General features: G+C 43.9%; 1 protein-coding gene and 1 pseudogene across 1 annotated transcript; both read right to left on the bottom strand.

Annotated features, from left to right (window-relative positions):
- Window positions 1–3,889: 3,889 nt before the first annotated feature.
- On the bottom strand, window positions 3,890–37,408 carry LOC106002784. The gene is given in 8 exon segments (XM_013037577.1): window positions 3,890–3,964; window positions 26,179–26,284; window positions 27,448–27,499; window positions 28,008–28,070; window positions 28,344–28,478; window positions 30,466–30,667; window positions 31,357–31,471; window positions 37,318–37,408. Coding segments are annotated over 8 exon segments (777 nt in total). The 3' UTR covers window positions 3,890–3,951.
- A 32,210-nt stretch (window positions 37,409–69,618) lies between these two features.
- Window positions 69,619–72,089, bottom strand: part of LOC106002785 — an 18,316-nt pseudogene continuing 15,845 nt past the window's right edge.

The following is a 72,089-nucleotide window of genomic DNA, read 5'->3' on the forward strand; positions in this document are numbered from 1 at the left end:
TCCCCATTAGCCTGCAAGCCTTCAGCAATGCAAGGTGAAGTATCATTTGGAGCAGGATCACTCAGACCCAGATGGCCACGGTGCAAAATAAGAAAATGTATAAATGCCATCCCACCACTTTTTTTCTGTACATCTCCCTCCCCTCCATCTCCCGTTACAAGGCCTGAAGTTCTAGGACCCCAGGATAGGCTGTGTTTCCAGCGGCTGCACCCCAGCCAATGGTGATGAAAGCTGAGGCATGGTTGCCATGACCTGAGTTCAAGACCGTTTTTGGCAATAAAAGCAAAAAAAAAAAAAAGCTCCCTGGCTTGCAATTCACGGTGTTTCTCCTACCTTTGAATTTGAACTCAAGGCCTGGGTAACTCTGAAGCACTGTGGATGAAGGGGAAGCTCACCATGCTTGAAGACAAGAAAGTAAGGCCTGGTCCTTAGGCATGAATTAAAGTTCCCACCCAGGAAACATTCTATTTATATACATTGTAAAGGTATGATTTGTACTTACGTATAGATGGTCAGTCCATATCCTGTTTGTTGTGGTTATTTATTGTATTTTTGTTTTATTCATTTATTTTCCATTTTTTTTGAAAATACTGTACAGAGGGGTTACAATTACATGGTCAAGATAATGAGTACATTTCTTACCAACATTGTAGCCTTCTCCTTTTTTTCCCCATCCCATCCCTTCCCATTCTCTTCCCAGCCCCCACCCACAATCCTCCCTGATCAGCCCCCCCCACCAAAGTTGTAAAGTTCGTTTTTGAAATAACAACTTGTACATCTCATTGTTGCAATGGGTCCACCTGTATCCCTATTTAAACTATTTGTTTTTCCCCTTCCCCTCCACAAATTATACCAACATCAATGCTGTCAAAGCAGGGGTTATACTGTGGAGGACATACAAAGCAACAAAGAAAAAATCTTATAAATGTGTTAGAAACAATCACAAGAAAGAAAAAAATTGAGAACATATCTTACCGTTCATTTCCCTAATATCTCCTTATCTGACCTTTTCTGCTTGACTCAGACATATACTAGATATTGCAAATAAGGGAAACAATGGGACCTATGTATCTTTGGAACTGGCTTACTTCACTTAATATAATTTTTTCCAAGTCTTTCCATTTCCTAATAAATGGGGCAGTGTCATTCTTTCTGATGGAGGCATAGAATTATATTGTGTATCTATACCACATTTTCTTGATGCATTCATCTACTGAGGGGCATCTGGGTTGGTTCCATATATAAGCTATAGTAAATAGTGCTGCAATAAACATAACTGTGCTGGTAGCTTTAGTGTGGTCTTGTTTGTAAACATTTGGGTAAATGCCCAAAAGTGGGATTGCTGTGTCATAGGGTAGTTCTATGTAGAGTCTTTTGAGGAACCTCCATACTACTTTCCAAAGTGGTTGAACAAGTTTACACTCCCAGCAACAATGCAGTAAGTTTCCCTTCTGTCCACATCCCCTCCAGAATCTGTTGTTATTAGCGTTCTTGATTGTAGCCATTCTAACTGCGGTGAGGTGATATCTCAATGTTGTTTTGATTTGCATTTCTTATGGCTAGGGATGTTGAGCATTTCTTCATATGTCTATTGTCCATGCTTCTTTCCTCTTCAGAGAAATTTCTCTTTAAGTCTTTAGCCCACTTATTTATTGGGCAGTTGTTTCTTTGAGGATTTGTTGTAGGGAGATTTAATTTTTTGAGTTCCAAATATATTTTTGATATGAAAATTTTTTTGACTGTGATGATATATTCCATTTATGATATTGATGACAACCCATCACATAGTATCTAGATTTGTAGATATGTTCTCCATCCTGTCTTACACTCAGGACTCTCAGGGAAAAGGAAAACAGGTATCACACTCAGCTTCTTACTCCATGATCCAATTGTTGGCAGTGCTGGGATCTGAACTCAGAGCCTGGCAGACCCAATTCAGACCGTGAATGGGTGTGTCAACATGGCAACCTCTTACCTATGAAGCTGCCAGGGAATTTCCAGATCTCGAGATTGAGCCAGATGGATGGACAAAATAGCCACACATAGGTAGACAGGTGGTAGAACACCAATAAATATATATTTGTACAGCATGTCAGAGACATCTACCTAGGATTCAATGACATCAACTACATTCCTACTACCTCTTAGGTATTTATTATGCCACCATTGAAGGAATAGTATTCTTTTCATGCTTAATAAACCATTCATTAAGATGAATCATCCTCCTAGGATCATTCCATCTAATTTTGGACTAGACCAATCACGCAGAAACTTCTCATTCAATCATGAGTTTGCTAACATTTCATTGTTATTCCCATGGATAAGAACAAGTATCTTGGGATCTGCCCTCACTGGTAGGTGTCAGGACCAGAATTCAAACTCAGGGCCTATGTTGCCGCATGGGCCTATTTCTTCCCTGATAGCCCGTTAGCCTTCTCCAATGCAAGGTGAAGTACCCTATGCAGCCGTGTAATTCAGACCCACATGGTCACCGTGCAAAAGAAGAAAGTATAAAAAATCCATCCTGGGACATTTTTTCTGTCATTTTTCTGTCATTTGTTCGAGCAAACTTCAGAGCCTAGGATTTCAGGATTGGCTACAGGCCCATGGGAGCCCGCCAGCCTAATGTGATCGAAGCTGAGGTAGAGTTGCCATGAACTGAGTTCAAATCCCATGATTGGCAATAATAATAATAATAATATTAATAACACACCCTGTCTCAGAATTCTCACCATTTTTCTGCCACCTCTGAGATTCCAACTCAGGTCTGGGTATCTTTGTTGCACTGTAGGGGAAGGTGAACCTCACCATCCTTGAAGACTACAAGGTCAGGCCTAGTCCCAGGGCCTGAACTGAAGCCCCAGCACTGGCAAAAATCATATGGTCACCTACTTTACACATAGGATTTCTCTTTACATAGAGATATGGAATGCATCATGCATTCAGTGTAGTTATTCTTTTTATTGTGTGTCTTAGTCATGGATGCATTTTGTATTTTATTACATATGATGACAGCTATAACTGTGCTGACATGGATGGCAACTGATTCCCATGAATATAGAGTTGCCTATATAGCATACTGCATCCTAGCTGAGACCCAGGACTTTCACAGGACAGGAAAACAGTTGCAACGATTGGCTTCTCACCTCAGGATTCATCTTTTGGCAGTTCTGGGATCTGCCCTCGGGGACTAGCAGGCCCAATAGGCAAATGGGTCCAGGTAAGCAAACCAGCCTGTGAGCCACTAAGGAGCTAGGCCATTCCCAAGACCTGAGATTGAGCCCCGCGGGGGGTGAGGGGAGAGAACGGGGATCACAATAGTCATCTATTCATAATCTGAAGGTAGTAAGTTCATATTTGTATAGAGTAGGATGGCGACCAGTGATGGAATCCAATCTACCTTGTTACTAATGATTCTTGGATCTTCCCCAATGCCTCCATTTCATGACTGTGATGATTATAGTCATGTTTCATCAACTTTTCATTAAAAATAATAAATACCCCATGAGTCTTGCCTATCATTTCCTACTCACATCAAGCAGGAAGTACTCATTCAAGGATAAGATTGATTGCCTTCCACAACTCTTCCTAAGTCTGGAAATGAGTGTTCCAGGATCTCCCGCCATTCCCTCATCGTAACAGGGCTGACTGGGATTCGTCCTCAGGGCCTTCACTGTCCGGTTAGCCTGTGGCTCCCCCGAAAACCAGCAGGCCTTCAGTCATGCCAGGTCACCTTCACTCTGCAGGCAGCCATGTTCGGACCTAGAATGGTCACCATGCAAAGGAAAATAAACATAAAAGAGCCAGATGGAATTTACCGCCGCTTTTTTCCCCTGGAGCGTTTTATTTTTCCAGCAAGCCCCAGAGTCCGAGGGTTCGAGGACTGTCTGTGGGTCCAGAGGCTGCAGCCTAGGATGATCAGAGCTGAGGCAGAGGTGCCACGACTTGAGTTCAAGCCCCAGGTCTGGTAAAAAAAAAAATTAAAAAACTATGAACGAAGAACCATAGTTCAGAATTTGTGCCATTTTACTGCGAGAGCTGGGATTTGATCTCAGTTTTGGGTAACTCTGTTGCACTGTGGGGGAAGGGAAGCTCACCATCTTTGAAGACTAAAAGGTCAGGCCTGGTACTGGGCCTGATTTTAAAACCCAGCACTGGACAAGCCCACTCTTTTAAACATAGGATCTCTATTTACATACAGGTGTGGTATGCACCTTGTTTTCAGTATAGTTAATCTTTTTATTTTGTGTCTTATTCATCTATGTATTGTGTATTTTATTGAATCTAGGATGACATATATAAATGTGCTCACATGGATGACAACCTATTCCCATGGGTATAGAGTTGCCTCTGCTTTCTAGATCCTAGCTGTGACCCAGGACTTGCACAAGATAGGAAAACATCTGCAAGGCTTGGCATCTCACATCAGGATGAGCCTTTTCGAAGTGCTGGAACTTGAACTCAGGGCCTAGCAGAACCAACTGCCAAATGGGTCCACAGGAGCACACCAGCTTATGAGCCACTAAGGAGCTAGGCCATACCCAGGACCTGATATCTAGCCCCAGGGTGGGGGTGGAGCACCATATTCATCCATTCATAAGCTGAAATAAATATGCTAATAAAGGCCTTTATGTATAGAGTAGGAGATGTGGTGAGCTATGTTGGAATCCTATCTTCCATGTGACTACTGATTCTTGGATCTTTCCCAATGCTTCGATTTCCTGAATGTAAATATTGTCACACTTCATGCAGTCTTAACTAAGATCTTGCCTATCATTTCCTATGCGAATCATGTATGCACTTCTCAACTCTTCCCTAGGCCTGAATTCAAGCACCAGTACTGAAAAACATAGCATTTATAGACATTTTAAATATTTGAGTTATATCTCTATATTCATTTTAAATCGTGTATGTTGGAGTGACTCATCATATTTTATTATTATTGATTGATTGATTTAGCATTTAATTTATAGACTGTGGGTACACCTATAACATTTATTACATTTGTCCCAATCTATTCCGTAGCATGTAGCTTTGCATACATAATATGTACATCATACGTGAAACCTAGCACTTGCACAGAAAAGGAAAACAGGTGTCACACATGGAATCTTACACCAGGAAGAAACTATTGGTAATGATGGGACCTTGACTGAGGGAGTAGGAGGCCCAATTCATGAAGGGGTGAGTGTCAGCACGGCAGCATCTAGCCCATGCAGGTACCAAGTGGATCCCAAGACCTGGGATCGAGTTCCAGGTTGGCCAAAATAGCAAAAATGTTCTATGCAGATGATGGTATACAAATAAATATAAATGTAGATGTTTACGTACTGCCAGAAATGTCTATTTAGTATTCAATGACACATACTATGCTCCTACAGATTCTCAGGTCTTTAGTGAGGACACCATTTAATCAATAGTATTCTTTTAGTGCATAATAAACTATGAATTAAAATCAGTCTGTGTCCTGTGATTATTGGGTCTAATTTTCTGCTAGACTGATTGATGAACTGATTGTAAGTGGTGTGACTGGGATTCAAACTCAGGACCTAGGTGTCCAGGTTCTGGACACCTAGGTCCTGCCTTCAGCAGTGCTAGGTAACCTACAGGTTGCAGCCGTGTCATTTGGACTCGGGATGGTCATCAGGCAAGAAAGGAAAACCAAGAAACTGCCAACCATCCACAGATTGCTGATTTTTCGGTGCTGTTTTCATTTTGTTTTCCTGTCAGCCCCCGAGGCATACCAACCCATGATGGGCTGTGGGTCCAGAGGCTGCACCATCCCAGCCTAGGGTGATGGAATCTCAGGCAGTGTTGCCACAACCTCAGTTCAAGCCCCGTGATTGGCAATCAATCAATCAATCAATAAAATTTAAAAATATTAGAAATAGCCGGGCGCCAGTGGCTCACACTTGTAATCCTAGCTACTCAAGAGGCTGAGGATTGTGGTTCAAATCCAACCCAGGCTATAAAGCCCATGAGACTCTTATCTCCAATAAAGCACTAGAAAAACAGAAGTGGTTCTGTGGCTCAAGCGGTAGTGCACTTGCCTTGAGCTGAAGAGTGCAGGGACAGCACGCAAGGCCAGAGCTCAAGCCCCACGAAAAAAAATTGTAAAACTAATAATGAAGTTCCCCAGCTTGGCATTCTTGCCTTTTTATTTTCCTGTCAGGTATAGGATTTAAACTCAGAGTCTGGGTAAATCTAATGCACTGTTCGTGATTGGGAAACTCACCATCTTTGAAGACAAGCAATTCAGGCTTGTTCCCTAGGCCTGAATTCAATCCCCAGCCCTGTTAAAGTAATATTCATCCACATTTGAAATAATGATTAATATCTACATACTTATGTTTACCGCATATTATTTTACTGTGTATTTATTTTATTTTTTGCACTATTCATTCATTCATTATTTATATTGACTTATTACACTTATAACATGTATTAAATGGATTACATCTTATGAGAACTAAACAGATTAGCATATGTATTATATATCTTACTTCAGACCCAGGACATTCACAGAAATTCTATAGTAGATGATCCCATGGGCTATAAAGCCCATGAGACTCTTATGTCCAATAAAGCACTAGAAAAACAGAAGTGGTGCTGTGGCTCAAGTGGTAGAGCGCTCGCCTTGAGCTGAAGAGCTGAGGGACAGCGCCCAGGCCGAGAGTTCAAGCCCCACATCAACAACAAAAAGAAGTGTATTTCAAGTTTCTTTCCTCAGAATCAATCTTTAAGTTTGTTCATGCTCTGGGCATCGGTGGCTCATGCCTATAATCCTAGCCACTCAGGAGGCTGAGATCTGAGGATGGGGGTTCAAAGCCAGCCTGGGCAGGAAAGTCCGTGAGATTCTTATCTCCAATAAACCAGAAATCGCACTGTGGCTTATCTCCAATAAACCAGAAATATCACTGTGGCTCAAGGGGAAGAGCACTTGCCATGAGTTGAAGAGGCGAAGGTAGGCAGCCAAGCCCTGAGTTCAAGCCCCACCACCAACAAAAAAGAAAGAAAGAAAGAAGTTTGTTCATACAGATCATAAAATTCTAACCTTCTGAGCTTTAGGAAACTTGCCTTCCTTTTCTTCCAGGGTCTTATGCTCCTTAGGCAAGTACTCCACTACTGTGCTACATCCCAGTCCCAATGTTTTTGTTTTTCATTTTACAATTCACTTTATTCCCAAAATGCTTACAAGTACCTACTGTCCTCACAGAAGTGAGTTTTTATTCAGAAACCCAACCTTTTGTGGTATGAGTATTCCCCTAGTGTATTTTGTGGTAGGCACTGAGGAAAACTCACATGATACAATTGTAGAGAGTTTATAGTTATAGAAATAACTCTAAATAGAAATAACATCAACTGTCCCTCTAGGGAGGAATGATGTACTCATTTTCATTCTCTCTTCCTGGCAGATGGTCAAAATGGAAACACCAAAGTGCTATGCTGAAATGTAAATGTTTAAACCCCATTTTGAAAAACTCTCATGTTATCAAATCAAAATGTGGCAAATAAAGGCCAAGTGAACTTTAAAAAATATGAAAAATGCTAATGAAGCTCCCTGGCTTGGAATGTGTGCTATTTTTTTGTCTGCAGGGCTTGGGATTTGAACTCCTGGTCTGAGTAACTCTTGCATCTAGGGGGAGGGGAAGGTCTCTATGCTTGAAGATCAGAAAGTCAGGCCTCTTCCCTAGGCCTGAATTCAGGCCCCAACCCTGGAAAACGTAGTCCTTACATGTATTTTAAAGATAGGATTGGACTTCCAGACAGGTGTTCAGTCTATATCATGTTTGGTGTGGTTATTCATTGTACTTTTTGTTTTATTCATTTATTTACCGTTTATTTTATTGACTGTGATGACACCTAACCATGTATAACACTGTTTACACCCTATCACATAGTATTTAGATTTGTAGACTTGTTCTCCATCATGTTTACACCCTATCACATAGTATTTAGATTTGTAGACTTGTTCTCCATCATGCCTGACCCCCACACTCTCACAGAAAAGGAACACAGGTGTCACACTTGGCTTCTTACTCCAGGAGGATTTTTGGCAATGTCTGAGATCGAGCCCCAGGGTGGGCCAAACTAGCCATACATGGATAGGCAGGTGGTAGTACACCAAAAATACATATTAGTACAGAGTGCCAGAGCCATGTATCTAGTATTTAATGACATCTGCTACATTCCTACCAAGTCTTAGCTAGTTATTATACCACCATTGAAGGAACATTATTCTTTTCATACCTAATTAACCATTAAGTAAGTTCAATCAGTGTCCTAGGATTATTTCATCTAATTTGAGTCCACACAACTGCACAAACTATTCAATCATGTGTTGGATACCATTCCATCGGAATTTCCATGTGCAGGCAAGAGTCGCTTCTCCTGCCATTGGTAGGTGTCAGGACCAGGATTTGAACTCAGGGACTGTGTTGCAGGGTTGGCCTATGGCTTTCCTGACAGTCCGCCAGCCTTGAGCAACGAAAGGTCACCTGTGCATGGCATTCATGTCATTCAGACCTAGGATGGTCACCATGCAAGGAACCAAAGCCAAGAAACCGCCTTCCATGGGCAATCGCGGCTTGTTTTAGTGTCATTTTTATTTTATTTTCCTGTCAGACATCGGGTCTTAGGATTCCAGGATTGGCTTTGGTTCTGGAGGCTGCAACCCAGGCTAGTGTGATGGAAGCTGAGACAGAGCTGTCACGATGTGAGTTCAAGCCATGTTCATGGCCAAAAACAAACAAAAAAATTAAATCAAAAAAGTAAAATAATTAAAAATTAAAACAATTTAAAAAATTAAAAAGACAATTATTTATCTCCCTGTTTTGCAATTCGTGCCATTTTTTCTGCCAGGCCTGGGATTTGAACACAAAGTCTGGGTAAATAGGCAGCACTGTCGGGCTAGGGGAATCACACCATACTTGAAGGCAAGAAAGTCAGGCCTCTTTCCTAGGCCTGAATTCAAGCCTCAGTCCTGCAAAACATACTCCTTATATGCATTTTATTTACATTTTAAAGAGGATTTATACTTCCATATAGTCAGACAATATCATGTTTGGTATGGTTATTCATCTCATTTCTTGTTTTATTCATTTATTTACCATTTATTTTATTGACTCTGATGACACCTATACCGTTTATTACATTTTTTTACTATCTATCACATAGCATCTAGATTTGTGGATGTGTTCACTATCATGCCTGACATCCAGGACTCTCTCAGAAAAGGAAAACATGTGTCACACTCGGCTTCTTACTCCAAGATTAAATTTTTGGCAGTGCTGGGATCAGAACTTGGGGCCCAGCAGGCCCAATTCATGAATGGGTAAGAGTGAGCACAGCAGCGTCTAGGCAATGAAGCTGTGAGGTGGTTTTCAGGCACTGAGATGGAGCCCCAGGTTTGGCCAAAACAGTGATACATGGATTGGCAGATGGTGGTATACAATTAGTACATATTGGTAGAGTGCCAGAGCCATCTATCTGACTGAATGACGCCTACTATATTCCTACCAACTCTTAGGTATTTATTATACACCTTTGAAGTAATACTATTCTTTTCATGCTTAATAAACTATCAATTAAAATCAATCAGCATCCTAGGATTATTACATCCACTTTTAGACTCGACTGATGCACGAACTACTCTTTCAATCAGAATTCCTAAGCATAGGAACTAGTGTCTTCTGCTGTCCTGCCATTGGTAGGTGTCAGGACTTTGATTTTTAACCCAGGGCCTATGTTGACAGGTTGGCCTATGGCTTCCCTGATGGCCCACCAGCCTTCAGGAATAGAAGTTCAGCTCCACTTTGCAGCCATGTCACTCAGACTCAGGATGGTCACCCTGCAAAGAAAAAAATAACATAAAATCCCCAGTCCTCTGCAGCTCACCACTTTCTGTGCTGTCCCACTTTTTTTTCTTCATGCAAGCCCTCTGGGCCTAGCATACCAGGATCGACTATGGGTGAGAGGCTGCAGCCCAGTCTAAGGCAATCAGAGCTAAGGTATAATTGCCATGACCTGAGTTCAAGCTCCATGGTTGTCAAAAAAAAATCCCCTAGTTTGGAATTTCTGCCGGTTTTTTTTCGTAGCCTGGGATTTGAACTCAGGATCTTGGTAAACCTGTAGCAATGTGAGGGAAGGTGCAGAGTTTCTACTACTTGAGTTCAAATCCTGTGCCAAGCCAAAAACAAAAAATTAAGTCACTGACCTCAGCTGGGGGTTGGGGGAATAGCTGTGGAGGTGGGAGGGAAAGGATGGCAAGGGGAAAACAAAGGAGGAGGAAACAATGCTCAATAGTAAATGTACTCATTACTTTGTTCATGTAACTGTAACCCCTCTATACAACATTGTTACAACAAAAAATGTACAAAAAAGGAAACAATTTAGAGCTCGCAGAACCACTTTGCAGGTAAGGGAAGGATGTCTGAATAGATATACAAATTTATACACTGCTGTTTTTAAAATGTTCAGTATGTAACTGAATAAAAATAACTGCTTCCATTAAAAATAATTAAGTCACTGTCTTGGAACTGGGGTTAGTATTTCTGCCACTGCTGGGATTTGATCTCACCATCCGGGTAACTCTTTTGCATCATAGGTGAAGGGGAAGCTCACTATCCTTGAGGAAAAGAAATTCAGGGTAGAGTTCCCAGGGCCTGAATTAAGTCCCCATAGTGGAAAATAATATTTATGTACATGTGTAATATATGTTACATATTACATGTGTATGTTTAATACAAACTATGATTCTTTATTATTGATTTTGTATTTCTGTATTTCTATATTTTATTCATTTACTTATTGTTCATTGTATTAATATTATTATTCACATAATATTTATTACATTTTGCACATCTATTATTGAATTATACACAATAATTTAGGACATTGACTCATTTTTCAATAATACTTTATTAAGTGTCGAAACATGATACATAATTAAATGGAGTCGTTTGTCACAGCCTTCACATGTTTAGAGTCTTTCCCAAATATGAGATTTGACTTGTTTATCTTTAACAACTTCCTATAGGAATTTCTTTAGATGATTTATACTCAGAAGCCTTTCCTTGAGGATAGGCAAGGTAAGGGTGGGACTGGGAATGTGGCTTAGTGGTAGAGAGCTCCCTCAGCATGCATGAATGCCAGGATTTGAATCCTCAGTGCCACATACTCAGAAAAAGCCAGAAGCTGTGGAGTGCTCAAGTGGTAGAGCACTAGCCTTGAGAAAAAGAAGCATGGAGACAGTACCCAGGCCCTAAGTTCAAGTCCCAGCACTGGCAAAAACAATAGGCCAGATGTCAGTGGCTCACACCTGGAACCCTATCTTCTCAGGAGGCTGAGATCTGAAGACCACAGTCCAAAGATGACCTGGCAAGTAAAGCCTGTTAGATTCTAATCACCAATGAACCACCAAAAGGCCCCATTTGGCACTGTGGCTCAAGTGGTAGAGTTTCGCCTTGAGATGAATGGCTCAGGGTCAGTGCCCAGGCTTGAGTTGGAGACACACAATGGGAAAAAAGTGAGGGTTAATCAAAGTACTTTTCCTATTTGCTAATTAGGAGAACATTCTCTGGAAAATGAATGCTGATATACACCAGAATTGGAGTCAGAGCTCAAGATTCAAGTGTAGCAGATCCATATGCCCAGCCTCTCAGACTCTAGCATTATAATCTTGTGTCCTACAGAGTTCTGAAAGGTCCATTGTTGAAAGGCTTAATATGCTCCCCAAGTCCTTTGTGATAAGTAGTTGACTTGTATTGTCAATGTTATTACAGTTCTTACCTAGCAAGCCTCAGCAGCCAAGGCCCATCACCCTACCTCAGGAGGCTGAGGTCTGATGATCACAGGGTGAAGCCAGCCAGGTCAGGAAAGTCTATGACACTCTGACTTCCATTTCTGAAAGGGCAGATGTTCAAGAGCTTCCTGGGTTTCCCTTGGTGATGAAAAGCTACTTGTACTTGAGTTGAACTAAAGGCCTGGGCACTGTCTCTAGCACTCTCCTACTGGAGCCACAGCACCAATTCTGGCTTTTTCTGTGCATGTGCTACAGAGGAATGGAATCCAGGGCTTCTTGCATGCTAAGCACTAATCCACCTTCCCAGCCCTCTCATCTTTTTCTTAATGGTAGTTTCTACATAAGTATGCTACCAATTTACATCCCTCAAGTTTAATTTTCTGAATACAGGTTATTTCAAAAACCCTGATTTAAGAATAAACACTGAACACCAAATTAAGGAAGTAAAGAAATTCATACAAGACCTAAAACAGAGCTTCAATAAAGAATTTCAAGCCATCAAAGCTGACCAATTAGAAGGAAAATAGATAAAAAAACAAAGTAGAGAGTCTTGACAGCAGGTTAGACCATGCAGAAGATGGAATCTCAGGGATTGAAGACAGCCTAGATATTATAGAGAAAGAACATACAACCATCCAAGACAAGTCCAAGAAATATGATAGATTTATCCAACACTTGGAAGACACCATCAGAAGGCCTAATCTAAGGATAATGGATGTAGAGGAGCACCTAGAAACAGAAGTTAATGGTCTAGGAAATTTGTTTAACAGGATCCTAGCAGAGAATTTCCCAAACATACAAAAAGATAGGCCTATTCAGATACAAGAAGCTTTTAGAACCCCAAATAGACCAAACCAGAATAGGACATCCCACTGTCACATTATAATCCACACAGGATCAACTCAGACCAAGGAAAAGATCCTTAAAGCTGTCAATGAGAAAAGGGTAATCACCTATAAAGGGAAACCAATTAGAATCACCTCAGATTTCTCAGCAGAGACAATCAAAGCAAGAAGAGCCTGGAATGATGTATGCCATGCCCTAAAAACAAACAACTATCAACCAAGAATATTGTACCCAGCTAAACTCTCATTCATAACTGAAGTCCAAATAAAAACCTTCCATAGCAAAGAAAAATTGAAACAATACATCTCCACAAAACAAGCCCTACAAAAGATTCTTAAAGATGTCCTACACATAGAAAACCAACAAGACCACAATAAAGGCCAAGAAAGTGCACCCAAACTGAGAAGCCAAGAACCATAGGAAGAACCCAGTTTTCGCAGCCCCCAAGAAGGTGGATAACATGGCAGGAACTCCCAAATACTTCTCAGTCCTATCTCTTAACATTAACGGACTTAACTCTCCAATTAAGCGACATAGACTTTCTAGTTGGATTAAAAAACAAGACCCTTCTATCTGCTGCCTGCAGGAATCACATCTTGCCAGTAAAAACAAACACATTTTCAATGTTAAAGGCTGGAACAAAATCTACCAAGCAAACGGCCCTCATAAACAGGCGGGAGTTGCAATCCCAATATCAGATAAAATAGACTTCAAATTAAAATTCGTGAGAAGAGATAAAGAAGGTCGCTACATACTAATTAAGGGATCTCTCCTTCAGGAGGATATTACAATTCTATATATCTATTTACCAAACAATGGAGCACCCAAAGTTATCCAAGAAACACTACTTTCCCTCAAATCCCATATAGATCCAAAGACATTAATTGTTGGGGATTTTAACACACCACTCTCCCCACTAGATAGATCAACTCGGCAAAAACACAACAGAGAAACCGCAGAATCTAAACAGCTACATAGATAAACTAGACTTAACAGACATCTACCGAACATTTCACCCAGCAACATCAGAATACACGTTTTTCTCAGCAGCACATGGTACGTTTTCTAAAATAGACCACATTTTAGGCCACAAAGCAAACTTGTCCAAATTCAGATACATTGAAGTTACACCTTGCATTCTCTCTGACCACAAGGGAATAAAATTAGAACTCAACACCAAAAGCCACCAAAGAAAGCACGGTATCACATGGAGGCTGAACAACACACTGTTGAATCATGAGTGGGTCATGGAAGAGATTAGAAAGGAAATTGAAATGTTCATGCTATTCAACAAAAATGAACACACAAATTACCAGCTCCTCTGGGACACAGCAAAGGCAGTACTCAGAGGCAAGTTTATAGCTCTGAGCTCCTACATCAACAAATTGGAGAGATCTGAAACCAACAATTTAATGACACATCTAAACCACCTTGAAAAAGAGCAGCAAGATAAACCCAATCCAGTAGACAGAAAGAAATAATTAAAATTAAATCAGAATTAAATGAATTAGAATCCATAAAAATCTATAGAAAGAATCAACAAAACAAAGAGTTGGTTCTTCAAAAAACTTAACAAAATTGACAGACCCTTAGCAAATCTTATCAGAAAAAGAAGAGAACACACCCAAATTAATAAATGCAGAGATGAGAATGGAAACATCACCACTGAAACAACCAAGATTCAGAACATTATAAGGGAATACTTCTCAAAACTTTATGCTAATAAGTTTGAGAACTTGACAGAAATGGACCTTTGCCTAGCAAATATTGACATGCCAAAACTAAACCAAGATGAGTTAAACCATCTTAACTTGCCCATATCAAGCATTGAAATAGAAACAGCAATAAGAGACCTCCCAGCTAAGAAAAGTCCAGGACCAGATGGTTTTACAGCGGAATTCTACAAGGCCTTTAAAGCAGAGCTCAAACCAATACTCCTCCAACTCTTCAATGAAATTGAAAGAGAAAGCTCACTACCGAACACATTCTATGAAGCCATCATAACCCTCATCCCAAAACCAGGCAGGGACTCATCAAAGAAAGAGAACTATAGACCCATTTCTTTGATGAACATTGATGCAAAACTTCTCAACAAAATTTTGGCCAATCGACTTCAACAATTCATCCAAAAAATCATACACCACGATCAAACAGGATTCATTTCAGGGATGCAAAGCTGGTTCAATATACGCAAATCAATTAATATTATTCATCACATCAACAGGAGCAAGAATAAGAACCACATGGTTATCTCAATAGATGCAGAAAAAGCATTCGACAAGATCCAACACCCCTTTATGATGATGGTTTTGGAAAAATTAGGAATCCATGGAACATTCCTCAATACAATAAAGGCTGTATATGACAAACCTACAGCCAGCATTATACTTAATGGTGAAAAACTAAAGCCATTTCCTCTTAACTCAGGAACAAGACAAGGATGTCCACTCTCTCCACTTCTCTTCAATCTAGTATTAGAATATCTAGCTACAGCAATAAGAAAAGATGCAGACATAAAGGGGATCCAAATAGGGAAAGAAGAAATAAAACTCTCCCTCTTGGCAGACGACATGATCTTGTATTTAAAGAATTCCATAGACTCCACTCCCAAATTACTCAAGCTGATTCAAAACTTTAGCAAAGTAGCAGGTTATAAAATTAACCCCCAAAAATCAATGATTTTTCTGTATGCCAACAATGAGAAAAGTGTGGCTGAAATTAGGAAAGCAACTCCATTTGTAATAGCCCCACAAAAAATAAAATACCTAGGAATTAACTTAACCAAAGAAGTGAAGGACCTCTATGATGAAAACTTTAAAATCTTGAAAAAGGAAATCAACACAGAACTTAGAAAATGGCAAAACCTCCCATGCTCCTGGATTGGAAAGATTAACATCGTGAAAATGGCAATACTTCCCAAGGCTATCTACAAATTCAATGCAATACCTATCAAAATTACAACCTCATTCTTCAAGGAAATAGAAGAGGCAATCCAAAAATTCATATGGAACAATAAAAGACCCCAAATAGCAAAAACGCTCCTCAACGGAAAGAACACTGCTGGAGGAATATCAACACCAAATTTCAAACTCTACTATAAAGCCATAGTAATCAAAACAGCTTGGTATTGGCATAAGAACAGACCTCAGGACCAATGGAATAGAATTGAAAACCCAGAAATGAGCCTACAGACCTATAGCCATCTAATCTTCGATACGGGTGCTAAAACAATAGAATGGAAGAAAGACAGCCTCTTCAGTAAATGGTGCTGGCAAAATTGGTTAACTACATGTAGAAAACTAAAGCTAGATCCTTATATATCACCCTGCACCAGAATCAACTCCAAATGGATCAAAGACCTTGAAGTCAAAGCAGACACTCTGAAAACATTACAGGATGGAATAGGAGAAACCCTAGGTCTCCTTGGCTCAGGCCGAAATTTTCTGAATAGAGACCCGAAAACACAACAAATCAAAGAAAGGTTGGACAAATGGGATTGCATAAAGTTGCAGAGCTTCTGCATGGCAAAGGACATAGCTAGCAAGATCAATAGAAAGCCCACGGATTGGGAGAAGATCTTCACTAGCCATACAAGGGACAAGGTTCTCATATCTAAAATATACTTGGAACTCAAAAAATTAAATCTCCCTACAACAAATCCTCAAAGAAACAACTGCCCAATAAATAGGTGGGCTAAAGACTTAAAGAGAAACGTCTCTGAAGAAGAAAAAAGGATGGCCAATAGACACATGAAGAAATGCTCAACATCCCTAGCCATAAAAGAAATGCAAATCAAAACAACCTTGAGATACCACCTCACTCCAGTTAGAATGGCAAAAATCAAGAACTCTAACAACAACAGATGCTGGAGGGGATGTGGACAGAAGGGAACCTTACTTCATTGTTGGTGGGAATGTAAACTTGTTCAACCACTTTGGAAAGCAGTATGGAGGTTCCTCAAAAGACTTCACATAGAGCTCCCCTATGACCCAGCAATCCCACTTTTGGGCATTTACCCAAATGTTTACAAACAAGACCACACTAAAACTACCAGCACAACTATGTTTACTGGAGCATTATTTACTATAGCTAAGATATGGAACCAAACCAGATGCCCTTCAGTAGATGAATGGATCAAGAAAATGTGGTATATATACACAATGGAATTCTATGCCTCCATCAGAAAGAATGACATTGCCCCATTTGTTAGGAAATAGAAAAACTTGGAAAAAATTATATTAAGTGAAGTAAGACAGGCCCAAAGAAACACAGGTCCCATGGTTTCCCTTGTTTACAATATCTAATTTATGTATGAGTCAAGCAGAAAAGGTCAGACAATGTGATGTTAGGAAAATGAACCCTTAGATATGTATTTTAATGTTTTTTTTCTTTCATGCAAGTGTTTCTAACACATTTATAAGATTATTTCTTTGTTGCTTTGTATGTCCCTCCCTCACAGTATAACCCCCACTTTCACTATATTTGATGTCAGTATAATTTGTGGAGGAGATGGGGAAAAACAAGTCGTTTAAGGATTCAGGTGGACCTATTGCAACAATGAGAAGTACAAATTGTCATGTCAAAAATGAGCTTTACAATGTCGGTGGGGGGGAAGAGGGAAGGATAGGGTGGGGGGAGGGGGGAGGCTGGGAAGGGAGGTGAGGGGAAAAAAGGAGGAGGCTGCAATGCTTGGTAAGAAATGTATGCATTATCCTGCCCATGTAATTGTAACCCCTCTGTACAGTATGTTCACAAATAAAATAAAATTAAAAAAAAAAACTGATCTTCTCTTCTCCTGCCTGATCTTTGACTGTTCCTGCATTGGACTCAGAATAATATGAAATAAAGGCTGCTGAGATCTTAAGTGTGTATTATATGAGGACACAGGCCTGGAACTCTGGAAGACAAAAGCCATGGGCCAGAAAAGAAGAGAATGATGCAGTATGTGCAACAAGCCAAACTGAAAAATAAATCTGTACATAAAAGGAGAAGCATTGCATACAATCTGATTGCACTCAGAGAGGTAATATACACACATAAGTAGGTAGGACACTGATACATAAACTTGGCCTTCTCTTTTTGAATTTTTTTGGTGGCCATCCCAGGGCTTAAACTCAGGGCCCTATGTGTTCCTCAGCTGTTTTGCTCAAGGCTGAGACTCTACCACTGCCACAGCTCCACTTCCAGCCATTGGGTTAATTGGACATAAGCGCCTGCCAGGCTTCCCTGCCTGGTCTGTCTTGTATGTCCTGCTCGGCTTTCTTTCTCAAAGTTGGAGCTCTACCCTCTGGGCCACTGATTCACTTCTGGTTTACTTTTGGTTTATTGGAAATAAGAGTCTCGCAGACTTTCCTGCTAGGGCTGGCATTGAACAGAGATCTACTGAGGAAACTTCAAGTGGCTTTCCTCAGGGATTCGCCGAGGATCTGCTCCACACAAACCCTTAGTCTAAATCTCGAGAGGTACTAGAGAAAAAAGGAAACATGAAGATGCTTCTAGTGTGTTCTAGATACTTTAAGGTTGGAGACACAAAACACTCATAAGTATTAGATAATTTTATAAGCCTAAGGAGCAATTCAGACAGTATGAGGATCACTCCAGCTTTTGGACTTCTCGTCCTGAGACTAAATTCACTGCAGCTCAATGCTAAGTGACTGAACTGGCATGTCCTGTGGACATTTGCTGCCAAAATCATGTGACACTCATTTCTCACTTTTGGCTTCAAACCTGTGACCAGAGGAGAGGAGGAGGAGACAAAATCATTCTCAGAGAAAGCACCTATAAAGAACATTGGGTAGTTGACTTATAAATTCAAAGCATTGGAATGATGCTGTTAAGTAGTCAGATTATCCAGATTAAAAAATGAAGAAGAAAAGAAAGGCAGGTGCCAGTGGCTGCTGAATGTAATCCCAGCTCCTCAGGAGGCTGAGATGTAGAGAATCTGAGTTTGAATCTAGCCAACGTAGGAAAGTCCATGACACTGTTATTTCTAAGAGATCACAGAAAACCCAGAAGTGATGCTGTGGCTCAAGGTTAATGCAATACCCTTGAGCACAAGTAACTCAGTGACAACGCCTATGCTCATAGTTCAACCCCAGGACCTACATCCATGTATTGTGTATGTGTGGATGTATTCCTATAGGGGAAACTCCAGGGTAGCTATGATGAAAGGCACCAAGCTAGAAAATTTGTTTTCAATACAATGATTTCATAACACAGAGACTGCTTTCATGACAGTGCATGTTCCTGGGCTCCCCTCACAGTTCCCAGTCCAGTGTGAGGGTTTCTCTGGCTCCCTAGGCCTGCTGAAAGAAGGCTCTCTCATTGTCTGAACAGGCAGACAAAAGGCCTCAGTCCTGTACAGCTGTGTAACAAACAACTGCATCTGGGCCAATTAGTGAGGATGAGTGTGGATAGGCTCTGAAGGTCAGGACAAAAAGGCCACTTTTTTTAAATTTAATTTTATTTTATTTGTGAACATACTGTACAGAGGGGTTACAATTACATGGGCAGGATAATGCGTACATTTCTTACCAAGCATTGCAGCCTCCTCCTTTGTTTACCCTTCACATTGCTTCCCAGCCTTCCCCCTCCCCCCGAATCCCAATCCTTCTTCTTCCCCCCCATTCCCCCCCAGCACCGATGGGCCTCTTTGTTCCCCAAGCTATCTCTCTCCCCAGTGCTCCATGTTGACAGGCAGCCTTCATTTGGGCCACCTCCTTTGGCAGGCCAAGTTCCCAGCACTAATCCTGCCTTTGTGAGACTATATTCTGGTGTTCAGATACAGTGCTCAATATAATTCAGGAGTCCTTCTGGCAGACAACTAGGGCACTTAACCTCAAGAAATGTTTCATTGAGGGTGATGATGGGCCTATGATGCCTCTGCTAGGTTCCAGGAAGCTTTGGAAATCCAAGCACATGTCTGATCTTGCATCCTGTCATCTAGGACTGCTGAAGCACATTAGGTTTTGAAACCTTTGACCTCTCCTAGTTGAGCCCTGGGTGGCAAGGTTTTGGGGTTGAACACAGGGCCTGGGTTCTGACCATGAGCTCAGCGCCGGAGCCCAATGCTTTACCATTTTATGTTACAGCTTTACCACTGGTCTGTGTGTGTGTGTGTCTGTGTGTGTGTGCGCACACACACACCAGTACTGGAGTTTGAACTCAGGACCTGAGCACTGTACCTAATTTCTCTTGTACAAGAATAGTGCTCTCCCACTTGAGCCACATAGCCACTTCAGGCTTTTTTCTAGTGATGTGTTCCTGAGAAGTCAAGTCCAAGGTTTGATAGATGCAAAACACTCTATCCCTAAGGCACATTCCCAGCCCTCTACTTCAGGTTTGTTATTCATGCCATATTTTTCTGCCAGTCCTGGGATTTAAACTCAAGTCCTAGGTACATCTACAGCACTGTGGGAGAAGGGGAAGCACACCGTGCTGGTAGACAAGAAAGTCAGGGAACAGTCCCAGGGCCTGAATTCAAGTTCTAGCTCTTGCAAAAATAATATTCTCATGCATTTTAAATACAGGATTTATATTACATACACATGTTTACTGCATATTGCAGTTAGTGTGGTTATTCATTTTATTTTGTGTTTTATTTGTTTCTTATGTATTTTAGTGAGTGTGATTACACATATAACCTGTGTTACATCTCATTACATAGGACATAGATTTGCCAATGTACTATACATCATTCCTGAGACCCAGGACTTTCATTGATAAGGAAAACAAATGGGACATTTGGCTTCTTCCACCAGGATTAATTAAGTTTTTGGCATTTCTGTGATTTGAACTCAGGGCCTAGAAAGCCCACTTCATGAATGGGGAGTGGGTAAATGTTAGCACACCAGTCTGATGCAAATGAAGTTGTCGGGCAAATTTGGCCCTAGGAGTGGACAATATATAAACACATAGATGTGTAAAATGCAATGTGTGTGTATTTACATATGTATATGCATCTATAAACGTATACAGAGACAGATAGACATTTATGTAGATTCTAGTGTATAACTCTATATAAAGAGTGATGTCTATATCTTTTGTATATTCTATTACTACTAATTATTTGGTCTAAAATTATTCCTCCATTAATTAATCACGGTTGAAGACTTAATAAAGTATTAATTAAATTAATCAATGACCTATATTTAATGCATACAATCTTACATTAGAAAGACTAGTTAATTACTAATTCAATTAGTACATTTCAAACATTCTATTAGTGTTCCTAGAGATAGGAACCAGTTTCCTAGGACCTTCAGCCATGTGTATGTGGCAGTTCCAGGATTAAACTCAGGGTGCAAGTGTCTGGGTTATCCTCAGGCTTCACTGACAGCCCACCAGCCTCAGCCATGCAAAGTCATGTACAATTTTCAAGCCAAGTCAGTGAGATCCAGGATGGTCACTGTGCAAATGAAACAAAGGTAAAACTGTTGTGGAAAACTTTCTGGTTTTTCCTCTTCCATTTTGGTTTATTTGTTTGTTGGCCAGTTCTGGGAGATGAAATTGGGTCCAAGGATCCTTGGATCATCTGTGGGTGTAAAAGCTGCACCCTCGCCTAGGGTAATCAAGCCTGAGGCAGATTTGTGATGACCTGAGTTCAAGCCCTGTGCCTGCTCCCCCCAAAAACATTAAGGTTCTGGCTTGGAATTTGGGACATTTTATCTGCCATACCTAGGATTTGAAATCAGGGCCTGGGTAACTCTATTTTGCTGTGGGTAAAGTGGAAGCTCACCCTCCTACCAAAAGCCAGAAATGGAGCTGTGGCTCAAGTGGTAGAGTGCCAGGCTTGAGGCAAAAATTAAAGAGACCAGAACCCAGACCCTAAGTTCAAGCCCCAGTACTGGCACATAAAAAATAAAGAAAAGCTTTCAGGAGTTCCTAGTTCACTCTGGTGAAAGTCCAAATCAGTTGGGTACTGGTGGCTCATGCCTATCCTCCTAGCTCCTCAGGAGGCTGAGATCTGAGGATTATGGTTCAAAGCCAGCCCAGGCAGGAAAGGCTGGGAGACTCTGATCTCCAATGAACTACAAGAAAACTGGAAATGGTACTGTGGCTGAAGTGGTAAGCTGAAGAGCTGAAGGGACAGTGCCCAGGCCCACAGTTCTAGCACCATGACCAACACCTGGCCTGCTTGAACCTTACTCTGTGGCTCTAGGCAGAGTAATTTCCAGTGGGCCCCTGAGCGTCTCCGAATATCTAGGTGTCGTACAAGTCTTGAAAGCAGTCTCGTTGGGAGACTTTGCCTACAGAGCGGGCCAAAGTTTCAGAGAAGAGTCTAGCCTTGGGGCTTGGAGGAAATCGGCCAGAATGACATCAGAATGGCATCTGTCATGGGTGCAGTGTGGATCTGGGCAGTAAATCAGCATTTCAGACCAGGTCTCTGGGCCAGGAGGGGCAAGAGCTGCAAGATGGCACAGCAGGTAATGCCTACTCACGGGGGCAAATTTGTCAGGCACAGCTTGGGTAGGTGTTGTGTTGGGCTCATGAAAGACTTGTAGGCTCAGGAACCCACAGCTGGCTGGCTGCTGCTTGCAGCAGTGGCTATCCCAGGAGTCCCAGGGCTCAGAGCCCTGATTTCCTCACCAATGCTCAGCGGCAGATGAAGGTCTGCAATCATGCACCGAGTATAAACGAGCATCCATCGTGTTCTTCCCTTGGTCCTGTACCCTATGCATGAATGTATGTGCATGTGCCATGGAACTTACTTCCATGGCCCAGACCTCTCAGCCCAAGAAGGAGTTGGGGAGAAATAACTTACGTATCGAGAGTTCACTATGACTGTGCCTCCAGACTGCCCCCAGTTCTAGCTCAACTCATCATTACCACCTTCCTCTGTGTGTTTGTGTGTGTGTGTGTGTGTTTGTGTGTTCATGCGCACATCTTGGTACTAGGGCTTGAACTCAGGACCCGGGCTCTGTCCCTCACTTTTTTCATTCAAGGCTAGCAACTCTACCACTTGAGCCACAGCTTTTCTTCCAGCTTTCAGGTGGTTATTGGAAGAGAAGTCTCAAAAACTTTAGAAAAGTGAGCTGGTGATAAGAAATGTACTCATTATCTTGCCCATGGAATTGTAACCCCTCTGTACAGTATTTTCACACAAAAAAAGATCCCACTGATACCAGAAAAAAAAACAAGAAAAGTGAGCTGGGCTGTCTCTGAATGCCAATCCTTAGATCTTAGCCTCCTCAGAAGCTAAGAATATGAGAGCATGAGCTATTAACATCTGGCCACACTTTCCTTCTTGGCTAAGACAGTGTACCTCTCTCCCAGCTTAGCACCATGTACAGCTAACCTTCCTTCTCCTCCCTCTACTCCTCCAGGCTTCAGAGGAAACGTACCCTCCCCTGAAGACATAGAAATAGGATGCTTGACAGGTTTGAGCTTTATGTTCTCCACACAGTCAAGGGCTGCTGGGAGCTGATATAGAGATCAGAGATCTAGGCCAGGGCAAGTAGACAGCTGTTAGAACAGAAGACAGTATGAAGAGACATCCTTAAAGCTGGATGGGAGTGGGTCATGCCTATAATCCTAGCTACTCAAGGTTGACACATGAGGATCAAGCAAGATTCAAAGCTAGCCTGGGCAGACTCTTATCTCCAATGAATCACCAAAAAGCTGGGAAGCAGAGCTACTGTAGTTCAAGTAGTAGAGCACCAACCTTGTGCAAACAAGCTAAAGGATACCACCTAGGCCCTGTGTTCAAGCCCTAGTAAACACACACACACACACACACACACACACACTAACATCCTTACCAGGTGCCAATTGACTCATACCAGCAATCCTAACTACTTAAGAGGCTAAGCTCTTAATATGGCAGCTTGAAGCCAGCCCAGACCAAAAAGATTGTGAGAATCTTATCTCCACTAAACTACTAAAAAAGATGAAATGTGAGCTGTGGTTCAAGTGGTAGCATGTTAGATTTGAACAAAGGAAGCTCAGTGCCTATGCCCTGAGTTCCAGCTGTAAGAGTTTTTTTTTAAGACAACCTTTGCCCCCTCCTTCCCTCAGGCCATAAATCCAAATGTTGGTCATCCTAGATCTCACTTCCACTCCTGCCACTTCCACAGCACCACCACAAGTGGCCTGTTTCTGGCCAGCTCTGGGTTAAGAAGTGAATGTACACAAGGGTGGCATACCCAGGTCAAGGCTAATGCCCCAGAACATTGAGGTATTGGCCATACCAGTCTCTCCTTCCCCAATTCCCTGGCCCTGGAATCTAAAGTCTGTGCCTCTGTATTCTGGGCATCCAGAAATCTCTAGAAGGATTTGAAAGGCCCAGATGGGGCTGGAAGGTAGACTTGCCTGCAATAAAGTACGTGGACATTTCCTAGACACCAATAGATATTTCCAAGCCACCTTGGCCTCACCTCCAATGCAGCCCGGAATCCTCCTTGCTTGGGCGGCCTTCAGTCCGCTCTCAAGCTGGAGTTGGCCAGAGCCACCGGCAACCCTCTTCCTCCACTCACTTCCAGCTTGCTGAGAAGGACATGCAGCCAGAGGTCTAGCTGAGGAAAAGGGCAGGACATCCGATGTCTGAGTTCCCCACCCAGAGACAGGCAAGACTCTATTGCAGCTGGCCCAGCTGACTCAGAATCCCCTGCAGGCGGCCAAAGATTTGGACAGCTGGACTTGGGCCCCAAAGAAAAGCTTGAACTCAGGTCTCTGGCAATTTAGCACTCATTGTAGACCCTGATAGGAGGCTAAAGACAAAGTCGGTGTGGAGGAGGGGCACCATCCGAGGTCAGAAAGAGGCAGAAAGGCACCCTGAAGGGGACAGGGAAAGATGAGGGACACACACACACACACACACACACACACAAATGTGGCACTACTGTCTCACACCTGTCATCCTAGCTACTCAGGAGGCTGAGGTCAAAGCCAGCCAGCACAGAAATGTCTCTGAGGCTCTTATCTCCAATGAACCACCAAATAGCCAGAAATGGAGATGCAGCTCAAGTGTTAGAGCACTAGCTTTGAGCACAGAAGCATAGGAACTTCACCTAGACCTTGAGTTCAAGGCCCAGGTCTTCTACATCCAAACACACAGACACAGACACACAGACAAAACACATGAACAGACAGACACACACACTGGTAGCCCAAAGCCTCAGCAGTCCCTGAGCACCCTGAATATGCCACCCCAGAGACGATGGCACTACCATCATCAGACCAACTGTAGACAAAACTCAGAGCCTCTCACAGGTCTGGAATAGTTCACAACACATCATGGCATTTCTACTGTAGACATAGTTATGCAGAAAATTCAGCTACCTTTTGTTTGGTTGCAGGTTATGGGGTTTGAACTTTGGGCCTGCCAGAAGGCCCTCAGCTCTTCAGATGAAAGTGTGTGCTCTACTACTGGACCCACAGCACCACATCCTATTTTCTGGTGGTTCATAGAGGATAAAGTCTCACAGACGTTCCTTCCCAAGCTGGCTTTGAACCATTATCCTCAGCTCTCAGCCTCCTGAGTAACTAGGATGACAGTTGTGAGCCACTGGCAGCGCCCAGCTACACCCAACTTCTTTTTTTCTTCAGCTCTTTTCTTTCTTTCTTTTTTATTGTGAAAATACTGTACAGAGGGGTTACAATTACATGGGCAAGATAAGGAGTACATTTCTTATCAAATATTGTAGCCTCCTCTGCAGTCAACTTCTTATACCAAGGGAAAACCCAACTCATCAAGACACAAACCAAATGTAACCGTACACTTCAGACTTGGTCACCAGCATCCAAAACCTTCTTCCATGGATGGAGAGCATATAATTGACACTACCATCCCACCCCAGCTCCGATTCACCCACTCCCTGCCTGCGACAAGCCACGACCTCTGGAGTTCTTGGTAAGGCACCACCCACCCTGCTATGGCTTCACACTGGGGTAAACCTGGGGAGGTATTAGAAATGTTTGTACAATGAGGCCAGCATCTGGTCTCCCAACCTCAACCACCCCAATACTTCACTATCTCTTGCAAGCAAGGAAGGGGTATCTTTCTTTCCTGTTTGGTTTTTTGTTTTTGTTTTATTTTTGGTTGAGAGCCTTGAATTCATTGTTTGGGTACTGTCCCTGATGTCTAATTTTCCTCAAGGCCAGTGTTCTGCCACTTGAGCCACAGTGCCACTTCTGGTTGGAGATTGGAGATGAGGCTCTGGAGGGACTTTTCTGCCAGGGCTGGGAAATGAGATCCACTGCATCTCAGACTCCCAAGTGGCCAGGATGACAGATGTGGGATAACAGGTATGAGCCAGCGGCTCATGGCTTAAGGTGTCTAGTCCTTCAGAATTTCCACCTAGTCCTCCTCTAGAAGATACCACCTAGACACCCCTCTACCTCCCTCAGAGACAGCAAAGGGAGGCTAGAATCTGGGTGTGGCCATGGGGATTAAAGGGCCCACTCCACATCACTAATCCCCTCTAAGCTCCCATCTACCTCCTCTGGATTGCCTGGTCTTCCAGGGCAGATCAGACCCACTAGGAGTTCTGGGGCCTGCCCTATGTCCCCATACCCCACCAAACTGATACCTGAGGACTTCCGGGGCCAACTGCTCCATGTCCTGGTGGAAGACCTTGGGAGGCTTGCTGAAAACTGGGTACAGGGGTGCACAGGGCAGGAGTGTCCAGCTCCCATCTGTCAAAGAAGACACAAAGCACGGATGAATACACTAAGAGCTTCAGGGCATAGCCATCAACCTGTCACCAAGGTCCCTGAGAGAACTGCTTTATGGTGACAGCCCTGGGGCCTGACCTCAGGGCCCCGGTATTGTCCCTGACTTTCTTTGTCTCCAGAGGAGTGCTCTTTCACCTGAGCCACAGTGCCACTTCCAGCTTTTTCTGTGTATGCAGGACTTAGGAATTGAACCCATGCTTTCCTGTGTGCTAGGCGAGCCCTCTACCTCTAAGATGCAATGCCAGCCCTGGATAGCTGTTCTCCTGTGACCCCTCAGCCCTGTCTTGGGACAGTCTCGCATATCTATACCAAGTCTCTCACCAGCAGCCCTGGCTGGAAATGAACATGCTCTGCTATGTTGTCTCCAAGAAGCCCTTTCTGATCACCTTGGCATAGCTGGAGACTCTCCACTGTGCAGGCTGCCAGACTTGTCAGGCTCTGCCTTCCAGCCAGTGTGGGTTGAGAATGCACAAAGGGGAAGGCCTGGATTCCACCACCGGATTTCTGAAAGCCCTTACACTCCACCCAGGGGCAGGTGTTGTATCACACTCCGTGAGAGGGGGCTGGAGGCCTGGGCAATATGTGGGCAACAAGACAGGACCATTTCTTTTTGTGACCTTGAACTGAGGATCTGGCAACTGTCTCTCTGAGTTTTATTGCTCAAGACTGGTGCTCTACCACTTGAGAGACAGCTCCACTTCTGGCGTTTTGGTGTTTCCATGGAGAGTAGATGTTCATGGGGTTTCCAGCTTATGGCTGGCTTCAAAATGTGATGCTCAGATCTCAGCCTCCCAAGTAGCCAGGATGACAGGCATGAGCCTGAACCCCAGGTGATGGGCACCAAAGTTTTTTTTGGTTTTTGTTGGCTCACGTTAATCTCCTATCAACTAGCAAGCCCAAGTTAAAATAATCAGTTACAGGGGATCAAATTCCTCTCCTAGGTCAGTTAATCCAAGGAGATAAAGTGTCTTTGGAAAAGGCTAGTCTGAGTTGCCTTAAGGATGTTTGTGTGTTTGTGTGTGTGAGTGTTGGGGATACCTACCCTCATCTCTGTGGTGCCTCATCCTCCCAGCAGGGAGTGCATCCAGGATCTTGACCCAAGGCGGGTGGATGGGAGAGGGTACCTAAGGTAACATCCAAGGGGATGATCTGAATTCTGTCCTGCATCCTAAGCCTGGACAGATAAAGGAGAGAAAGAGAAGGTTGGGGGAACATCAAAAGTATCCCCTTACATTTGGCTGAATGTACCAGCGAGAAAACTGAATACATCTTTCTTGGTAGTCAGCTAAAGGGTGTACACTATTCATTTATTTTATGATTGTGTTAGTCCTAGGGCTTGGATTCAGGGCCTGGGTGTTATCCCTTAGCTTCTTTTGTTCAAGGCTGAGGCTCTACGAGTTGAGCCACAGCACATCTGGCTTTTTTGTGTCAGGGTTGGGGGAGGGAGGTGGTTTATGGGAGATAAGAATCTCCTGGACTTTCCTTCCCGGGCTGCTCTGAGTCACAACCATCAGACCTCAGCCTCCCAAAGAGCCAGGATGATGGGTGGGAGCCATGAGCTCCTGACCACCACCATCCATTTATAATCCCTTAGGCCCATGGCCGTGCAACCCATACTACACTTCCTTGTTGGGAGTAGGAAGCAGACATGAGTGGGTTTGATACTTCAACAACCTACCTATCTTTGAGCATTGTTCTGGGTAAGTCTGATGGAGGCTTCCTCCTTATCCACAGCAATGACTTGGCTCTGTCACAAGAACAAATGTCCAATGGGAGGTGTCAGGTCTTGGGTCTTTCCTCTGAAACTGAAATGACACTCCCCTGCCAAGGGTATTACACATGGAGTGTTTTTATTGTCTTATAGCCAGGGTCTTGTCAGATATGTGAGGGTATAGGTCAGAGGCCCGGGATTGTGCTGGGCAGGGGGACAAGGTGACACCTTCAGAGTGATGTGGTGAAGGACTAAAGGGATGGACAATGAATAACCATCACGGTCTAGCTGGGGCACAGAGGGGCTTACCTCAAGGGACTGGTTCAACAGGCTGAGCAAAACAGCTCCTGACCCACAGCCCACCTCCAGAATGAGAGGGCCACCTTGGGTTCCAGCCACATGGGGATGCTGGGGCACCTCCTCCAGTACTCATTCAACCAATTCCTGAGAGTGAGAAAGAGGGAGGGAGAGAGAGAGGGATATACAGACAGACAGACAGAGAGGGAGAGAGAGAGAGACAGAGGTCCAGAATTACACTTAAGCCAGGTGCCAGTGGCTCAGACCTATAATCCTACCTACACAGGAGGCTGAGATGTGAAGATCATGACTCCTAGCTGGCCCTGGCAGGAAGATCTTTGAGACTCTTATCCTCAAAGAACCAACAGAAAACCGGAAATGATGCTGTGGCTCAGGGGGTAGAGTACTAGCCTTGTTCTGAGGAGCTCAGGGATAGCATCTAGGCCCAGAACTCAATCCCCACAAATGCCAAGAAGTGGACTTCCCACCGCAAGAAGTGGACTGAATAACACCGACTGTCCTAGAAAGCATGGCAGAGAAATCAGGCCAAGCTTCCTGTCAGCTGGAGGTCATGAGTAGGTCACCTGGTTTCTCCATGACTCATTTTCCCCAACTGGAAAAATGAATAGAGTGAAGGATCCCTTCCTCATGGGGACTGGGTAATGATGAAAGAGAGCCATGTTTTGTTTCATAATCCCAGGCCTGTTGCATGATTAATAACAGACCCCATCTGAGCCCTTTCCCGGCAACTTCCTGTCATATGCTCACAGAATTGTTGAGAACTGTATCTGACACCTGCTCCCTCTGTGCCTGGCCCTGCTCCAGAGATCCCTCTGTACTAGTCCCTTATTTACTCATAACTGTCCCATGAGGAGACAGGTCCAATGGTCGACATCCAACCCAGAGTTTCACCTGTGGTTAAGAATCGGCTGCCGTGAACTACGAGTTTGGGACAATCCATCTAAAATGATGACTGAGCAGGTTGCTAAATGTCTACCACCACCACCACCCCACACACACACACATACACACAAACACACCTCCACCGTCCTTTGCAGGCAAAGATGTTTTACTTTCTCTCTTTTTGTTGTATGTAGGGCTTGAACTCTGGGCCTGGGTGCTATCCCTAAGCTCTTCAGCTCAAGTCCAGCACTGTAATTCTTGAGCCACAGCACCACTTCCAGTTTTCTGGTGCTTTATTGGAGAGAATAGTCTGAGGGTCTTTCCTGCCCAAGTTGGCTTTTACCTGTGATCCTAAGATTTAGCTCCTGAGTACTTAGGATGACAGCCATGAGCCACTGGCACCCAGCCAAAGATGCTTTTCTATGCCTGTCATCCTAATTGTGAATGGTTGGCTCCCTTGATCCAGGGACTCCAAACCAAGGCTTGCATGCTCCCTTCTTCCTTCCTTTCCTCCTTTTCTCACTCCATCCTTCCCTCCTCTCTTTCTCTTTCCTTTCTTTGTGTCACTCCTGGGCATGAACTCAGAGCCTGGGTGCTGTCCCTGAGCCTTTTTATTCAAGGCCAACAGTCTACAGCTTGAGCTACTCATCCACATCTGGCATTTTCTTTTTGGTAGTCAGTTGGACATAAGAGTCTTACAGGCTTTTCTGCCTGGGCCTTAAGGCTCAATCCTCCTATCTCAGCCTCCTTAGTAGCTAGGTTGACAGGTGTAAGGCACCAGCATCCAGCTCAAACCAAGATTTCTTCACGTGCTGTGGAACCAGCACTGGAACCTTTCATCGTGCATGACCTGCCACCCTTCCCCCCAGGCTTGGCACACACTGTAGGGTTTTGTTGGATAAATAAGTGAGCATCTGTCTATGATAATACTACAGACAAGTCCCATCTAATTCAGGTAAGCATCCTGGGTGGGGGCAAAGCCTGATGTAGCTCTCCCACAGTTCTCCCTCCTCCCTCTTCCCACCCTCCTAGTGCCACCGCACTTAACTGTTTTCGTTCCAAGGACATGAGCCATGATGTACTCACTGTATTCTGGGGTCTCTGGGATGCCTATCTTCTCAAAGATCTCTGTCCAGCCACTGAGAAGCTGAATTGCACTCAATTCTCCACTCAACTGTGAACAAGATTGTCGTGAGGCAAAAGCCTTGCTCAAGGGGCCTCCTCTGCACACCCTAGGGCCAGACAGGATGGTCCACCATATCCAACCCCCAAGTTTCATGTTGCAGAAAAGGATCCCTGAGGCATCCTGGGTCTCTGAATCTCCCAGAGTCCAGTACAGGTCCTGGGAATTGTCTCTGCTCACAGCGATCAGGCTGCAGATGGCAAGGTCACAATCTCTGCTCCCCACAACATTCTCTACTGTAGTGATCACCCTAGAGAGAGCCAGAGGAGAATTGGCAGCTGTTGGAGAAAGGCAGTCAAGGCACGACGTTCATAGCAAGAGACCATTTGGATCAGGAACTCTGCTTGTATTGCTTGAATGTCATTGTTTGGTGGCTGAAATGGTCCATCTCATTTGACCCAGTATCCCAAGCATTAAGGAAAAACCCTGGAAAAGCTGGCATTTCAACTTGTCCCAATCAAACTTAAAGGGTTCCAAAGTCAGTGGTCCCCTTTTTCTTCCAGACAGCCTACAGTAGGTTACAGAAAATGGCATTCAGAGAGCCCTAGCTAACTGCCATGTCCTGATCCCAAGTAGGCTCCAGCAGGGGGATCACACTTGCCTACCATTGCCCAGCTGGAAACAGCCCAGGAGGGACACAGATTGGAGTCTGCAGGACTCCAGGGAGGACTACCCACCAGTGCACTGCCCCTAGAGGGAATCCATGTCACCATTGGGCGCCCGGAGCCCCCTGCCCAGATGTCCACGTACACCATCAATACCCTGGGTAAGATTCCCCTCTCATCCTCAGTTGTGGTGAACCATCTGCTATGTCACACCGTTCGTCACTTCCCAGACCCTCCTAGATTCACAGACCCTGTCCTACTACCTCCCATCTCATTCTCTATTTATGTTTGGCAGATTCATTCCCAACCTTGAATTAGCTCCAACTATACACACCAGAGCAGACTGTCTGGCTGGAAGAGTGCGGCTGTGGTCACAGTAGCCTCATGAGCCTTCTGGCTAAAGACAGAAGGGCAGGTGTCCACTCTGGTCTGTGGTTCACACAGGCCTCCTAGGGGAGACACATGCAGACCCACCAGCTACAGTGGGCTGCAGGAAAGGGGAAGAAAGTGGTGGGAAGGAACATCTACTGAAACCTTCTCTAAAGGAGCCATGAAACGGTGAAAGAGAAAACAAAAATTATGGCTGGGCTCATACTGGGCATTAATTGAAAAAGAATAACAAATATACACATACACACAAATAAAATGCTTTTGCTCTTTTTAGACATGGTGACTGTACAATGAGAAAGATAATCTCCCTCTCTCTCTCTCTCTCTCTCTCTCTCTCTCTCTCACACACACACACACACACACACACACACAGATTCAGAGCAGTGTCTCTCCTGAGTTTGTTGGTTTCTCATCTGGGCAATGTACTAGCTGGAGCACAGGGGTTCCCTTGTCAGAACCAGGGATCTCACCCAAGGGGAACAATGCTCTAATAATGCAGAACCACCCTGACTCTCCCTTTCTCCAGGGCCAGACCCTTCCCATTGGGAACAACCAGCCTTGATTCCACATTCACCAAAACCCTAGGCCAGGATGCTGAGTGAAAGAGTCCTGAGACATGTGGCTTTTCAGAGCCTGGACAGAAAACAAAGCAGATGCCTCCAGAAAGGTGTCTGACCTGGGATGGGGGTGTTGTTGGGGACTTTGATGGGGTCCTAAGGGCTATATACATGGTTGCACTCCCTACCTCCTTCCTACATACTTCTGGGCAACTTGGCAAATTCTTGGGGAGTACAAGGAGACCAGATGGACTGGGAGCACTAGCAGAAGCTGGCAGAACTGGGAAATGTGATCACCCAGTCAGAACTGTTGAATGCTGGGGTTGGGGGTACAGACCGGTTGTATGTGTGTCAGAGGGGGTGTGTTTTCTCCCAAATACCCACCTTCTATCTGACCCCAGTGCCCTCACCTCTCTAGTGGGCTCTTCTGGGAATGTTTCAGGTGAAAGGGTGACTGAGCACAGAAGACAAGGGCTCACACAACAACGGGGTCTATCTTCTGCATCCAACACCCCCTTCCCCAGCAAAAGGGAAAAGAACCAAGAAGGCAGGTGTGGAGGTGCAGGTCCCCACCTCTGACTAAAGCTACCAGGTTCCCACCAGGGAGAGGAAGGGTGCAGATGCAAGGCTGTGTGGCTCCCACTGCTCCAGGCCAGGGGCTCTGTGGTGCCCCCTCCTCCCCATCCCTGCAGCTCCCCTTTTCCTGGAACACTGGCCACTAGGGATGAGGGTGGGATCCCCTGGTGGACACCCACCTCCACCCCCCACCCCTGAGGTGCTTTTGTGGCAGAGCCAGGACAGACTGTGGGTCACGGGGGAGGCGCAAGCAGGAAGGGAGGGGGAGGCAAGAGGCAAGGGTCCGGGTCCGCGAGGGTGGGGAGGAAGGATAGAGTGGGGGACGGGGTTTATATGGGGGGTTGTGGGGTGCGGGAGCCCACGTCGGCCACTCATGTGTGCTGCTGGGAGAAGCTGTAGGCTGAAACTCCGGGTGCGTGCCGGGAGTCTGAGGACCGAAGGCTGAACACAAGTCAGGGCCACAAGGAGGCCAGTGGTGCAACAGCTCTGCCAGGTGACTGCTAGAGGCTCCGTGGGTCCGAGCCAGCACCGCCATGTTTGAAAGGCAGCGCGGGCGCATGTTAGAGCTGCGCACAGCCTCTGCTCCCCCTCAGCCACCACCACAGCCTCAGCGGCCTCCTAACCTGTGGCTGCCGATGCCAACTCAGCAGCCACTGCCTCTTCGTGCTCCCTGCACCGGGACTTCAGACTCAGGGCAGGGCACCTCCGAGGGGCTGCGTGTGGCGATGTGCCTGCCATGCAGGCTCCGCATGCTCTGCGCTCCCGGCCAGGACCCACACTATGATCAGAGCAGCCGCCAGCCACTGAAGCCCGTTTCCATGGCTGCTAGGACTAGTGCTCGCTCTTCTCCCAGCTCTCTCTTGGCCCCACACTCCTCTCCTGGGCCACCCCGCCCCTGCTGCACACACACCCCTGCCCCCTTGGGATCCTTGTGGTTGCTGCCAACAATGTGCGCTCCTGGGCCCCGCCCCCTCCTCCCCTGGGCCCCGCACCCCACCCCTGGCCACAATTGCAGCCCTGACTGGGCCCTGAGGCTTCTAGACCATGGCAATTGCAGCCTTACCTCAGCTCAGCACTACACCCCACCCCCAGTACCAGCACAGGGAATCGAATATCCCCTCAGCACCACCCCTGCAGGAGACTCTCCTCCATCCACCTCGACTCCATACACCAAGCAGGTGCATGGTGACACTGGTGTGTGTATGTGTGTTTGTGTTTGTGTGTGTGTGTGAGTGTAGGGGATAACCACCTCTCAAGGACTCAAACATAGCACCCTTTGGGATGACTTAGCACACAGCAGACTTCCAAAATCAGCACAAAGCACCCTGTGTAAATGACTCAGCACACAGCTCCCTTGAAGTACTCAGCATAAAGAATGCTGGGTAGAGTACTTAGCACACAGCACCCTTTGAAGGAGGGAGTCTATAGCCCATAGTGTAAAGGACTCAGTGCATGGCACACTTTGAAACACTCAGCACATAGCACTCTTTCCCAGGGACTGATCACATGCTGTGTTGAAGAACGCTGTGTAAAACACCTCGTGCACAGCTTCCTTTGATAAACTCAGCACACAGAACAATTTTGAAGGACTCAGCACATACCACACTGTGGAAGCTCTCAGCACACAGCACCATTTGAAGGACAGTACAGAGCACCCTATATAAAGGACTTGGCACACAGCACACAAAATACACCTCATCCCTCTCTTCTCAAGGGCTCACACATAGCAGGACCCTCTAGGATGCATTAGCACACCACACCTTTTGAAGGACTCAGCATACAATACATTGTGTAATGGACTCAGTACAAAGCCCCCTTTAAAAAACCCAGGATGGCCCACTCTTCTCAGGGACTCAGCACATAGCACCCTTTGGGATGACTCAGCAAACAGCACCTTTTGGAGGACTCAGCCCATAACTCCCATGAGGGAAGGACCCAGTAAATAGCGCCCTTTGAAGGACTCAGCACATAGCTGTATGTCACAAGTTCAGCTGTCATTAGAATTAGGGTGCTTTCTTCAGTATCACCATTCTTCAGAAACACTTCACAAATCCTACTAGTTCACATTTATACAAGCTGTGTTTTATGGGTCTTGAACTCAAAGCTTGGGGGCCCTGTCCCTGAGCTCTTTGGTTCAATGCTAGAGCTCTACCACTTGGAGGCACAGATCCAATTTTGGTTTTTTGGGTTGTTCTTTAACAGGTCTTATGGTGATAAGTAAGGCTAAGTTGGGGTATCTGTGGGCAAAGGTTCTTAGCTCAGCCTGGAGCTGACCTCTCCCTTCCCTGTGTCCCTGGAAAGCTGGGCCTCCTGGAGCTCTCTTGGCCTAGGGTGGAACAGGCCTGCTCTGGCATCAGCAAACAGGGTGAGCAAAAGTCAGCTTTTCCCTAGTAACTTGCCTAAATTGAACTCTAGAGGATAATGGCATGGGACTGCATGTTCCACGTGTGGGCACCAGGGGGCAGGAGTGGCCCACCATAGGGATAGTACTTGCCAGTTGTGTTTACTCTTGCTTCCCTGGGGCCCCCATCATGATTCAAAGCCATCCTTGAGATGCTTACCTAAAATTAACCATTGAAAAGCAAGTGGGGCTGTGTCTCAAGTGGCACAGCACAAGCTTTGAGCAAGAAAACTCAGGGAGAGAGCCTAGGCCCTGAGTTCACACACACACACACACACACACACACACACACACACACACACACACACCACATGCATGCAAAATCAGAGATTTCTACACTGCAGTCTTTGGGTATTCTCTACTTTTTCCCCCACTAAGCATGGTGGCTACTGGCCTAGGTGTTTGGTGCATACAACATCACCTGGCATCTTCAATTTTGGAGGAACAGAAGTTCAGCCTTCCCCCATCCCAGCTCCTTGATTGGGTCATGGTCTATGCAGGCCCTTTGGGGCTCCTTTACAGACTCGCCAAGATGCCTTCAAAAGGCATCCCATACTGGGCACTGGTGGCTCATGCCTGTCATCCTAGCTACTCAGGAAGCTGAGATCTGGAGGATCACGGTGCCAAGCCAGTCTGGGCAGGACAGTGTATGGGACTCTTATCGATGAACCATCAGACAAAAAAAGTGGCATTGTGGCTCAAGTGGTAGAGTGCCAACCTTGAGAAAAAGAGCTCAGGGACAGCGCTCATGGCCAACAACAACACGGAGAGGCATTGCATGTTGTCTTTGGGATTGGCATGGGCCAAATATAATTGGAATTATTTATAATTGGAATTAATCAAGTCCTCTAAGACAAAGCAGTACCTCCTTTAGTCCTGTGCTCCTCCATCCTGTCTCACCCCCTGCCCTTGTCCATGCTTTGGGTCAGCATGGGTCTGGCTGGATGGGAGGGCTCCAAGGAAGATCCCAGAGCAATCTCCCCACTTCCTACGCCCTGCTCACCCTGCTGCTTCTGCTCTTTGCCATAGACCTTCTTCCTGGAATCCATCCATGAGGTAATCACCACCAACATAGTGGTGAATGGTGGGTCTGGCCTAACTAGGGTCAGTCAGAGGTGGAAGTAGGTCTGGGACTAAGAGCTTCCACCTTGGGTGTGGGCTGAGGCCAGGGCTGACCTTTATTTCATCCTGAGCCTTGCAGTGGTAGGGAGAAAGTGTAGACTCTACATTGAGTCAGGTAAGATCAGAATCTGGAGGACCACTTGTGTGGGGGAGGATGTGGGACTCAGGGGGCCACTGTTGTTGGTACTCTCTTGGGACTCCCCTCTCCCTCTCTCATCCCTCAATGGTAGAAGAGAAACTGCAACAAAGGGTGTGGGTAGAGGGGGCAGGGGAATTTTTGGTGTGAACCAGACTTGTGCTTCATATTCATCCTAGCCCCTACTTCCTATTTATCTGAGGAATGGTCATTTGGGTTTGGGAGGGGGGAGAATCATCCTAGCTGAGAATGTGGCTCAGTGGTAGAGTGTTCGCCTAGCATGCCTGAAGCCCTGGGTTCTATTCCACACAGAAAAAGCTGGAAGGAGAGGTGGGGCCATCCTGGATCAAAAAGAGCTCAGGGACAGTGGCCAGGCCCTGAGTTCAAGCCCCAGAGCTGGAAGAACAAATCTTTGTTTTAAGGCTGTTTTTTTTTTTTTTGCTTCGAAAACAATTTATTGTTTGTGATAAGCAAAACATAGGCCTCTTTCCTGGCCACCAATGGGCCATTAGATATCCCTTGAGTTTGGGCCAACTCCCTGCAGCCTCTGCTCTACCCTACCCCCAGTTTAACCTTCCAGTTGCCCAGCAGATGGAGGCCTGAGAGAAAGCCACTTGGTCACCTACTTCTGGTGGCTGCCAAGGCTTTTGAGAGTCAGTATGTCATACAGAGAGTCATCATCCACATCAATCTACAGGAGAAAGTGAGAGAGCACTCCTCCCCTGAGCCTGGGAGCTGTGGGCGGATCTGGATGTGGGGCATCTGGGACAGGACCTACTCCTTGAGGGAGTCCACTGTGGGGTCGGGAACCCTGAACTCTCCTCTGGCAGTCTCCATGCTGTCATCAAGTTGCATCTGAAGCAGTGTTGGCGGGGGGGCTCAGCCTGTGCTGGCATCTGGAGACTGCTGTCTGTGCCTTCCCTTGCCAGGACTGACAGCAGCTCCCACAGCATCTCCTCTTCTTGATCTTCTCCTGGTACAGCCAGTGCATCCACTGGGCTTTCTCCCAACACAGCTCATTCAGGACCAACATCTGCTCTTTACACACCATGAGGGACTCCTTGATAGTTTGGATGTGTGCCGACAGGTGGCTGCATCAATGGTGGAGCTCACCTGCTGGACTCTGGAAGTCCACCTCATCATGCAGGTCCTGGACGAAGCAGATTTTCTTCTCAGATGCCCGTGTCCCATTTTCCATCCCCATGCATGCTGTGGTGGCAGCTCATGGGGTTGAGGGCCTGTGGCTCCAGCTCAGTCTGGCAATGAGCTGCTGGGTTGGCCCAGGGGTGTCTGAAGCTGGCCCGCCATTCTTGTGTCAGGAGTTTCCCCTTGTGGATCTCATCCTCGAAGAGCACTCTCAGAGCCATGTCACTCTTGGTCTGGGGGACATCTCCATCCTCTGTGATGGTCACATTGGGGGGGCAGATTCTCCTCCTTACCTTTTGTTTCTCAAGGGCTCATGCCTTCACCTTGCACAGGGAAAGCCAGGAAGCTCATCAGGGCCTGCAGGCACTCCTCCTGTGATCTGGTGGCTTCCAGGCACTTGAGAGTGTCCTGCCACTTCGGGGACACCACCTGGTCCCTTCAGTTTGTTGAGCCCTTCACTTGCTTCAGCTGCTCCAGCAGCTGGGTCTGCCTCTCTAAGTGCTGTTGTAGGAACTCCTTCTCAGAGCACAGTCGCTCATTGGAGACAATGTGCCATTCACAGGAGGCTCTGAACTCCTGCACTGGCCCAGTGACTGTTCCTGCTGCTCCTGAGCTGCTTGGCTCTCTCTCTCAGCCACCACTATCCATTTCTCTATCTTCTTCTCTGAGCAGTCCTACTGTTCCCACAGGTGTTTCTTCATCTGCTGCTCTGAGTCCAGGATGCTGGTGAGCTCCTCCTTCTCACTGCTCACCCTGTGGAGAGCATCCCACAGCAGGGCCAGCTTTTCCTCCGGTTGTCCATCCCACACACATGCTCATCGTGGGGTCTCAGGGATCTCCTGCTGATCCTAGGCTTTCTCCTCCAGTCTCTGCAGTTGCTCCTGCTGCTCCACGTTCTGAAGACAGAGACTCTGGTTTTCCTGGGCCTGGATGTGAAGTTGTTCCTCCAGGTTCTTCAATTCCATCTGCTTGCTGTAGGCCTGTGCTTGCAGCTGCTGCTTGGCCTGAGATGGTCCCTGGGGTGGCCCGTGGCTTTACCGGCTTCCTTCTCAGTTCCCACAGCTCATTTCCTAGGTCCAACACATGCCTTGCCCCTCATTCCTTCTCCTCTGTCAGTTGGTTCACCCATTGCATCAGCTGCCATGCCTCCTCCTTCCATGCGGACCCCTTAATGCTCAGGTTCTCCATCAAGGTGTCTCTCTCCAGATTCGATGTGGTCACCAGCCAGCTCAGGTTGTCCAGTAGTCTCTTCAGTACCTCACGCCCCTCCAATGCTTGTTGGAACTTGCATATTCTCTTCTTCATGTTGCTCCTCTGTATCCCCAGCACTTCCAGCTTCTCCTGCAACTCTGTGTTCACTTGTTCCAGGTCATCAAAGCTTCAGGCATTTTCCTCCAGCTGAAGGGTCACATCATTCAGCTGTTCGAAATACATTTTGGTCTCCTTCTTTGCAGCAGTGATCACAGAAGCTGCTATCTCCAGCTCTGCCACACGCCACTCTGTAGCTTGCAGGCAGCTGGTGAGAGCTTTGTGCTCCCTTTCTCTGTCATCAGTGGCCTGCTGCACTTGGGCCAGTGCACATTGTAAATCACTTTCTGCTGAAACCAACCGCTGTATGGGTGCCTTGTGGACCTCTACCTCCATTTTTAGTGCTGCATGTATCTGGGCTATCTTCTCCCTCTCTTACTTCCATTGATCCTGTGGGTCTGTTTTTCCCTGCTTCAGTGTTTGGATCTTGGCACAGAGTGCCTGGTTTCTTTTCTGTGGTCGAGGGTGGGCACCACATGCCAGTAGCACCTCTGTGGATCCTTGGTGGTATTGGGACCCTTGACACTCTGGACACTGGTGGCTGTGACTGTGTCCAAAAGCAAGGGAGGCTCATGGTCTGCATCAACTTTGGCCAGACTCTCCATTCAATCGGCTCCCCAGTGGTGTTTGTCTTGGGGATCCCTCCCTTTTTCATGTTCTTTGTTTTCCTGAATGTTTCAGGTCTGTCAGAGATACTGCTGTGTTCTTGTGCAGTTTCTTGCCCACAGTTCTCTCATTGATTCTTATTATTTCATTACATGTGAGCGCCGCGAAAGGGGAAGTTGGGCAGGCCATGTTCCCAGGGTTAGGAAATCCTCTCACTGACTAGGACATCATTTCCTACTCTACCTCAAAGTCACCTGGAGTCTCTTGCTCACCACTCAGCCACCTCTACCTTCCTCAAATGCTGGTAGTGGTATCAACCAACAGAGGGAATCCTGGTGATAGAGGGAAGCATGGAATGTGGGCGTGGCCACTATTCTTGTATCCCATTGGTCAAAAAGAACCATGAAAGAATGGGGGTGTGCCCGGAATCCTGTGATACAGACAGAATGGACAGAGTCAAGATGACAGCAGCCCCTTTACCAGGAAACTCTGTCCAATCCATTTGGGCACAAGAGGGAGACCTGCTTTAGCCAGATGGCTGCACAGATTGTTGTGTATGTCTGTTTGTTGCCAGTCCTGGAACTTGAACTCAGGATCTGGGCACAGTCCATGAGCTGTTCTTGCTCAAGACTAGCCCTCTACCACTGGAGCCACACAGCTCTACTTCTGGCTTTGTTGGCATTGAGGTTGGACAGGGGTCTCAAGGACTTTCCTGCCTAGGGTGACTTTGACCATGATCCTTCTATCACAGCCTTGTAACTATCAAGGAGACTGGTGAGAGCCACTGGTGCCTGGCTAATCATTGTTCGGGATTATGGCTTCCCCAGTAGCCGGCAAGCCTACAGCAATGCAAGGTGAAGTATCCTTTGGAACTGGATCACTCAGACCCAGATGGTCAAGGTGCACGGAAGAAAATGTAAAAACGCCATCCCGCCACATTTTTTCTGTACATTACCCCCTCTGCCCCTGCACAAGGCCTGAAGTTCTAGGATCCCAGGATAGGCTGTGTTTCCAGTGGCTGCACCCCAGCCAATGGTGATGAAAGCTGAGGCACGGTTGCCATGACCTGAGTTCAAGACCGTACTTGGCAAAAAAAAAAAAAGCAAAAAAAAACAAACCAAAAATACCTCCCTGTCTTGCAATTCATGCCGTTTCTCCTACCTTTGAATTTGAACTTAAGGCCTGGGTAACTTTGAAGCACTGTGGACGAAGGGGAAACTCACCATGCTTGAAGACAAGAAAGTAAGGCCTGGTCATTAGGCCTGAATTCAAGTCCCAGCCCTGGAAAAATTCTATTTATATACATTGTAAAGGTAGGATTTGTACTTACGTATAGAGATGTTCAGTCCATGACTTGTTTGTTGTGGTTATTTATTGTATTATTGTTTTATTCATTTATTTTCCTTTTTTTATTGTGAAAATACTGTACAGAGGGGTTACAATTACATGGGCAAGAAAATGAGTACCTTTCTTATTAAGCATTGTAGCCTCCTCCTTTGTTTCCCCTACCCATCACTTCTCATTCCCCCCGCCCTCCCCACCCAATCCTCCCTGCTTCCCACTCAGCCCCCCCCCCCCGCACCAAAGTTGTAAAATTCATTTTCGACATAGTGACTTGTACATCTCATGGTTGCAATGGGTCCACCTGTATCCGTATTTAAACTATTTGTTTTTCCCCTTCCCCTCCACAAATTATACCGACATCAAATACAGTGAAAGCAAGGGTTATACTGTGGGGGAGGGACATACAAAGCAACAAAGAAATAATCTTATAAATGTGTTAGAAACAATCACATGAAAGAAAAAAAACATTTGAGTACATATCTTAGGGTTCATTTCCCTAATATCACCTTATCTAACCTTTTCTGCTTGACTCAAATATATATTAGATATTGCAAATAAGGGAAACCATGGGAGCTATGTTTCTTTGGGCCTGGCTTACTTCTTAATATAATTTTTTCCACGTCTTTCCTAAATAAATGGGGCAATGTTATTTTTTCTGATGGAGGCATAGAATTCCATTGTGTATATATACCACATTTTCTTGATCCATTCATCTACTGAGGGGCTTCTGGGTTGGTTCCATAACTTAGCTATAGTAAATAGTGCTGCAATGAACATAGTCATGCTGGGAGCTTTAGTATGGTTATGTTTGTGATCATTTTGGTAAATGCCCAAAAGTGGGATTGCTGGGAAATAAGGGAGCTCTATGTGGAGTCTTTTGAGGAACCTCCATACTACTTTCCAAAGTGGTTGAACAAGATTACACTCCCACCAACAATGAAGTCCACATACCCTCCAGCATCGGTGTTATTATAGTTCTTGATTATAGCCATTCTAACTGGGGTGAGGGTATCTCAATGTGGTTTTGATTTGCATTTCTTTTATGGCTAGGGAGGTTGAGCATTTCTTCATGTGTCTATTGGCCATCCTTCTTTTCTCTTCAGAGAAGTTTCTCTTTAAGTCTTTTGCTCACTTATTTATTGGGCAATTGTTTCTTTGAGGATTTGTTGTTGGGGGATTTAATTTTTTGGGTTACAAGTATATTTTAGATATGAGATTTTTTATTGACTGTGATGACACACATTCCATTTATGATATTGATGACAACCCATCACATAGTATCTAGATTTGTAGATGTGTTCTCCATCATGTCTAACACCCAGGACTCTCAGAGAAAAGGAAAATAGATATCACACTCAGCTTCTTACTCCATGATCCAATTGTTGGCAGTGCTGGGATCTGACCTCTGGTCCTGGCAGACCCAATTCAGACCCTGAATGGGTGTGTCAACACGGCAACCTCTAGCCAATGAATCTGCCAGGAAATATCCAGACCCTGAGATTGAGCCGCAGGGCTGGACAAAATAGGCATACATGGATAGACAGGTGATAGAACATCAATAAATATACATTTGTACAGAGTGCCAGAGAAATCTACCTAAGATTCAATGACATCAATTACGTTCCTACTAACTCTTAGTTCTTTATTATGCCACCATTGAAGGAATAGTATTCTTTTCATGCTTAATAAACTATTCATTAAGATGAATCATCGTCCTAGGATCATTCCATCTAATTTTGGACTAGACCAATACATGTAGAAACTTCTCATTCAATCATGAGTTTGCTAACATTTCATTGTTATTCCCATGCATAGGAACAAGTATCTTGTGATCTCCCCCCATTGGTAGGTGTAAGGACCAGGATTCAAGCTCAGGGCCTATGTTGACGCATTGGCCTATGGCTTCCCTGATAGCCCGTTAGCCTTCAACAATGCAAGGTGAAGTACCCTTTGCAGCAGTGTAATTCAGACCCAGGATGGTCACTGTGCAAAAGAAGAAAATATAAAAAATCCTTCCTGCGACAATTTTTCTGTCATTTTTTTCCTGTAATTTTTCTGCATTTTATCCTGCAAAGCTTCTGTTATTTTTTCCTGGAGAGCCGAGGATCCCAGGATCGGCTACGGGCCCATGGGAGCCTGCTAGACTTAAGTGATCAAAGCTGAGCCAGAGTTGTCATGAACTGAGTTCAAATCCCACGCTTGGCAATAATAATAATAATAATAACAAACCCTGGCTCAGAATTCTCACCATTTTTCTGCCACCTCTGAGATACCCACTCAGGTCTGGGTAACTTTGTTGCACTGTGGGGGATGATGAAGCTCAGCATCCTTGAAGACTACAAGGTCAGGCCTAGACCCAGGGCCTGAAGCCCCAGCACTGGCAAAAATCATATGCTCACCTATTTTATACATAGGATCTCTCTTTATATAGAGATGTGGAATGCATCATGCATTCAGTGTAGTTATTCTTTTTATTGTGTGTCTTAGTCATGGATGCATTTTGTATTTTATTGCATATGATGACAGCTATAACTGTGCTGACATGGATGGCAATTGATTCCCATGAATATAGAGTTGCTTACATAGCATACTGCATCCTAGCTGAGACCCAGGACTTTCACAGGACAGAAAAACAGGTGCAATGATTGGCTTCTCACATCAGGATTCATCTTATGGCAGTGCTGGAATCTGACACGGGGACTGGCAGGCCCAATAGGGGAATGGGTCCAGGTAAGCACACCAGCATGTGAGCCACTAAGGAGCTAGGCTGTTCCCAGGACCTGAGATTGAGTCCCGCAGGGGGGGGGGGGGAGAGGGTGGGGCACAATAGTCATCCATTCAAAATCTGAAGGTAGTATGTAAATAAGTACATATTTGTATAGAGTAGGATGGCAACCAGTGATGGAATCCAATCTACCTTGTGACTAATGATTCTTGGATCTTCCTCAATGCCTCCATTTCATGACTGTGATGATTATGGTCATGTTTTATCAACTCTTCATTAAAAATATTCGATACCGCATGAGTCTTGCCTATCATTTCCTACTCACATCAAGCAGGAACTACTCATTCAAAGATGAGATCCATCGAATTCCATGACTCTTCCTAGGTCTGGAAATGAGTATCTCAGGATCTCCCGCTATTCCCTCAATGTATGGGGGCAGACTGGGAATCAACCTCGGGGTCTCCATTGCTGGGTCAGCCTCTGGCTCTTCTGATAGCCAACAAGCCATCAGCCATACCAGGTCACCTTCACTCTGCATGGTCAGCATGCAAAGGAAAATAAATGTAAAAGTGTCAGGAGGAACTTCCCACCCCTTTTATTATCCCTCTCAGCTTTTTTTATTCCAGCAAGCCCTGGGATACTAGGGTGCTAGGATGGGCTGTGAGTCCAGAGGCTGCAGCCTAGGATGATCAGAGGTGAGGCAGAGTTGCCATGACTTGAGTTCAGCCCCGGGTCTGGCAAATAAATAAATAATTATGAATGAAGCACCCTAGCTAAGAACTCACACTGTTATACCGCTAGAGCTGGGATTTGAACTCAGGTCTGAGTAACCCCATTGCACTGTGGGAGAAGGGGAAGCTCACCATCCTTGAAGACTAGAATGTCAGGCCTGGTCCAGGGCTTGACTTGAAGCCCAAGCACTGGACAAAATAACAAGCCCACCTCTTTTGTACATAGGATCTCTATTTACATACAGGTATGGTATGCATCTTGCATTCAATGTAGTTATCTTTTTTATTTTGAGTGTTATTCATGGATGTATTGTGTATTTTATTGAGTATGGTGACAGGTATATCTGTGCTGACATGGATGACAATTATTCCCATGGCTATGGCGTTGCCTATATAGCATTCTCCATCCTCGCTGAGGCCCAGGACTTTCACAGGACACAAAACAGGTGGATTGAAGGGCTTCTCACATCACGATGAATCTTTTGGAAGTGCTGGGATTTGAACTCAGGGCCTAGCAGGCCCAATTGGTGAATTGGGTCAATTTGAGCACACCAGCCTGTGAGCCACTACGGAGCTAGGATGTACCCAGGTCCTGAGACTGAGCCCTGGAAAAGGGGATAAATATAGTCATCAATTCATAATTTAAAAACAAGATCTATATTATCATACATGGATGGGTGACATCTTGCATTCAGTGTCCTCGTTCTCTTTATTTTGTGTCTTATTCATGGATGCAATGTGTATTTTATTGATTATGATGACAGATATAACTGTGCTAACATGGATGGCAACCCATTCCCTTGGGTATAGAGTTGCCTATGTAGGAATCTCCGTCCTCCCTGAAACCCAGGTCTTTCTCAGAATAGGAAAACAGATGGATCGATGGGCTTCTCACGTCAGGATAATCTTTTGACACTGCTGGGATTCAAACTCAGGGTGAAGGGGTAAAGTTTAGCACACCAGCCTGTGAGCCACCAGCCTGTGAGCAACTAAGGAGGCAAGCCAGTCCCAGGACCTGAGATACAGCCCTGGGAGGAGGGGAGTCATGCATTTATAAGTGCAAGTTAGTATGCAAATAAGTACATATTTTTATAGTGTAGGAGAGATGGCAACTTGTGATGAAATCTACCTTGTGACTACCAATTCTTAGATCTTCCCCGATGCCTCCATTTCATGACTGTGATGATTATGGTCACACTTCATCAGTTCTTCATTAAAAATAATCGATACCCCATGAGCCTTGCCTATCATTTCCTACTCACATCAAGCAGGAACTACTCATTCAAGGATGAGATTGATTGCATTCCACGACTCTTCCTAGGATTTCCAGCCATTCCCTCATCGTAACAGGGCTGACTGGGATTCGTCCTCGGGTCCTCCATTATCTGGTTAGCCTGTGGCTCCCCCCAAAACCAGCAGACATTCAGCCATGCCAGGTCAACTTTACTCTGCAGGCAGCCATGTTCTGAACCAGAATGGTCACCATGCAAAGGCAAATAAATATAAAAACCTCAGGTGGAACTTCCCGCAACTTTATTTCCCCTCGCGGCTTCTTTTTTTTTCCAGCAAGCCCCAGGGTCCTAGGGTCCGAGGACGGGCTGTGGGTCCTGAGGCTGCAGCCTAGGATGATCAGAGCTGAGGCAGAGTTGCCACGACTTGAAGTCAAGCCCCGGGTCTAGTAAAAAAATAAAAAAAAAACTATGAACAAAGAACCCTAGCTCAGAATGTGTTCCATTTTACTATGAGAGCTGGGATTTGAACTCAGGTTTGGGTAACTCTGTTGCACTGTGGGGGAAGGTTAAGCTCACTGTTTTTGAAGACTAAAAGGTCAGGCCTGGTAGTGGACCTGATTTGAAGCCCCAGCACTAGACAAGCCCACCTCTTTTAAACATAGGATCTCTATTTACATACAGGTGTGGTATGCACCTTGTTTTCAGTGTAGTTAATCTTTTTATTTTGTGTCTTATTCATCTATGTATTGTGTATCTTATTGAGTATAGGATGACATATATACCTGTGCTCACAAGGATGACAACCTATTCCAATGGGTATAGAGTTGCCTATGCTTTCTAGATCCTAGCTGTGACCCAAGACGTGCATAGGATAGGAAAACATCTGCAAAGTTTGGCATCTCACATCAGGATGAACCTTTTGGCAGTGCTGGATGTTGAATTCAAGGCCTAGCAGAACCAATTGCCAAAAAGTTCCACATGAGCACACCAGCTTGTGAGCCACTAAGGAGCTAGACCATACCCAGGACCTGAGATCTAGCCCCGGGGTGGGGGTGGAGCACCATATTCATCCATTCATAACTGAAATTAGTATGCTAATAAAGGCCTGTTTATATAGAGTAGGAGATGTGACGAGCTGTGTTGGAATCCTATCTTCCATGTGACTACTGATTCTTGGATCTTTCCCAATGCTTCGATTTCCTGAATGTAATTATTGTTACACTTCATACAGTCTTAATTAAGATCTTGCCTATCATTTCCTATGAGAATCATGCATGAACTTCTCAACTCTTCCCTAGGCCTGAATTCAAGCACCAGTACTGAAAAACATAACATTTATAGACATTTTAAATATTTGAGTTATATCTCTATATTCATTTTATGTCGTGTTTGTTGGAGTGATTCATTATATTTTATTATTATTGATTGATTGATTTAGCATTTATATTATGGACTGTGAGTACACCTATAACATTTACTACATTTGTTCCAATCTATTCCATAGCATGTAGCTTTGCATACATAACATGAACATCATACCTGACACCCAGCACTTGCACAGAAAAGGAAAACAGGTGTCACACATGGAATGTTACACCAGGAAGAAACATTTGGCAATGATGGGACCTTGACTGAGGGAGTAGGAGGCCCAATTCATGAAGGGGTGAGTGTCAGCACGGCAGCATCTAGCCCATGCAGGTGCCAAGTGGATCCCAAGATCTGGGATCAAGTTCCAGGTTTGGCCAAAATAGCAAAAATGTTCTATGCAGATGATGGTATACAAATAAATATAAATTTAGATATTTACATACTGCCAGAAATGTCTATTTAGTGTTCAATGACACATACTACGCTCCTACAGATTCTCGGGTCTTTAGTGAAGACTCCATTTAAACAATAGTATTCTTTTAGTGCATAATAAACTCTGAATTAAAATCACTCCGTGTCCTGTGATTATTGGGTTTAATTTTTTGCCAGCCTGATTTATGAACTATTCATCCAACCATGACATTGTTCACATTCCTCTGGTGCTCCTATGGATAGGCAATAGTTTCTTAGGCTCTCCAGCCCTTTGTAAGTGGCGTGACCGGGATTTAAACACAGGACCTAGGTGTCCAGGTTGGCCTATTTCTTCACTGCCAGCCTGCCAGCATTCAGCAATGACAGGTAACCTACAGGTTGCAGCCGTGTCATTTGGACCCGGGATGGTCAACATGCAAGGAAGGAAAACCAAGAAACCGCTGACCATCCACAGATTGCGGTTTTTTTAGGTGCTGTTTTCATTTTGTTTTCCTGTCAGCCCCCGAGGCATACCATCCCATGATCCGCTGTGGGTCCAGAGGCTGCACCATCCCAGCCTAGGGTGATGGAATCTCAGGCAGTGTTGCCACAACCTCAGTTCAAGCCCCTATTAAAAATAGCATATTATTTTACTGTGTATTTATTTTATTTTTGCACTATTCATTCATTCATTATTTATATTGACTATTATTACACTTATAGCATGTATTAAATCGATTACATCTTATGAGAACTACACAGATTAGCACATATATTATATATCTTAATTCAGACCCAGGACATTCACAGAAATTCTATAGTAGATGATCCCATGCTTAGAAAAACAGAAAGAATACACCAACCAAAGTTGAATCCATTCCTAGGCACCCCAGTGGCTCACATCTGTAATCCCAGCTACTCCAGAGGTGAGAACTGGAAGATGAAGTTTCAAAGCCAATCCAGGCAGAAAAGCCTGACTGATGACGTCTCCAATTAACTGTCAAAAAGCCAGGCTACAGGTATGGCTGAAGTGGTAGAAAATCAGCTATGAGCAATCAAGCTAAGAAAGAGCAAGCTGAATTCAAGTGCAGAGAGAGGGGTGTGGAGGAAAAAAGCAGAGAGAATTCTTCCAAAAACAGAGAACAAAACAGCAGTACACAAATCCCACCTAATTTATGATACCAACAAACTTAAAATAAAAAATCAAGCTTGTGCAGTTGTATAACTTTACATGAGCACATATGTTTTTAGGTATATGTCAAAGCTATGTTTTAATAATATATATGTGTATATTAAAAATGTATATATATATCTTTAAATGAACTAAGAAACTAGCCAATGAATAAATACTTCTGAATTAGTGCCTTAACCATGGCATTATAAATTATTTCTATTAAAAGTGTATTCCAAGTTTCTTTCCTCAGAATCAATCTTTAAGAAGTTTGTTCATGCACCAGGCGACAGGGGCTCATGCCTATAATCCTAGTTACTTAGGATACTGAGATCTGAGGATGGCGGTTCCAAGCCAGCCTGGGACAGTCCGTGAGACCCTTATCTCCAACAAACCGAAAAAGGCACTGTGGCTCAAGTGGTAGAGCACTTGCCGTGAGTTGAAGAGCTGAAGGTGGGCAGCCAAGCCCAGAGTTCATGCCCCACCACTGACAAAAAAAAAGAAGAAGAAAGAAGTTTATTCATACAGATCATAACATTCTAAGCTTTAGGAAACTTGCCTTCCTTTTCTTCCAGGGTCTTATGCTCTTTAGGCAAGTACTCCACTACTGAGCTACATCCCAGTCCGAATGTTTTTGTTTTTCATTTTACAATTCACTTTATTCCCAAAATGCTTACCAATACCTACTGTCCTCACAGCAGTGAGTTTTTATTTAGAAACCCAACCTTTTGTGATATGAGAACTCTCCTAGTGTATTTTGTGGTAGGCAATGAGGAAGACTCACATGATACAATTGCAGAGAGTTTATAGTTATAGAAATAAATCTAAATAGAAATAACATCAACTGTCCCTCTAGGGAGGAATGATGTACTCGTTTTCATTCTCATTCTTCATTGCAGATGGTTAAAATGGAAACACCAATGTGCTATGCTGAAATGTAAACGTTTAAACCCTTTTTGAAAAACTCTCATGTTATAAAATCAAAATGTATCAAAGAAAGGCCAATTGAACTTTAAAAAATATGAAAAATGCTAATGAAGCTCCCTGGCTTGGAATGTGTGCTATATTTTGTCTGCAAGGCCTGGGATTTGAACTTGGGGTCTGGGTAACTCTTGCACTCTGGCTGAAGGGGAAGGTCTCTATGCTTGAAGATCAGAAGGTCAGGCCTCTTCCCTAGGCCTGAATTCAGGCCCCAACCCGGGAAAACCTAGTCCTTACATGTATTTTAAAGATAGGATTGAACTTCCAGACAGTTGTTCAGTCTATATTATGTTTGGTGTGGTTATTCATTGTACTTTTTGTTTTATTCATTTATTTACCATTTATTTTATTGACTGTGATGACACCTAACCATGTATAACATTGTTTACACCCTATCACATAGCATTTAGATTTGTAGACTTGTTCTCCATCATGCCTGACACCCCACACTCTCACAGAAAAGGAAAACAGGTGTCACACTTGGCTTCTTACTCCAGGATGACATTTTTGGCAGGCTCTGAAATCGAAACCCAGGGGTGGCCAAAATAGCCATACATGGATAGGCAGGTGGTAGTACACCAATAAATACATATTAGTACAGAGTGCCAGAGCCATGTATCTAGTATTCAATGACATCTGCTATGTTCCTACCAAGTCTTAGGTAGTTATTATGCCTCTATTGAAGGAATATTATTCTTTTCATGCCTGATTAACCATTAATTTATTTCAATCAGCGTCCTAGGATTATTGCGTCTAATTTGAGTCTAGACCGCTGCAAGAACTATTCAATCATGAGTTGGATACCATTCCATCAGAATTTCTAAGCTCAGGCAGGAGTCTCTTGGAATCTCCTGCCATTAGTAGGTGTCAGGACCAGGATTTGAACTCAGGAACTGTGTTGCGGGGTTGGACTATGGCTTTCCTGACAGTCCGCCAGCCTTGAGCAGTGACAGGTCACCTGTGCGTGGCATCCATGTCATTCAGACCTAGGATGGTCACCATGCAAGGAACCAAAGCCAAGAAACCGCCTTCCAAGGGTGGCTCGCAGCTTGTTTTAGTGTCATTTTCATTTTGTTTTCCTGTCAGACCTCGGGTCTTAGGATTCCAGGATCGGTTTGGTTCTGGAAGCTGCACCCCAGGCTAGTGTGATAGAAGCTGAGACAGAGCTGTCACAATCTGAGTTCAAGCCATGTGCATGGCCAAAAACAAACAAAAAATTAAATTAAAACAATTTAAAAAATTAAAAAAACAATTATTTATCTCCCTGTTTTGCAATTCATGACATTTTTTCTGCCAGGCCTGGAATTTGAACTCAAGGTCTGGGTAAATAGGCAGCACTGTCGGGCTAGGGGAATCACCCCATACTTGAAGTCAAGAAAGTCAGCCCTGTTCCTAGGACTGAATTCAAGCCTCAGTCCTGCAAAACATACTTCTTATCCTACAGCCAGCTGATATTCGACAAAGGAGCCAAAGACATACAATGGAAGAAACACAGCCTCTTCAACTGCTGGTGCTGGGAAAACTGGGCAGCCACATCCAGAAAACTAAAAGTGGACCCCAGCCTCTCACCATGCACCAACATCAACTCAAAATGGATTAAAGACCTTAACATTAAACCTGAATCTCTGAAACTACTGCAGGACAGAGTAGGAGAGACACTTGAACTAATAGGCACAGGAAGGAACTTCCTGAACAGAGTCCCAGGGTCACAACAAGTTGGAGAGAGACTCAACAAATGGGACTACCTTAAAATAAAAAGCTTCTGCACAGCTAAATCTATCGCAACTAAGCTAGAAAGACAACCAACTAATTGGGAAAAAATATTTACCAGCAATATAGCAGACAAGGGGTTAACATCCTGTATATACAGGGAACTCAAGAAACTAATCCCTCCCAAACCTAACAAACCAATTACTAAATGGGCAAGGGAACTAAAGAGGGACTTCTCAAATGAAGAAATAAAAAGGCAAAGAAACACATGAGGAAATGTTCATCATCCCTGGTGGTGAAGGAAATGCAAATAAAGACAACCCTGAGATACCACCTTACCCCAGTCAGAATGTCCCACATCCACAAATCAGCCAACGACAAATGCTGGCGGGGATGTGGAGAAAGAGGAACCCTATTACACTGCTGGTGGGAATGTACACTTATACAACCACTTTGGAAAGCAATCTGGAGGGTCCTTAGAAAGCTAAAGATTGACCTCCCTTATGACCCAGTCATAGCACTTCTAGGCATCTACCCTGAACAACAGGAACCAATATACAAGGACACGTGCACCTCCATGTTTATTTCAGCACTGTTCACAATAGCTAGGATATGGAAACAACCCAGATGTCCCACCACAGATGAATGGATCCAAAATTGTGGTAACTATACATAATGGAATATGATGCAGGCTTTAGAAATGACAAAATAATGGCATTTGCAGGGAAATGGATGGAGCTAGAAGGAATCATGTTGAGCGTGGTAAGCCAAGAACGAAGAGACAAACGGTACATGGTCTCCCTGATAAGTGGATGCTAAATCCAAAATGTTAGGTGATACGACAAAACTAACAGGACTTAAGAAACAAAGAACTCCCACTCATCTGGTTGAACCACTACTAAATATCCCCATGCTGCTGATCACATATATGGTATATAACATGTGAACACTGTTATATGTTACAGACTGTGATAGACAATTTGCTCCAGGAAAGTGAGAATGAACTTGTGACTTTAAATGAGCATCATTATTCCACAATACTGTGAAATTCCGGAAATTATGTAATTACTTAATCACAATCAAAAAAAAAAGAACCCCGGAGAAGGGAGGGTGGGAGGGGATCGTAGGGGGAAAACATTGGAGGGGGTAACAATGTTCAAGAGGTAGTGTACTCATTACCTCACTCATGTAACTGTAACCCTCTGTATAGTATCTTTACAATGAAAAAAAATACTACTTACATACATTTTATTTACATTTTAAAGACAGGATTTATACTTCCATATAGTCAGACAATATCATGTTTGGTATGGTTATTCATTTCATTTCTTGTTTTATTCATTTATTTACCATTTATTTTATTGACTCTGATGACACCTATACCATTTATTACATTTTTTTACTTCCTATCACATAGCATCTAGATTTGTAGATGTGTTCACTATCATGCCTGACACCCAGGACTCTCCCAGAAAAGGAAAGCATGTGTCACACTGGGCTTCTTACTCCAAGATTAAACTTTTGGCAGTGCTGGGATCCAAACTTGGGGCCTAGCAGGCCCAATTCATGAATGGATAAGGGTGAGCATGGCAGCCTCTAGCTAATGAAGCTGTGAGGTGGTTCCCAGGCACTGAGATGGAGCCCAGGTTTGGCCAAAAAAGTGATACATGGATTGGCAGATGGTGGTATACAATTAGTACATATTGGTAGAGTGCCAGAGCCATCTATCTGACTGAATGACGCCTACTACATTCCTACCAACTCTTAGGTATTTATTATATGCCTTTGAAGTAATATTATTCTTTTCATGCTTAATAAACTATCAATTAAAATCAATCAATTACATCCACGAACTACTCTTTCAATCAGTATTCCTATGCATAGGAACAAGTCTCTTGTGCTGTCCTGCCATTGGTAGGTGTCAGGACTTAGATTTTTAACCCATGGCCTATGTTAGCAGGTTTTGCCTATGGTTTCCCTGATGGCCCACCAGCCTTCAGGAATAGCAGTTCAGCTCCACTTTGCAGCCGTGTCATTCAGACTCAGGATGGTCACCCTGCAAAGAAAAAAATAACGTAAAACCCCCAGTCCTCTGCAACTTGCCACTTTTTGTGCTGTCTCACTTTTTTTTTCTTCCTGCAAGCCCTCTGGGCCTAGGATCCCAAGATTGACTATGGGTGAGAGGCTGCAGCCCAGTCAAAGGCAATCAAAGCTGACTTAGAGTTGCACAGCCTGAGTTCAAGCTCCATGGTTGGCAAAAAAATAAAATAAATACATAAAAAATTAATTAATTATTTAACTAAATTGAAAAATTCCCCCTGGTTTGGAATTTCTGCCAGTTTACATTCCTAGCCTGGGATTTGAACTCAGGATCTTGGTAAATTTGTAGCAATGTGAGGGAAGGTGCAGAATTTCTACTACTTGAGTTCAAATCCTGTGCCAAGACAAAAACAAAAAATTGAGTCACTGAGCTCAGCTGGGGGTGGGGGGATAGCTGTGGAGGTGGGAGGAAGGGATGGCAAGGGGAAAACAAAGGAGGAGGCAACAATGCTCAATAGTAAATGTACTCATTACTTTGCTCATGTAACTGTAACCCCTCTATACCACATTTTTACAACAAAAAATGTACAAAAAAGGAAATTATTTAGAGCTCAGAAAAGTACTTTGCAGGTAAGGTAAGGATGTCTGAATAGATACACAAAATTATACACTGCTGTTTTTAAAATGTTCAGTATGGAACTGAATAAAAATAACTGCTTCCATTAAAAATAATTAAGTCACTGTCTTTCAACTGGGGCTAGTATTTCTGCCACTGCTGGGATTTGATGTCACCATCCGGGTAAGTCTTTTGCATCATAGGTGAAGGGGAAGCTCATTGTCCTTGAGGAAAAGAAATTCAGGGTAGAGTTTCCAGGGCCTGAATTAAGTTCTTATAATGGAAAATAATATTTATGTACATGTGTAATATATGTTACAGATTACATGTGTATGTTTATTACAAACTATGATTTTTATTATTGTATTAGTATTATTATACACATAACATTTATTACATTTTGCACATCTATTATAAAATTATACACATCAATTTAGGACATTGACTCATTTTTCATTAATACTTTAAGTGTTGAAAAGTGATACATAATTAAATGGAGGCATTTGTCACAGCCTTCACATGTTTAGAGTCACTCCCAAATATGAGCTGTGTCTTGTTTATTTTTAACAACTTCAACTAGGGATTTCTTTAGATGATTTATACTCAGAAGCCTTTCCTTGAGGATAGGCAAGTTGAGGGATAATATTGTAAGGGTGGGACTGGGAATGTGGCTTAGTGGTAGAGAGCTTGCTCATCATGCATGAATGCCAGGGTTTGAATCCTCAGTGCCACATACTCAGAAAAAGCCAGAAGCTGTGGACTGCTCAAGTGGTAGAGCACTAGCCTTGAGAAAAAGAAGCACTGAGACAGTACCCAGGCCCTAAGTTCAAGCCCCTGCACTGGCAAAAACAATAGGCCAGATTCCAATGGCTCACATCTGGGACCCTTCTTCTCAGGAGGCTGAGATCTGAAGTCCACAGTTCAAAGACAGCCTAGGCAAGGAAAGCCTGTTAGACTCTTATCACCAATGGACCACCAAAATACCCCATGTGGTGCTGTGGCTCAAGTGGTAGAGTGTTCACCTTGAGATGAATGGCTCAGGGACAGTGCCCAGGCTTGAGTTCGAGACAGACAATGGGAAAAACGTGAAGGTTAATCACAGTACTTTTCCTATATGCTAATTAGGAGAACATTCTCTGGAAACATGAAAGCTGATATACACCAGAATTAGAGTTAGAGCTCAAGGTTCAAGTTTAGCAGATCCATATGCCCAGCCTCTCATACTCTAGCATTATAACCTTGTGTCCTACAGGGTTGTGAAATGTCCATTGTTGAAAGGCTTAATATGTTCCCCAAGCCCTTTGTGATAAGCAGTTGACTGGTATTGTCAATGTCATTACACTTCTGACCTAGCAGAGCACCAGTAGCTAAGGCCCATCTCCCAGTTCAGGAGGCTGAGGTCTAAGGATCACAGGGTGAAGCCAGCCAGGGCAGGAATGTCTATGACATTCTGACTTCCACTTCTGAAAGGGCAGATGTTCAAGAGCTTCCTGGGTTTCCCTTGGTGATGAGAAGTTACTTGTACTTGAGTTGAACTAAAGGCCTGGGCACTGTCTCTAGCACTCTACTACTTGAGGCACAGCACCAATTCTGGCTTTTTCTGTTGATGTGCTACAGAGTGAATACACTCAGGGCTTCTTGCATGCCAGGCAAGCACTCTCTCACTAATCCACTTTCCCAGCCCTCTCATCTTTTTCTTAATGGTAGTTTCTACCTAAGTATGCTACATTTTACATCCCCCAAGTTTAATTTTCTGAATACAGGTTATTTCAAAAACCCTGATCTTCTTTTCTCCTGTCGGATTTGTGACTGCTCCTGCCTTGGCCTCATAATAAAATGTAAATAAAGGCTGATGAGATCTTAAGTGTGCACCATATAAGGACACAGGCCTGGAACTCTGGAAGAGAAAAACCATGGACCTGAAAAAAAGAGAAAACCATGGACCTGAAAAAAAGAGAATGATGCAGTATGTGCAACAAGCCAATCTGAAAAATAAATCTGTACATAAAAGGAGAAGCATTGCATACAATCTGTTTGCACTCAGGGAGGTAATATACACACATAAGTAGGTAGGACACTCATACATAAACTTGGCCTTCTCTTTTTGAATTATTTTGGTGGCCATCCCAGGGCTTAAACTCAGGGCCCTATGTGTTCCTCCGCTGTTTTGCTCAAGGCTGAGACTCTACCACTGCCATAGCTCCACTTCCAGCCATCTGGGTTAATTGGACATAAGCACCTGCCAGGCTTTCCTGCCTGGTCTGGATTGTATCTCTGGTTCGGCTTTCTTTCTCAAATCTGGAGCTCTACCCTCTGGGCCTCTGATTCACTTCTGGTTTTCTGGTGGTTTTTTGGAAATAAGAGTCTGGCAGACTTTTCTGCTGGGGCTGGCTTTGTACAGAGATCTCCTGAGGAGACTTCAACTGGCTTTCCTCAGGGATTCACCGAGGATCTGCTCCACACAAAACCTTAGTCTAAATCTCCAGAGGTAGTAGAGCAAAATGGAAACATGAAGATGCTTCTAGTGTGTTCTAGATACTTAAGTTGGAGACACAAAACACTCATAATTATTAGATAATTTTATAGGCCTAAGGAGCAATGCAGACAGTATGAGGATCACTCCAGCTTTTGGTCCTGTCATCCTGAGACAGTAAATTCACTGCAGCTCAATGCTAAGTGACTGAACTGGCATGTCCTGTGGATATTTGCTGCCAAAATCATGTGACACTCATTTCTCACTTTTGGCTTCAAACCTGTGACCAGAGGAGAAGATGAGGAGAGAAAATCCTTCTCTCAGAAAGCACCTATAAAGAACATTGTACAGTTTACTTATAAATTCAAAGCACTGGAATGATGTTGTAAAGTAGTCAGATTGTCCAGATTAAAAAATGAAGAAGAAAAGAAAGGCAGGTGCCAGTGGCTGCTGACTGTAATCCCAGATCCTCAGGAGGCTGAGATGTAGAGAATCTGAGTTTGAATCCAGCCAGCATAGGATTGTCCATGAAACTGTTATTCTAAGAGATCACAGAAAACCCAGAAGTGGGGCTGTAGCTCAAGTTTAACGCAACACTCTTGAGCAAAAGTAACTCAGGGAAAATGCCTATGCTCACAGTTCAACCCCAGGACCTGCTTCCATGTCTTTGTGTATCTGTGGATGTATTCCCATAGGAATAGCTATGATGAAAGGCTCCAAGCTAGAAAATTTGTTTTCAATACAATGATTTCATAACACAGAGACTGCTTTCATGACAGTGCATGTTCCTGGGCTCCCCTCACAGTTCCCAGTACAGGCTGTGGGTTTCTCTGCCTCCCAGTCCTGCTGGAAGAAGGCTCTCTCACTGTATGGACAGCAGACAAAAGACCTCAGTCCTGTACAGCTGTGTAACAAACAACTCCATCAGGGCCAATTAGTGAGGATGAGTGTGGATAGGCTCTGAAGGTCAGGACAAAAAGGCCTCTTTGTACTCCAAGGTATCTCTCTCCCAGTGCTCCCTTTTGACAGGAAGCCTTCATTTGTGTCACCTCCTGTGGCAGGCCAGGTTCCCAGCACTTATCCTGCCTTTGTGAGACTATATTCAGGTGTTCAGATACAGTGCTCAATATAATTCAGGAGTCCTTCTGGCAGACAACTAGGGCACTTAACCTCAAGAAATGTTTCATTGAGGGTGATGATGGGCCTATGATGTCTCTGCTAGGTTTCTGGAAGCTTTGGAAATCCAAGCACGTGTCTGATCTCACCATGCTTCCTGTCATCTAGGACTGCTCAAGCAGTCCTGGGGTGAGTCCTGGGTGGCAAGGTTTTGGGGTTGAACACAGGGCCTGGGTGCTGACCATGAGCTCAGTGCAGGAGCCCAGTTCTTTACCGTTTTGTGTCACAGGTTTACTTCTGGTTTGTGTGTGGGTGTGTGTGCATGTGCGTGCACACATACACAAGTCCTGGAGCTTGAACTTAGGACCTGAGCACTGTACCTAATTTCTCTTGTACAAGAATAGTCCTCTCCCACTGGAACCACAGAGCCACTTCAGCCTTTTTTCTAGTGATGTGCTCCAGAGAAATCAAATCCATAGTTTCATAGATGCAAAGCACTCTACCCCTAAGGCACATTCCCAGCCCTCTACTTCAGGTTTGTTATTTTGTTTCTTTTCTGTTGTAGGAGTTGAAGTCTGGGCCTGGGTGCTGTGCTTCAAGTCTTGTGCTCTACCACTTGAGCCAAAGCAACATTTCAGGTTTTCTCATGGTTCATTGGAGCTAAATGTCTCGAGGACTTTCCTGCCCAGGCTAGCTTTGAACCATGATCCTCAGATCTCATCCTCCTGAGGAGCTAGGATGACAAGCATGAGTGACAAGCATCCAGCTTCCACTTCAGGTTTCTTAGTGGTGAATTGGAGATAATAATCTCATGGTACCTTTTGTGTCTGGCATAGTTTGCAAGCCAGATCCTCAGATCTCAGCTTCCTGAGAAGGCAGGCTGACAGACATCAGCTATAGACCCCTAGGCTACTGCAAGGGGGTCCTTGGCTCCACGTGGTGGAGTGCTAGCCATGTGCCCAAGAGGTAAGGGTCAGTGCCTCTGCCGCGAGTTCAAGATTCATGACAGAAAAAACAAAACAAAACAATTGTCTGCAGTAGCCAACTCACCCACTCTTCAGTAATGCATAATTTTTTCCCTGCAATGGGGACATATCTGTGTCTCAATATTCTTTTCTGCATAATCATCTCAGTTGTGTAGCTCTTACAAGGACCATATGAAAGAATGCACTCTGTGAAGGACACAGCAGATGGCACACTTTGAAGGACTCAGCACACAACATTCTCTGAAGACTCAGCACCCAGCACCCAATGCAAGACTCAGCACACTGCACCCTGTGAAGGACTCAGAACACAGCACCCTGTGCCAGACTCAGCACAGAGCACCCTATGAAGGACTCAGCGCATAGCTCTATTCCACAAGCTGTCATTAGAATTAGGTTGCTTTCATCAGTATCACCATTCTTTGAGGAACATTTCACAAATCATTCAAGTTCACATCTAATGATTTAGTGGGGTGTTTTTTTTTGGGGGGAGCAGGCTACCCATAGGTCTTGAACTCAATGCATGGGGATACTGTTCTAATAACCTTTGCTCAAGGCTAAGGCTCTACTACTTAGAGCCACATCTCCAAGAGTCTCACATACTTCCTACCAGGGCTTGGTTTTAAAGCTCCCAAGCAGCCAGGATGATGGGGGTAAGCCAGCAGCATCTAGTTCTGTGGAGCTGTGTTAAGCTGTTTACATGTGCCTGAGTCAGGTTAGGTGGCAACTGTCAGTGCCAGACTCCTAGCTTGTTCTGTGATGTGGTATTTTAAATCCTGTCCATCTATAATTGCAGTTAGAGCAGTCTACCTTTTTTTGGTGGCAGTGCTAGGGCTTGAGTAAGGGCTTAGACATTGTCCCTAAGCATTTGTGCTCAAGGCTAGCACTGAATTGATTGAAAGACAGCAGAACTTCCAGGTTTTCTGCTTATGTGGCACTGAGGAATCGAACGCAGGGCTCATGCTTACTAGGGGAGCACTCAATCACTGAGCCCCAGGAGTAAAGGAGGTATAAATAGATAGGTTGTTGTATATAACTATTATATACACAAAAGAGAGATGTCTATATTATTAAATTATAGATAATATTATTACCAATTATTAGGTATTTAATTATATCTCCATTTAATGATGTGTCGCAGCTAACAATTAATAAAGTATTAATTAATACTCAATATCCTGTTACTGTTTATCATATATGTACATACATCCATACATATAATTAAATATTTTATAGAATGAGACAGATGTCTATATATTATTAAATTATGTATCATGTGCTACTACCAATTATTAGGTATTTATGTCTCCATGCAATTTTTATTCTGTTAATAATTAATAAAATATTATTTATACTTAATCCGTCCTATAATTTTTGCATCTAATTTTATCCTAGAATGATTCCTTACTAATTCAATCTGTTTATCATTTATTGTAGTTACAATTCTTCCACCTATGTCATTTTTTTCCCTTTGTGACATCCTATTTACATAGCATATTGATTTGCATCCGAATTATATATCCTACCTGACACTGAGCACTTTCAAAGAAAAGAAAATCATGTGTCACGCTCGGCTCCCCACTCCACGATTACATTTTTGGCAGTGCTGGGATCTAAACTCAGGGCCTAGAAGGCTCAATTCATTTATGGGTGGCTGCCAGCACAGCAGTCTTTAGCCAATTCAGCTGCCAGGTTGTTCCCAGGCCCTGAGATCGAGCCCCATATATTGACTGCATATTGTGCTTAGTGTACCTATACATTTTTTGTTACCATTTATTTTATTGACTGTTCTTACACATGGACTATTTATTACATTTATTACATAAGATAGATTTGCCTATGTATGAAACTTCACACCTGACATCCAGGACTTTCACAGCAAAGGAAAATCTGCGTCATCATGGGCTTCTTACTCCATGAGTCAATTTTTGTGAGTACTGGCATCTGAACTCACAACCTACAAGGCCCAATTCATGAATGGGTGAGTGTCAGTATGCCAGCCTAGGGCATATTGAGCTGACAAGTAGTTCCCAGCACCTGAGATCGAGCCCCAGTGCTGACAAAATAAGAACAGATTGACATGCAGATGGTAGTACACAAATATATATCTTTATAGAGTGCCAGAGATGTCTATAGATTATTCAGTTAAATAGGCTACATTCCTACCAATATTTGGGTATTTATAATGCCTCAATGTAATTTATATTATTATTTTCATCCTTAATGAATTGTTAATTAAATCAACCACCGTCCCAAAACTACTGTGTCCATGTAATTAATGGTATTCTTTTAATGTGTCAAAAATATTCATTAAAATCCATCAGCCCCCTAAAATCACTCTAATTTTATAGTAGTATCATTCAGGACCAACTAATTAAACCTTGACATTCATAACCTTCCATCGGTATTCCTATGAATAGGAACAAGACTATTAGGATCTCCCACCATTTGTAGGGGTCAGGACCAGGCTTTGAACCCAGGGTCTATGTTGCCATGTTGGCCTATGGCTTCCCTGGTAGCCCTCCAGCCTTCAGCAATGCCAGGTTTCCAACACTTTTCAGCCATGTTATTCAGACACAGGAAGGTCACCTTGCAACGAAAACAAATGTAAAAACGGGAGCCATCTGCAAGTTGCAGGTTTTTCTTCTTTGTTTCTGTGTTGTTTTATTTATTTATTATTCCTGTCAGCATTTGGGCACCAGGAACCCAGTTTTGGCTGTGGGTCCAGTGGCTGCACCCCAGCCTGGAGTGATCGAAGCAGAGGCAGAGTTGCCATGCCCTGAGTTCAAGCTCTGTGCTTGACAAAATAAAAATAAATAAATAAACACATTAAAAATATTTAAAAATTATGAGACTGCTTGGCTTGCAATTCATGCCACTTTTTCTGCCAGTCCTGGGATTTGAACTCAGGGCCTAGGTACATGTACAGCACTGTGGGAGAAGGGAAGCTCACCATGCCGGTAGACAAGAAAGTTAGGCCTGTTCCCAGAGCCTGAATTCAAGTCCTAGCTCTTACAAAGATAATATTCGTATGCATTTTAAATACAGGATTCATATTTGCATACACATGTTTGCTGCATATGGCAGTTGGTGTTGTTATTCATTTTATTTTGTGTTTTATTTATTTCTTATGTATTTTAGTGAGTATGACTACACACATAACCTTTTTTACATCTTATTACATAGGACATAGGTTTGCCAATGTACTATACATCATTCCTGAGACCCAGGACTTTCACCGATAAGGAAAACAAATGGGACATTTGGCTTCTTCCACCAGGATTAATTAAGTTTTTGGCAGTTCTGTGATTTGAACTCAGGGCCTAGAAAGCCCACTTCATGAGTGGGGAGTGGGTCAATTTTAGCACACCAGTCTGATGCAAATGAAGTTGTTGGGCAAATTTGGCCCTAGGAGTGGCCAATATATAAACACATAGATTTGTAAAATGCAGTGTGTGTGTATTTACATATGTATATGCATCTATAAACGTATCTAGAGAGAGACAGACATTTATGTAGATTCTACTGTATAACTCTATATAAAGATTGATGTTTACATCTTACTTTTATTTATTCTATTACTACTAATTATTTGGTCTAAAATTATTCCTCCATTAATTAATCACAGTAGAAGACTTAATAAAGTACTAATTAATCAATGACCTATATTTAATGCATACAACCTTACATTAGAAAGACTAGTTAATTAGTAATTTAACTAGTACATTTCAAGCATTCTATTAGTGTTCCTAGAGATAGGAATCAGTTTCCTAGGACCTTCAGCCATGTGTATGTGGCAGTCCCAGGATCGACCTCAGGGCCCAGGTGTCTGGGTTAACCTCCGGCTTCACTGACAGCCCACCAGCCTCAGCCATGCAAAGTCATGTACAATTTTCAAGCCAAGTCAGTGAGACCCAGGATGGTCACTGTGCAAAAGAAACAAAGGTAAAACTGTTGTGTAAAACTTTCTGGTTTTTCTTCTTCCATTTTGGTTTGTTTGTTGGCCAGTGCTGGGAGTTGAAATTGGGTCCTAGGATCCCTGGATCATCTGTGGGTGTAAAAGCTGCACCCCAGCCTAGGGTAATCAAGGCTGAGGCAGACTTGTGACGACCTGAGTTCAAGCCCCATGCCTGCCCTCCACCAAATTTAAGGTCTTGGTTTGATGGGACATTTTATCTGCCATACCTGGGATTTGAAATCAAGGCCTGGGAAACTCTAGTTTTCTGTGGATATAGTGGAAGCTCACCCTCCTTGAATAAAAGAAAGTCAAGAGCATTTCCCAGGGCATGAATTCTAGCACCAGGACTGGCAAATAATATTTATATACATTTATAATGTACATCATATATATTTATTTGCATAGGTATTACATATTGTACCTAGGAAACAATATTTTCACAGATGGCAGAACAAGTCAACATTGGCTTCTTACTCCACCTATTGTCTTTTGCACTGCTGGGATTTGAACTCAGGGCTTGGAATGCCCAATTCATCAAGGGATCAATGTAAGCAACAACAGCCTCAAACAAATTCACTGCCAGGGAGTTCCCAGGACCTAAGTTTAACTTCCAGGAGTGGCCAGTATATAATAGATGCATAAATTGCTGCAAATTCATATATAGGCATAGAGAGTGAAAGAGAAAGAGAGATAAGTATATGTATATTCCAGTGTGTATTTAAACATATAAATATATTCATAGAATGTGAGATGTCTATATATCATTAAATTACATGTAATATATTACTAATAATTATTAGGTATTAAATTATGCCTTCATTTAATGATGTATCATGGTTTAAGGAACAATAAAGTGCTTCTTTGTGCAAAAGGAGCTCAGAGACAATGTCTAAGCTCACAGTTCAAGCCTCAGGACCTGCACCAAAAAAAAAAAGAAAATAGAGCCAGTAACTCTATGTGTCTGTGTATGTGTGATTGTATTTCTATCGGTGAACATCCAGAGTTGCTATGAAGAAAGGCACCCAGCTAGGAAATTTGCTTTGAATAGAATGATTTCATAGCACTGAGGGTGCTTTCAAGACAGTGCAGGTTCCAGGGATCCCCTCCCTGTTCCCAGTGTAGCCTGAGGGTTTCTCCACACCCCAGGTGCTGGAGGAAATCTGCCTCATTGTTCGAATAAGCAGACAAAAGGCCTCACTCCTGTACAGTTCTGTAACAAACAACTCTATTCGGACCAACCAGTGATGATGAGTGTGGGCAGGCTCTGAAGACCAGGAGAAAAAGGCCTCTTTGTACCCCAAGATATCTCTCTCCCCAGTGCTCTGTTTTGACAGGAAGCCTTCATTTGTGCCACCTCCCGGGGCAGGCCAAGTTCCCTGCACTTTTCCTGTCTTTGTTAGACTATGTTCCAGTGTTGAAACAAACTGCTACAATTAATTCAAGATTCCTTCTGGCAGACAACAACTAGGGAGCTGAACCTAATGCAATGATTCATTATTGGCAACGGTGCCTCCCTACGTTTTCGGAAGCTTGCTACATCTAATCACAGGTACAAAATCACAATGTTCCCTGTTATGTAGGGTTGGTGAAGCTCATCAGGTTTGGAAACCTTTGACCTCTCCTAGTTGGGCTTTGGGTGGCTAGGTTTCCAGGTTGAACACAGGGCCTGAGTACTGACCATGAGCTCAGAACTGAAGCTCAATGTGTAGTAGGAAGACCCCTACTCAGGCAGGCAAACCCACCTAGTTGTCTGGAGTGACAGAGCCCACCACAACAAAGTTGGTAACAAAGAAGCAACTTTATTGAGAAGGTTCCTACACTGACCGGCCAGGGCCACAGCAGAGGCTCAGGAGCTGATACTGCCACCCCAAGCAGCCCCCATTCTTTGGTTTTTAAAGGCAAAATCGATAAGGTGGAGCCTGGTCATGCACAGATGACCAATGGGATCATACCACACAAAAGGATTCAAGGTCATATCAGACCACACACAGGTGGCCAATAGCCAGAGTTTACTGTAAGCATGTGTGAAAGGCAGGGTTTACCACGACAAGCAAGTGGTGTCTGGTAGTTGGAGCCAGATTACAACCTATCTGTTTTATAGGTCAGTCTTTAACTCAACAATCAAGGTGAGTTAGGTTGTTAAGGGGAGGAGGACCTAGAGGCATTCTTTCCATTCCAGGAACAGGGCTGGTTGGAGCCAAGTTCTAGTTAACCTTGTTTAAAGTTGTTTTTCTAAAATCCCTAAAACAAAGGCAAAGCCTTGAAAGAAGCTGTACCAGATCAAGTCTCCTCTCAGGGCATACTTCCCAGTGCTTTACCCTTTGATATCACAGTTTCACTTCTGGTATCTGTGTGTTTGGGGGAGAGGGTAATTTGTGGGCATATACCAGTCCTGGAGCTTGAACTCAGGACCTCAGCACTGTACCCGAGTATCTCCTGTACAAGGATAGCACTCTACCACTTGAGCCACAGAGCCACGTCAGGCTTTTTCTCTAGTGATGTGCCACTGAGGATTCAAAGCCAGGGTTTCATACAAGCAAAGCACTCTACCCCTAAGACCCATTCTCAGCACTGTACTTCAGGTTTCTTTCTTTCTTTTCTTGTAAGTTGGAAGAGTTGAAGTCTGGGCCTGGGTGCTGTCACTCAGCTCTTCAGCTCAAGTGGAGAGCTGTACCACTTGAGCTACAGAGCCCATTCAGGTTTTCTGGTGGTTCATTGGAAATAACCATCTCAAGGAATCTCCTGCTCAGGCTGGCTTTGGACCATGATCCTGAGCTCTCAGCCTGCTGAATAAGTAGCTAGGATAACAGCTTCCACTTCAAGTTTCTAAGTGGTGAATAGGAGATGATAATGTCATGGGACCTTTTCTGTGTGGGGTAGTTTTGAACCCAGATCCTCAGCTTCCTGAGCAGGCAGGATGATAGACCTCAGCTAAAGACACCTGAACCGTGACACTTTGCTGCGAGGGGGTCCTTGGCTCCGCGTGGTAGAGTGCTAGCCATGAGCATAAGAGGAAAATCAGAGTCTAGGCTCTGAGTTCAAGGTTCATGATGGAGAAAACTAAACCAAAACAATTGTTTGCAGAAGACAACTCAATAAAGTTCAGTACATACATAAATTTGGAACTGCCTTGGGAAATATCTGTGCCTCAAGTTTCTCATCTTCACAATCATCTTATTTGTGGAGCTCTAACAAGGATCAGATGAAAGAATACACCCCGTGAAGGACTCAGCACATAGCACCCTGTGAAGGACTCAGCACACAGCACCGCGTGAAGGACCTAGCACCCCATGAAGGACTGAGCACCCAGCACCCCAGGAAGGATTCTTCATATAGCTGTATCCCACAAGCTGTCATTAGAATTAGGATGCTTTCATCAGTATCACCATTCCTTCAGAAACATGTCATGAACCACATAAGTTCACATCTAATCGTTTAGACGGATGGTTAGTCAGGGGGTAGGGGAGAGGGAGGGTCATCAGACTCAGGGGTTGTACTCATAGGTTGTGGGTACTGTCCTAAGATCTTTTCCTCAAGGCTAGAGCTCTACCACTTTCAGCCACAGCTCAGAGTCTCACAGACTTCCTGCCAGGGCTGAGTTTTCAACCGCCCCCCAGTGTCAGATCTCATCCCCTGAGCAGGTAGGGGTGAGCCAGCAGCATCTAGTTCAATGGAGTTGGTTTGCAGCTGTTAACATCTGGCTGTCAGGATAGATGGCAGCCGTCATCTTCAGATTCCCGACTTGCTCTGTCATGAAGTATTTAAAGTCCTGGCCTTGTATAGTTACAGTTAGAACATTCTAACTTTTCTTTGGTGCTTGAGTGACAGCACCACTTCCGGCTTTTCTGTGCATGTGATAGTGTGGAAAAGAACCCAGGGCTTCATACATACTAGGCAAGCACTCTACCACTGAGCCCCAGGAGTGACAAGTCTAGAAATAGATATATAGATAGCTTATATATACACACACATATATATATATGTATAAAATAAGAAAGATATCTATATTATTAAATTACATATACTATATTACTACCAATTATCCATAATTAAATTATTCCTTCATTTCTCACTGTTGAAAATATAATAAAGTATTAATTGAAAATTAGTCAAGTACTATGATTATTGTTTTTAATTTTAAAATATATTCATATACAAACTACTAATGTAATTGTTACTTTTACAACATTCCATTCATATGGATGTATGTCAGAATGCGTTTCTTAGGATCTCCCGCCATTCATAGGTGGCGGTCCCGGGATTTGAACCCTGAGCCTAGGTTGCTGGTTTTGGCTATGGCTTGCCTGATAGCCCACCAAACTTCAGCAGTGTAAGGTCACATACTCTTTGCGGGCCCTTTCATTTAGATCCAGGATGGTCACAATGCAAAGGAAAAAAACAAAGTAAAACCGCCTTCTGGAACTTCCCAGTTTTAGCCTTATTCTTTTCCTCCCCTCTTTCTCTTTTTTTCTTTTTTGTTGGTTGTGGGGCCAGAAATGTGGGCCTGGACACTGTTCCTCAACTATTCGGCTCAAGACTTGTGTTCTACTACTTAAGCCATAGCATCACTTCCAGCTTTTTTCTGCTTATGTTGTGCTGAGGAATCGAGCCCAGGGCCTCATGCATGTAAGGCAAGCACTCTACTACTGAGCCACCTTCCCTACCCTTCTCCTTTTTTTTATCAGTCCCGAGATTTAAACTTGGATCTCAGAATGGGCTGTGGGTCCATTGGCTGCACCCCAGCCTAGGGTGATGGAAGCTTAGGCAGAATTGCCACAAGCTGAGTTCAAGCCCCGGGCCTGGACAAAATAAATTAAGGCCGTGACTTGGAATTTGCTCCATTTTTCTGGCAGGCCTGGGATTTGAACTCAGGGTCTGGGTAACTCTGAGACACTGTGGGGAAGGGGAAGCTCACTGTTGTTGAAGACAACAATTTCAGACCAGTTTCCAGGCCTGAATTTAAGCGGCAGCACTGGAAAAATTAATATTCATATATTTGATCTTTTTACATACATGGGCTTACTCCATATGACATTTATTACCTTATTTATTCATTATTTATTTTATTTAGTATTATTACATAAATAACATTTATTTCATTTATTACATCTTATCACATGGATATATTTGCATATAGATTATACTTCATACTGAGACCCAGGATTTTTACAGAGAAGGAAAAAAATGTGTCAAAGTAGGCAGGATGACAGATATCAGCCACAGATGCCTAGACTGTAACACATTTGGTAGGGTGCTAGCCATGAGCCCAACAAGGAAGGGACAGTGGCTAGGCCCTGAGTTCAAGATTCATGACTGAGAAAAATAAACCAAAACAATTGTCTGCAGGAGAAAACTCACTAGATTTCAGTACATACATCATTTTGGCCCTGACATGGGGACATATCTGAGCCTCAAGGTTCTCATCTGCACAATAATCTGTGGAGCTCTTACAAGGACCAGATGCAAGAATGCACTCAGTAAACCATTCCTCATATAAGACTCATGACATAGCTCTATCCCACACGCTGTCATTAGAATTAGGGTGCCTTCATCAGTGTTACCAAACTACACAAAGTTCTAATGATTTAGAGGGGTGGGTTTTTTTGGGGGGGAGGTGGGGAGTCAGCCACAGGGATTCCACTGAAAGTTTGGGGGTACTATCCTAAGATCTTTTGCTCAAGGCTAGAGCTCTACCACTTTGAGCCACAGCTCAGTGTTTTGCAGACTTCCTGTCAGGGCAGGATTTTAAAACCACCAGTGTCTCTGATCTCAACCCCCCAGTATCTTGGATGACAGGGCTGAGCAAGCCACAAGCATCTGGTTCCGTGTAGCTGGGTTGCAGCAGTTTACCTCTGGCTAAGTCAGGTTAGATGGCAGCTCTCAGCACCAGACTCCTACGATGATGTATTTGCAGTCCTATCCTTATATCTTTGCAGTCAGAACACTCTATCGTTTTGTTTTGGTGCCAGTTCTGCATCTTGAGTAAGTGTCTAGACAAGGTCCCTAAACTTTTATGCTCAAAGCTAGTCCTCGACTGCATGAGCAACAGCATGACTTCTGGATTTTTCTGAGCAACTGGTAGTGAGGAATGGAACCCAGGGCACTCTAACACTGAGCCCCAGGAGTGACAAGTGTATAAACAGATAAATGTGTAGATTGGTAGAGATAGATAGATAGATAGATAGATAGATAGATAGATAGATAGATAGATAGATAGATAGACGTATATGTAAAAAACAAAAGAGATGTCTCTATATTTTGAAACTGCATATATGATATTACTACCAATTATTGGCAATTAAATTATTCTTTCCTTTTTTAAGTATCATGATTGTATATATAATAAAGTATTAATTGAAAATTAGTCAATGTAGAATAATTGTTGTGTATAATTTTAGAATATAATCATACACTAACTAATAATTTAAATGTTACTTTTATAACATTCCATTTGTACGGATGTATATCAGAATGCGTTTCTTAGGACCTCCCATCATTCATTAGTGGCAGTTCCAAGATTCGACCTCCAGGCCTAAGTTGCTTGTTTCAGCTATGGCTTCCCTAATAGCCCGCCTAACATTAGCAATGCAATGTCATGTACACATTCTGGGGCTTGTCATTTAGACCCAGGATGGTCAGAATACAAAGGGAAAAAAAAGTAAAAGCACCTTCTTGAACTTCTCAGTTTTATCCTTCTCCTTTTTATATTTTACTTTTGCCAGCCCCAAAATTTGAAGTAGGGTCGTAGGATCCAATGATCAGCTGTGGCAGAGATGCGAAGACCTGAGTTCAAGCCCTGTGCTAGGCCAAAAAAAAGTAATAATAACAATAAACCCTGGCTAGGAAATTGCACCATTTTTCTAGCAGGCCTGGGATTTGAACTCAGAGTCTGGGTAATTCTGTGACACTGTGTGTGAAGGGGAAAGCTCACCCTCCTTAAATACAAGAAATTCATGGGGCTGGGAAGGTGGCTCAGTGGTACAGTGCTTGCCTTGCATGCATGAGGCCCTTGGTTCAATAACTCAGCACCACATAAACAGGAAAAGCTGGAAGTGGCGCTGTAGCTCAAGTGGTAGAGCAATCTCCTTGAGCTGAAGAGCTGAGGTTCAGTGCCTACGCCTAGAGTTCAGGAACCATGACTGGCAAAATAAAAATAAGAAAGAAAAAAGAAATTCAGACCAGTTTCCAGGGCCTGAATTGAAACCCCAGCACTGGAAAAAATAATATTCATATATATGAGATCTATTTACATAAATGGGTTCTACTGCATATAACATTTATTACTCTATTTATTTAGTATTATTACGCATATAACATTTCCTTTATTACATCATATCACATAGGACATATTTGCATATGGATTATACATTGTATTAAGAGCCAGGACTTTCACAGAGAAGGAAAAAGAATGTGTCAAATTGGCTTCTTACTCCACAAATGAATGCTGGGATTTCAACTGAGCCTAAAATGCCCTATCCATAAATGGGGTGCAGTGTTAGCACACCAGCCTCTGGCAAACTGAGCATCCAGGAAATTCTGAAGACCTGTGATCAAGCCACAGTACTGCCCAATAGATAGATGTGTAGATTGATATTATATATATATATACATATATGCCTCTCTCTATATGTATATATATACACACACACACATAGAAAGAGGGAATGTAAGGATATTGTTAAATTATATATATGTTATTACCAATTATTAGTTACTAAATTATGACTCCATTTAATGAAGTATCATGTTTGAATACTTATAAAAGCATTAATTAAAAATTAGTCAATATCCTTAATCATACTATGGTGCTAGAATGGAAGATATGAATCCAATAATTTTTGTGTGGCATTCTAAAATAGAATCATGAATTAACTGCAAATTTAATTATTACTTTTATAACATTCCATTAGCATTCATATGAACAGGAATTAGTTCATCAGGACCTCCCTCCATTTGTGGGTGGTAGTCATAGCTTTCGAATTCCAGGCCAGGGTAGATTACTTTGAATGCAAACCATTGGAATGACACTGTGAAGATTTCAGATAGTCACTATTAAAAAAAAGAACAAAAAGAAGAAAAGAAAGCCAGGTATCAGTGGCTCCTGCCTATAATCCTAACTCCTCCTGAGGCAGAAGTGTAGAGAATGACAATTTGAGTTCATAATGGGCAGAAAAGTTCACAACACTCTTCTTTCTAAGAGATCAGAGGGGAAAAAAAAACCATGAGTGGGGCTGAGGCTCAAGGGCAGAGTGCTATCCTTGAGCAAAAGGAGCTCAGGGACAGGCCTAGGCTCATAGTACAACCCTGGACCTGCCTCACCGCCCCCAAAAAAAGGAGGCAATAACTCCATGTCTCTGTTTATGGATAGATGATGTATGGATGATGGGCATTCAGCAGGTTGCCCATATCCATCCCCCCAACCCGGGCATGTCCTCAGAGAGTCTTAAGTCTGAGCCAGCAGCTTCAACAAAGCATGCTTCTCTGCCATTTAATAACTGAAGCCCTGCGGGCTTTGCCTGGGCTGTGCAACACGTACCTTATGTTCTGGCTGAGATATCCCATCAGGACACCTAGTAGCCAGCCACTGCCTCCAGGGAGACCACAGTTCCTAGGCTGTAGGAGTTGTCAAAGGTTCTGGCTCCATATTCTCTATCCCTCTGTAGGATATTTGAGCATACTCTTCTGGGGCCTGATGGCTATACCTCATTCACCATTCCTCATTGCCGAGTCACAGGCTGGTCCCGAATCTTGGCAAAGATGAAATAGCCAATGATTTCTGCACCAAAAGGGGTAAGCCAATAAAATCCCACTCTCATAGTTCCTGTCAGAAGTGAGCCTTGGGCTGCGAATGTGGCTTAGTGGTAGAGTGATTACCTTGCATGCACGAAGCCCTCAGTATCACAGAAATGGAAAAAGCCAAAAGTGGCACTGTGGCTTAAGTGATAAGAGTGCTAGCCTTGACCAAAAGAAACTCAGGAACATGCCCAGACTCTGAGTTCAAGCACCAAGACTGGCAAAAAAGTGAGCCTGGTGAGACATATTCTTCTGGTACTCATAGGAGGGCCAAGGTTAGAGGTAAGAAGTAGGGTAGAGGACAGTTGCTGGTGGCTCAGCCCTGTAATCTTAGCTACTCAGGAGGCTGAGATCTGAGGATCACAATTGCAAGCAGGAAAGTCTATATGAGACACTTTTCTCCAATCAAACACCCAAAGAGTCAGAAGTAGAGCTGTGGTTCAAGGAAAAGAGTGCTAGCCTTGACCACAAAACCTCAGGGATAGCATCCAGGCAATAAATTCAAACCTCAGGACTGGCACACACACACACACACACACACACACACACACACACACACCAAGCTAGAGCATTTGCCAGTCAGCCTGCACTAGTTCCATATCTAGCAACTCACTATTTAAAAAAAAAGAGGGAGAAGGGAAGGAAAGACTTGCTCCTGGAGGTGATATAACCAGTGCCAAAATTCCACAGGAGTTCTAAGATGTGGAACAAGATAGAGAGCCTCAGGCAGAAGGTACAACATGCACAAAGTTTCCTGAGGTGTAGTGTAGAATAGGTGGTGTGGGTGGAATGAAGGTTCTGTGGCTTCAGACATGTCCAGCAGCACATTCAAGGCTAGGTCAAGGTTTGTACTTGAGGCACAGGGAGGGCAGATGGAGGTGATCCCTGAATGGGGCCCAAGGGGAAGATTAGCTTGGCTTTTCACCATGGACCCCAGCCATTTCCTGTGGCTGGAAGCCTATTTTCACAGCTCCTGACCTTCAGACCTCCTTTGCATGGAGGGGTCAGTGCAAATGCAGGGAAGAACACTTGCTTAAGAAAAGCTTCTAGCCCAATGCCAGTGGTGGTTCAACCCCTGCAAATCCTTGCTACTGAAAAGACTGAGATCAGAAGTCCTGGGTCAAAGCCAGCTCAGGGGAGGAAAGTTAGTGAGACTCTTCTTGCCAATGAACT

The sequence above is a fragment of the Dipodomys ordii genome, unplaced genomic scaffold, assembly GCF_000151885.1.
Source record: "Dipodomys ordii isolate 6190 unplaced genomic scaffold, Dord_2.0 Scaffold1000001372, whole genome shotgun sequence".
Classification (NCBI taxonomy): domain Eukaryota; kingdom Metazoa; phylum Chordata; class Mammalia; order Rodentia; family Heteromyidae; genus Dipodomys; species Dipodomys ordii.